This window comes from Elaeis guineensis, chromosome 4 (assembly GCF_000442705.2).
Source record: "Elaeis guineensis isolate ETL-2024a chromosome 4, EG11, whole genome shotgun sequence".
Classification (NCBI taxonomy): Eukaryota; Viridiplantae; Streptophyta; class Magnoliopsida; order Arecales; family Arecaceae; genus Elaeis; species Elaeis guineensis.
The window spans coordinates 12,122,734-12,194,822 of NC_025996.2; the positions used below are offsets into that span (position 1 = coordinate 12,122,734).

At 37.3% G+C, this 72,089-nt stretch overlaps 3 protein-coding genes across 6 annotated transcripts; all 3 read left to right on the forward strand.

Annotated features, from left to right (window-relative positions):
* Positions 1–12,826: 12,826 nt before the first annotated feature.
* GPAT (glycerol-3-phosphate acyltransferase, chloroplastic) lies at positions 12,827–32,779 on the forward strand (the record flags this gene model as incomplete). Its single annotated transcript, NM_001303609.1, is given in 13 exon segments — positions 12,827–13,393; positions 14,544–14,641; positions 15,116–15,202; positions 15,350–15,447; positions 16,725–16,782; positions 21,351–21,452; positions 21,554–21,615; positions 21,710–21,820; positions 24,108–24,186; positions 27,882–28,001; positions 28,144–28,257; positions 30,558–30,709; positions 32,412–32,779. Coding segments are annotated over 12 exon segments (1,383 nt in total).
* A 4,327-nt stretch (positions 32,780–37,106) lies between these two features.
* On the forward strand, positions 37,107–46,411 carry LOC105043956 (TOM1-like protein 1). Of its 4 annotated transcripts, none has more exons than XM_010921687.4 (4): positions 37,107–37,260; positions 38,487–39,031; positions 39,684–39,929; positions 45,727–46,411. In XM_010921687.4, exons 2-4 carry the CDS (start codon positions 38,528–38,530, stop codon positions 46,138–46,140), a joined length of 1,164 nt encoding a protein of 387 aa, XP_010919989.1. In that variant the 5' UTR covers positions 37,107–37,260; positions 38,487–38,527; the 3' UTR covers positions 46,141–46,411. The 4 variants fall into 4 exon arrangements, with proteins under 4 accessions (XP_010919989.1, XP_010919991.1, XP_010919990.1 ...); XM_010921689.4 differs by having other exon boundaries at positions 37,123–37,246; XM_010921688.4 differs by having other exon boundaries at positions 37,183–37,308.
* A 5,638-nt stretch (positions 46,412–52,049) lies between these two features.
* LOC105043959 (cellulose synthase-like protein D2) lies at positions 52,050–58,476 on the forward strand. Its single transcript, XM_010921708.4, has 4 exons — positions 52,050–52,641; positions 52,897–53,817; positions 55,270–56,077; positions 56,647–58,476. The coding sequence occupies exons 2-4, from the start codon at positions 52,931–52,933 to the stop codon at positions 58,402–58,404; spliced, it is 3,453 nt and encodes a 1,150-aa protein (XP_010920010.2). The 5' UTR covers positions 52,050–52,641; positions 52,897–52,930; the 3' UTR covers positions 58,405–58,476.
* Positions 58,477–72,089: the final 13,613 nt, after the last annotated feature.

A 72,089-nucleotide genomic window follows, 5' to 3' on the forward strand; every position in this document is an offset into this window, starting at 1 on the left:
CCTTTGCCGAAGGATGACGCTTAAATGTATAAAAGTTTCTAAACAAGGGAAGAGTTGGTCGGACTTCAGCTAAATGACAGAGGAAAAGAAATCCTATCAGAACCTAAAGAAGTTCGGTGCTACAGAAACTAGAGAAATATTTAAAAAGCGAAAAAGAGCAATAATAAAAGGTGGGAGTGGAAGTCGAAACCCAGCACGGAAGGCTTCCTGGTATAAACAAAAGCGACCAGGGGGAGGGGTGCTAGCCCGATCAGTTGGCCTGGAAAGCTCAAGCTCATACTCTGAAGGAACCCCGTATTGTATCCTAATCAGCGAGAGTTCGTCCGAGATCAAAGAGCTAGGAATGGTGTCTGGTACAAAGATCGAACGAGGTCCGACCCTAAGTATGGGTTCATCTACAGTACTAGGATTTTGGGGGGCTGGAGCTGACGAACTTCTAGAACTGCTAGAGGAGGAAGTGTTGGAGGACATTTTGAATCAAATAAAAATCCCAAAAAAATTTCGAAAAAATTAAAAAAAAATAGAAAACAAGGTGCTCGTAGAGAAACGGAACGGGCGGAATGCAGAGGAGAAAAAATAGAAGAACAGCAAGAAAAAGAAGGATTCCGAAACTAACCTAGGCTGGTCCGAGAGGTGCAGAAAGGCAGCGAAGATGATGGAGGTCGACCTGAAGGGTGCCTAAGACCGAGAGGGACGCTGGAGGAGGACGAAGCTCTCGGAGAAGAAGAGGGGACCGAAAAAAATCTCAGGTAAGATGAAACCCCTGAAGGAAGGGGACGGGTTTAAATAGACCCCAAGGTCCGGCGCAATAATGATTGCAGATCTCCTTTGGCCGACCTACAACCACCGTGGGTCCCACTCATCGTGGCAGACGGCTGACGACTGACAGAATCATTATTGCACCGTACCTGGGGCGACGCTCTAGTAGAAATTTCAAAAAAAATTTTCGAATCGTCTCAATTTGAAAAGACTCCAGCACCGATGCGCCAAACGCCAAAATATCTGAAAATAATGGAGTACAGAAATCAAGGGAGGCAACTTCGGCTGTGAAAATTTTTCTGTACTTCTTTTATTCGAAATTCGAACTCAAAAGTAGGGGGACTAGTGTTGGGTATAAAATAACCCCAACCAAAGTTCGTAAGAGGCCAATCCTCCCAGGACTCTTCCGGCTTCCGACCTTATGCTGCATCTTTCTAAACTCCCTCGGCCGTCCGAGCTTCCACAGTACTATCCGGACTCCTCAAGCAGTCGATCTTCTACAGTGTCCTCCAGATTCTTCCAACGGACGAACTCCTATCGTACCCTCCAGACTTCTCCAATAATGAGCTCCTTCAGTCATCTATCGGACTGCTCCAAATGCTATCTAGGTTTCACCATCGATCGATTTCTACAGTGATCGACTACTCTCCGAATCTCTTCCAGATTTTCTCCTGTCACGATCAACTTTACTCCGAGCTTCTTTCGGGCTTCATCAATGTCCGGGCTTCTCCAGCAGCACAACTTCTACAGTAACCAGACTCCATCTAAGTTTCTACAGTGGTCGATCACCTTTCGAATTTTATCCAAGCTTCCACAGCAACCGATCTCCATCCGATCTTCTACAGTAAGTGGCCTCTTTCTGGACTCCTACAAGAATTGGACTCCGTCCGAACTTCTACAACAGAATTAGATTCCAGACGAACTTCTACAACGGATGGGCTCCAGCAGTCGAATTTCTACAGTGACCGTCTCTGGTGTCTTCCGTACCTCTCCAGCCATCAACCTTCAGCAGTGCCAACCGGACTTCAACAGTGCCAACCGGACCTCTCTGGCGGTCGACCTTCCATAGTGTCCTCCAAACTCCTCCAGCGAACGAACTTCCATAACGCATTCCGAATTCCGCTATCGATCGACCTTCTGTCGAATTCCTCATGCAACCGGACCTCTCCAGCGGACAGTCTTCAAACAAGCTTCTATATCAGATAAATTTCAGACGGACCTCTCTAGCAATCGGACTGTAGCCGGATTTCTCCAACAGAAAATTTTTGTCCAGGCTTCTACAGCAGATGACTTCCGTCTGCAGCGTCAACGCCTAAGGCACCCAACAACAGTTAACCCGTCAGCAACCTCGAAAACATCTGAGCTTCTCTTAGATTGCTGAGACAGAGAGCTATTCCGCTTCACCAGACGTCCCAACCGAGCTTCAGCCGTCCGGCCCGAACTCTCTGGCAAGTCGCGACAACGAACACCACTCCACTGTCTGTAACAAACTACGTTGTCAGAAAGAAGCCATTGCATGGTCCTTGGTGGGATATACCGACTGACCTCCGTACGCCGACTTATCCTCGGATCGGTCCGACCGACGCCTGACCTACCCACCGGACAGACAGATGACTCCGACAATGACTGCCGACAATATCCGATCGAAGGTAAGCCGGCCAAATAGATCAATACTGTTTCCAACCGATCGAACGACCGAACCCATATCACCGACTCACTGTTGGGGGTGACAGTCGACATCCGACTTCCACAAGGCACTAGATCAGCCGACGGTGTTTTTGAGTCATCACCCGACGTCCCGACAGTCGAATACCGACATATAGTCGGCCAGTCCGTCCAAACGCCGTACAACCGCTATGGGCTGTTGTCCTGTCAAGGACATACTGCGCGATCGTCCTGGGGCATTGTCCTGCCAAGGATATGGGTTAATTCTGATGATTTGACAATCCACACTGATTTGACAGCCCCCGATGATTTGACAACTCTCCAGTTGTCTGCACAATTAATGATGGGACCATACCGCATTCTACTATAAAATGGAATAAGGCAAAAACTTTCAAAAAAGGCTCTTAAGCTCTCAGCACTATCTCAAAACTCTGCAAAAATTTCATTCAAGTACTCCATTTCTGTTAAAGCAGAGTACTGACTTGAGCGTCGGAGGGTCTTGTCGGAGCACCCCCAACTCCGGTTTAGACTTTTCTTGCAGATCCCGGCGGCGGCCGTGATCCTTTCGACTCCAGCTCCTCCGGCATCAGCAGAATTCTGCACCAACATAAATAATAAAATAATATTGCTCAAATTTTTGGAGTCACTTCATATTCTTAACTACTGATATAAATAAATTTTAATTATCAGAATATAATAATATCATACATTATGTGTGTGTGATTAGTATCCCATCATATTCTTAACTACTTATATAAATAAATTTTAATTATCAAAATATAATAATATCATACATTATGTGTGTGTGATTAGTATCCCATATATATATATATATATATATATATATATATATATATATATATGTGTGTGTGTGTGTGTGTGTGTGAGAGAGAGAGAGAGAGTGAGAGAATAGTATCCCATATCTAAATTTTTTCACCAAGATATGACAAATCGAGGTATTTGGAAATAAATCTTATGATGGACAATTAATCTACGAGTTGATGATGGGGCTTAGACTAATGAAAGAGAATTTCATTTGAAAAAAAAAGTGAAAAAGTGACAAAGCGCTAGAAAAAAAATTATTTTTTATTGATTTTTTTTTTTTTTGTGCTTGTGAAAATACCTTTTGAGATTATCTTATTAGCATTTTCTCCGTATGAGTATCATGACTCCGCCATTCATCTATCCATATCTTTATTTCGATATATACTATTAAGATAATCACAACAACTTGTCAGTTCTTCTTTCTCTTTTCTTTTTTCTAAAAGAGTAATTTGGAGTTATGGAATGAGTAACAAAGATATTCATTTTTATAATAATGTTGCAATAGATGAGTTTGATCAACTTTAATTGTTCAAAAAATGGCACTTTGGTTTAGATTACATTTGAAGACTTTCTCATAATTCAAAATAAAAAATATTATATATTCAAATTTCTTACCAATAAATACATATTTTAATTTGACCTTTTTCTGGCATTCCAATATTGCATTAGGCATTGAAGCTCATGATAAGTGTGCCCATACTAAAGCAAGTGCATCAAGTCATCAACATTGCCATATACAAAATTGATGCATAAAACAGGCAAAGCCTTTTTTGTCAACTATGATATGGCATGGTAATATCATAAGCATACATAATTTCGGTAACAAATTCGTATATGCGAAGGACTTTGCTTGCAAAGGAACCCAGGTACATGAAATAATACTTTTCTTCACATGATAGCAGGGGTTGAGGCATGTAGGAGACAAGAGAGAAGTTCGAAAGAAATTATCTGTTTTTAATCAGTAGCAATATTGAAGCCTTGAAGATTTCAATCTTGGAAGGCTGATTGCATGAATTTGTATACCTATACTTTCCATTATGTGCAGGAAAGAGACATTTCAGACAAGAGTACACGCATGGCTTTTCGCCATAAAAAGAAAACCACACTTCTTCACGTGGGAAAACATCTCTTGATATCTCAAATTGATATCAGTTGATAAATATAGTGAGGAACAAAAGTTTGCTTACTCATGCACCCCTTATTTCTACCAGCTATAAATTTTGCAAATGCTTTTTATTCAAATCTTTGTCATGGGCCGCATTGTTGCAATGCATAGGAGGGATAAAGCTTTTATATTTTTACAATATATTATTTTTGTGACAAAAATATATCAATCAGCTTTACTTAATTCAACTTTGGCTCAATATCATTGAAGCGCAAAAAAAAAAAAAAAATCTAGCATTCATTTTCCCAAAGCAAATGTGCACGATGACAAGCTTCATTTAAACCTTGGCTCAAAGCTATCACTTTCTCATGTTCAAACAAGACATATCCAAAATGTTTTTTTTTTTTTAAAAAAAAGAAAAGAGAGAGAGGAAGAGTTTTGAAATTTGGAGTATTCCACGGAGATTATGCATCCATTTATTTCTAAGTAACTTTGTCTTGACTATTGCAAAAGTTATTTCAGCAAATATGGCTTTAATAGACTTATAAACTTCAGTCCCTACCTGCAAAACTCTTTCTTTTGTTTCACATGTAAATGCTCTCATCTCATTTCTCTTCAAATCCTGTGATATACAATACAAAGTCGAAAGCTTGCAAATTTATTGAAAAGTTAAGTTGATGAGATTTGAGTATACAAGAATCCAAGACCTAGTTATGAATGCAATGCGTGGATTCTTTTGTTAGCTTCTATTTGTTAGACTACGTAGTTGCAGATCTCTTGGGCATTTTTTGACTTCTTTTATTTTAAATTTATTTTCTTATATATTTTTATAACATCATTTTTCTTATAATATCAAGCATTTGACATAAGAAGCAAGAACGAGCAATGGACAAATCTTTGATTTGTCACATCATAAGGATATTGTCCTATAATTTTCCTCTACATTAAGAAGTTCTATCCGACTTAGATATGGATATATATTTCTTTCAACTTTAATGATAGTGGGAGTTTGTGTGTCTAATTTCATCTCGAATATCAAAATTATTTCATTCAATTTTTAATTTATAATATGACAAGAATATTTTTGTTTTAACTACCCCAATATGGTATTTCATGGAGCAACATGATATAAAATATTACCAATGCTCCATTTTATATGTATATAATATTTTGCTGGTCTTCATCATGTGGTATTGATATAGAGAATAAAAATTGGCTCAATTAGTAAAGTCACTAGATGTTGATACCCATATTTTGTTTCAAAATCCCACCCCATTGATTTTGGCCGTACTTCTAGCTGTCCTATTCTCTGAAATTATAACATTATCAATATCCTCAAAACATATAATTTAAGTGAAAATTATGTCCATTATTATTATTGACTGTGATCTTCGATATTGATCTTTAAGGTATGTATCTTATAGATTATGTTATGTATGTCATTTCTTCATGACATGATAAAAAAAAAAAAAGTCACTTATCAGACAATAGTTCAAATGACCAATCATATTTAGAAACTACACTGATGATTTTTTAGCACGTGCATGCAATTTTTGGTTAAAATCCATGGGGTGCTCGGAACCGCCCGTTTACTTGCACCATCCACATGCTACCTCTACTTAGGATTAAACCAATTTGTGGTGTTTTGGAGCTCTCCACAGGAAAATTCTTTTTAGTAGAGTGGAAGATAAGCAAATGAGGGGAGGACAAAAAAAAGGACAAATGGAATCAATTTGTAGGACATTTCTGCCCTCTTCTATGCCTTCATTCCTGATTAATTTCTTTGATTTTCATCTTTCTTGCTTGATCACTGGAGCAACAAATGATAATTCCCATTTACTTCCTTGAAAAAAAAATAGAAATAAAGAATCACTATGCTAATGCTACTTATAATCAAAATAAAGTTACAGGCCAAAAAGTTTAGAGGAAGGTGACTTAAGATGTCACCCAAAAAAAAAAAGAATTTAAGATTGTTCGAGAGTTTTATAAAGGATTATTTTCTTCTTACGTAGGAAATATTTTGACTACTTACATTATACACAGAAGTTTGAAATTTTATAATTATAGTTCTTATTAGGGTTGCAATACAGTCGAGCCAAATTGAATAGTTAGAAGTTTGAGCTCGTCTCAATTCAAAATACTTGAGCTTCAAATTTGACTCGAGATTAATAGAATTTTAATATCCAAATACGAACTTAACTCAATATATGTATAAATTTTTTTTTTTAAAAATCCAATACTTGAGATCCGCTAGACTTGATTTGAATATCAATTGAGATGTACTGAAGCTATGATTCAAATTTAATCATAACTAAAAAATATGATTAAAACAAAATATAACTTAATATCATATTTTTAAAATATCAAATCAATAATATATATTATAGATAAAATAAAATATTATTATATAATATATATATTCAATTAGGCTCACAAGCTATTCAACTCATTTGCACCTCTTGTTAGTATTAACAGGCATTTGACACTTAAATTTCCTTATATTTGATTTCTTTTGTTGTTAGTTCGTGTTGTATAAATAATAATCCAACTTCTTCAATGTACCTTCCTCAAAGCGAGCATGTGTGTTGATTTAATATAGCAGGCTGAGAACGATCTAAAGATATATTTTGCATCTCCTTTTCTACGAGCTAGGGGAAGGCATGCTTAATCAAAACCACACTTTGCCCATTATGTAAGGTGGGAATCAAGCCCATATTTATTTTTTTCTAAAATATCAATTTGTCTGTGATCTTCGATCCAAAAATTCTAGATATGTTGAATTTTGAACAGCTGCTTTGCTCTCAAAATACTCTTTTTCATCTAGACGGAGGAAATTAAAAATCTCAAAGCATCTGAGACTAACTCAGGCCAACTTCTTTTTATGATTTTTTGGATAGTATGAAAGGAAAGGCAAGGCCTTTTTTTTTTTTTTTTTTGCAGAAGGAAAAACAGCATGAACATTTTTGATACTAGACTCCACAATTATTCAAAGACTGGATGGTACTTTGCAATTCTAGAGCAACGAGTAGCTTCAATATCATCCGTCAATTTTGTGGTCTTTGACGCAACGTCTACTTCTTTTTTTTTTTTTTTTTTTTTTTATAGAAAGGTATAATGTATTCATTCATGTAAAATTTATGCGATTACAAAAACGCCGCATACAAATAACTAACAACAGATTCCAAGATGGAATATAGACAGATGAGGTCGAACATAGTTAGTACAAGATACTTTACAGGACAACATTGTATGAGAACAGAGTGGCCAAAAATTGGTGTATCAGAGTATGAACATGAGAAGATCCCCAAAAAGAATTTAAGGATATGATAATCAGGCACCGCTCCCTCAGTGTCGACATCTGCATAATTCTGGAAACGTGATTGCTTGAGAGTCCCGAGTGCATGATTTAAAACAAAGGTCCAGACATGAATGCAAATTGAATCCTGTGAGCAGTACAACCATTTGAAGTAGAAGTGCCTTCCCAAATAGTGATGATAGGGAACTGAGCCTGGTATGTAAATTGTAATCTTGAACCCACCTAATGTGATGATATTAGTATAAGGTACTCCAATTATATCCAAACCCAAACAGAAATCCAATTTGATCTGATTAATCCAGCCAAACCTTTGGGCAGAACGAAAATTTTGAAGAATGAATGATAAGATATCCCACTGCGCTGCACCAGCATGCCAAAACAGGTAAAAAGAATAACCATTTGCCGGATTATGATGTCCAGATAGGAATATATATTGTCCTTTCCATATGCTTGAGGCCGAAGGTACCATCAATAAAATAAGCATGGAAGATGATGAGTTTTTGAAATCAGAATGTAATTTCCCAATTAAGATTGTCCTTGCACTGACGGTAACAGTGAGTCAGTGGCTGCATATATAACATCAGCTGATAGCATTCATAGACAAGTTGATTAGAGAAACTGCTATATGATGGGTATTGAGTACCAACCACCCTATGAAAATGAGTTTGACATATCTTACTACCTGCAAGAAAGAAATGAAAGGTTAGTGCAAAACTCTCCTTTGTTCCTGGGATATTTTTTCTTTTCATCATCCTTTTTTCCTCCCATAACTTTTTCTTCCTCAATTCTTTTTTCTTTTCATTTTTCATTTTATCATTTTTTTCTCCTTCTTTTGTTTTCTAGCTTCATAACCCTCCTTATTTTGTTTGCATTTTGCTTTTCACATATTTTTTCTTCCTTGATTCTTTTTAAATACTCCCCATTGGCTATTACCACCACCAATGCATCTCATCTGGAACACTTGAGAGACATTTGATATTCTCTTCTGTTGCCATTTGTCTTGAAGGTCAACAAGTCTTGTATATCTGGGTGTGTTGATAACACTGGTGTAGATAAGGACAGAGAGTAGATGGATTGTTGTTGTAAGCTGCTCTGCCGAACTGAAGATAGTGGTAACTTTATAGATATAGCGTCCATAATGCTTTTGATTGCTGACCACCGAAGATCGAATTACTCCAGCCGTTGCAAAATACTTCCTTCGAACACCATAAGAACAATTGTACAACAAGTAACTGCAAGGTTTCATCTGAGTATTCCATGGATGTTTTGAAGCCAGATTGATTGACATGTCCAGAATCAATCCTTTACAATAATAGGTTTCCTTTTGATCAGAACCCTCCCCTCCTGTTGAAATTTTATACTTCCATTTCTTCCCAGCAACATTGGCACTGAATCAATCCATCCTTATATCTCCTACGCAATGCTTCATAACCAGAGCAGCAACCTTGATTTTGTAGTGGTCCGGGTGTATTATATTATGGGATGATTTGATAGCTGGATTGTGGTGAGATACAGGGTCTATATGAGACGTACCTTGGCACATGTACTTAATTTTGGACGCCTTTGTCATGGAGGTTGGCCTTTGAACAGACATAATAAGGCAGCATATGCAGAAATACTTCTGCATTGATGGATCAATGATGGAGAAACTGAACATTAGAAGCATCTGCAAGGAAAAGTGCAAACAGTGAAAATCTAATTCACACATCAATTTCCATTTAAAATCACCATCCGGAACTTTATTGGCAAGATAATTAGCTACCCGATTTGCCTCGCGATGTATATGATTTACCTTGAAAAAAGAAGTTGAGGATTTCCAAACTGATATATCACGAAGTAAAGGCAGATGTCTATGCTTGTTTGTATTTACAGTATGAATCCAAGCTATTATTATGGTGGAGTCTCCTTCGAAAATGATGTTTGAGGCATTGTATTTAATTTTAGCAATTTTGTGCCCAAGTCAAGCAGCAATTAGTTCAGCTGAAGGAATCGACATATGAAATAACAATTTACCTCCCGTATGAATGATTTTCGCATTATGGTCTCTCAGCACATAATCTGCAGCAGCTTTGTTGGCATGAACAGCACGTCTACCTGCTTTTAATTATGCTTATCAAATCATTGGTTAGACATATTCATTTTTCAATGGTATTGGTGGTTCGCCCCTCCTTTTCACACTTTGTTTCTTTTTATCCAAAAAGAAAATGAAAAACACATTCTCTCTTACTTGAAAGGTCTTTTTCTCTGGATCGAGACCAGAACCATAAAAGATATTCTTTATATGCATCAGAAATCTGGTTTGATTCAAGGGATGCGTGCCATTTTTTGTCCATCTAATTGAAGTGAGATCTTAATGGATAAAAAGAAGACCATCAAATTGCAGTTCTTGATCTTAATCATTGCAAGCAACGTACTCATCAAATACTGGTACTGGTTGCGCCGGATCGTCCCCCTCCAACTCTCATTTGTTTTAGCAAAAAAAAAAAAAAATTGCTGATACTGATTTATAACAACGATGTGGAAAAAAAATATATTAAATTCGGAAAAATGAGAAATTCCTCTAGTCTGATAAATTAACAGACATGCATCTGATTTCTATTGGATCTATGTGAATATGTTTCTTGTATTCTTAAAGCAGATTAAAAAAAAAAAAAAAACTTTCAAGATTGTCAACACTTCAACAACATCTCACTTGAATAAATAATATCATAAGATTGTCATAGTTTCAGTGAAGGCATTCAATCTTCACAACCGAGGCTATTCGATGTAGTATTCTTAGATTTTATGTTGGAATTCCTTCCCACCCATTGAACAAAGAGGTCGCTGGGAAGAGTCTCCGAGAAGTTTGTGGCACGGGGATGATTCTTTTTTTTTTTTAAGGGTAAATGGGGGAATTTCCCCCATTGAGATACATACATACATACATACATACATACATACATACATACATATATATATATATATATATATATATATATATATATATATATATATATATATATATATAGATGAAGATGCATTTATTCTTTAAAAGCGGCAAAGGAATATGAGCCGGTGTCCTCTAAGCTGGTTGGGCTGTACAACTAATTTTACTTTCAATGCAAGAAGAAGCAGAAGGAGGAGGAGGAGGAGGAGGAGGAGGAGGAGAAGAAGAAGAAAGAAAGAAAGAAAGAAATAAAGAAAAAAATGAAAAAGAAAAACTTAAGAGGTAGAAGAATTCAATGCATGTAAGATGCAAATTCCCAAAATTGGGGGAAGCATGATGCATTGATTCATTGCTTAACAGTTTTAATCGCAATAATTGTCGAAAGAAACTATATTTTGATTTTTTAAATTATTTCTTGTACGTATATGGTTTGTTGATCGATTAACTTTCTTTTTTAAAGAAAAAAAATTAAGTTATTAGCTATTTTATAATCATTTAAACCTGCATAAATACTTCAACAAAGAATTTCACCTGTTGCGGTTTCAGTTTTATTGAAGGATTGCTAATTCTTTTAATAGTTTTATGAATAATATGGCTGGTGATTCATAGATTTGTATTATTAATTGTTTATGTTTCTTTGTCATGAACCAATGTTTTGAAGTGGGCAAAGACTTGGAATTGGGTAAAAAAGAACAAAAACTACAGGAAATTAGCTGAAAATTTGGAAAGAATTAAAGAACGAAATCTAGAAAACATGAAGGAAACACAAAAAAAAATTGATATACATATTTAAAACTATGTAATAAAACAACCACTAGCATGATGGCTAGTGCTAACATAAAATCATTGGTTTATAATTCAAAAGTATTTCATGTAGGCATCAATCTAAAATTTAGTATTCATAAACAAGCATTTGGCCATTTATGAGACATAATATTGTCATTGAGACCTCGACTTTTTATAAAAATTCTAGCTCTAATGCTTGTGACTAAACTTTAGTTTCGGACTCTGATCATATTTTAATTTTGTTAGTACTATTTTAATATTTCAATCTCATCACGTCTTATAAGACATTCAATTATCAACTACTACTGGATGGCTACAATATTATTTGTACCAACCTTTTACGATCATACACCTACCATCCCTTGCTCGTTTCACTAATTTGGCAATCTTGAATCATTCATATGGACCCCACCTTTCTTGAGGGACTCGTTTCGGTTAGATGCCCATTTATATATATGACTATGATCTAAGCTTATCCATTTCTAAAATTTTGTCAAATATGACCATCACCAGTGACTTTAATAATTTAAAGCTATTTCTAAGAATTAGACTAAAATTTTATCGAAATCAAAACCATTGATCTACCTAGCCTGCATTTTATAAGAGCTTGTCTAACTTTAGATCAGATTCCAATTTTTAAGCTACGAAAAAATTTAAGATTTTTATATTAAAATAATGATCTAATTTATGAATTCTATAAAATTTTGATTCCAATTTTATAAGAATATTTAATAAGATTTTAATTAAAATGAGAAACTAAGGGTTGAAAGTTTTGATCATTAACTCACTTTACTATAAATATAATCAAAATAAATAAAGAAACTAGCTTTATTATAATGCCTTTTTTTTTTAACAAATCCGCCGTGAAAACGACCAAACATGAATTATGATAACTTGAAGACAAAATATCTTACTAAATGATTAAGATTCCAAAATCTTATCACAAGGCGACGTCAGTCAGACTCTCAGGAAGCGTCGGACCAAACCAAACCAATCACCCGCCTCCCAGTTCAAGCTTATCCGTCCCGTTTCAGTGGCAAGCAGATCGCCACGTGTCCACCACGGGATGGCACATCCAACCTGGTTGATTGCTTGGCAGTTGGCAACCACGGGAACAGCGTTTCGGCTCGCGACTCGTGTCCGCCGAAGTACGCGCGGTCCCGGTGTCACGCCGCGGGCACGTGCATAAAGCTACCGTCCGTAGATCGCATCCTATGCTGCCAACCCCGTCTCGCCATATCGTTACTCGGAGGTCTGAGGCCTGGCAAGAAGACTGGCTGCAACGGCGCAGTGCGCTCGCCAAGGCTGTCGCATCTTCCTGCGCCTCCTTCGGCTCTCTCTCACCCGCCTTCTCCTGTTCCAAAAACTCACTATAAAATATTAGAAAAATAAAAAGACTTGGTTTATAAATTCGTGATATTTGGACTAGCAAACCTTCCGATCGGACCAATGACCGCCGATAAGGAGCCGAGCCTATAAATACTCGCTCCCGTCGTTATTTTAGTGCCTCTCTCCTTTCATTTCGCGACCGTTCTCTGCGACGGAGTTCTCCTGCGGAGATCAGGTTCGAGTTCGAGGGGACGGATCTATCGTTAGGGTTTTGGGGAGCTCCATGACTGTTCTTGTGGTGGGGGCGGATCTTTGGGTCGTTTGACGGGTTCTTGCGTTGGTTTCTCGCCTTCTTGGACGGCGATGCTGGTGCCTTCGGCTCTGCCGCGTGTTTCTAGATCGGTTTCGGCAGCTAGGTTTTCGGTTTCTGGGGTTGGATCATCGCCGGCTTTGAGTTCGCGGTCTTGCACTTCGTTGGATTCTTCGGTTCGGTCGAGCCTTCGCCGTTGTCCGTGTGGGATCTACACGTCGAGGACGAAGGCCGTGGTGGAGGCGGTGGAGAGCAAGGCTTCGGCGAGGGAATGGAGGAGCGCCGTGAAGAGGGCTGTTCTTGCGTCGGATACAGGGGCAGAGGAGGAGGTCGGGCATTCCCGGTCTTTTCTCCGGGCTCGGAGCGAAGAAGGTTGGGCTTTTTCTTGATTTGCTCATTTGCTTCTTTTCATATTTGTGTTGTTATGATTACTTTTGTTCTGGTTCTTGAATGCTTTGGAGGGTTTGGAATGCGTTTTTCTTGTATTATATGCGTTTCTTGATTTCTAGTTATGCGTATAGTTGATGAGTAAAATAATAAATCATCTACATTCAATGGGTGAAGGGCATCCAGTTCGAAATTTAAATAAACTCTCATATCTGACATGAATGAATATTCCAAAGGAACAGCATGACAAATTGATATGTTCTTGGTGAATGCGTAGGTTATTTTCTGTTGCAGTCAACCTTCCTCTGCCACAATCATTCCTCTTCAAAGCATTACATGTAATAAACAATTTAGATAAATGTGGTTTGCCATATCAGTTTAATTTCCTTCCATTCTGCTTTAAAATGATCGCTCCTCAAATTTATCAACAGGTGATGATATTTCAACAGTGCCGCAGGGAAGCCACTATAATTTTCAGATGCTAGAAACACTGAATATTGATTAAGATAATGGACTTAGGACTCATCCTGCTTAAGCCTATGTTACTTGTTTCGAAAAATTTCATTGCATATGCTCTGTTACATATTGACAGGGTCGTTTGGTTCTTGACCTTGTATATTAACTGTTTCTTGCTGATTTGGTTAACAACCTTTTTGTTTTGTTTATTGCTTGTGCCCTGCTCATAGGGTACATTACTTAGGTTGGATTCTTCCAGCCATTTCTTATGCACTGCATGCTAGAATTTTTGGTAGATGCTAGGTAGATGGGTTAGCTAATGCAACTTTTGATAAGTGAGCCTTTTCCAGACCATACTGTTCTGCCTTTTAAGGTTCTTTGGTTTTGATTTGAGCTTACATTTGGTAGTGCTATACACTTGAGAGGTTATGCATCAGATTTCCATGGAGTGTTTGACATTTTTGGCACCATCATACTTTCAAACCTTACATCAATGATGGAACTTCCGAATGGAATGAACTTTAACTGCTCTGCCGCATTATATTGTGTATGCAGTAATGTTGAAACATATAAAGCAAGACTATGCATTCTTTGAGGATTTGTGCCACTTATAAGTTAATTTGGAATCTTTAAAAAATCCACGATCAGCTTTTATTAGTATTATTATTCTTTTCTGCAGAGCTGCTTTCCTATATTAGAAAGGAAGTGGAAACTGGAAGACTTTCTTCAGATATTGCTAATGGGCTGGAGGAACTCTATTATAACTACCGGAATGCGGTAAATACTTTCTTCGGTTGCGGTAAAGTATGAAATTTTATCATGCTCTTATTTCTTGTAGTCTAAATCCTCTTTAAGGGGCATAATTAATATATTGCTTAGAGTAGTTAATCCCTTATGGTACTTTGATTTGATCTGCGTGTTTGGCGATGGTTATGCTAACTTGATGTGTTCTTGGTGCAAGCTATGTGATTTACAGCAGTTTTGTTTATATGTTTCTTATTATGCTTTTCAAACTGACAGTATTGTCTCGTGCACCTCATTGGGTTCTCATAATTCAAGGCCCAAGTTGGACTTTGTTGAAATGTATTAAAGGATTTCTTATATCAATATAACCTTCTTCTAAATTTTTTTAGCTGACTTGAGGAATTTGATTTATGAACGTTCTTGTTTTCTTGTTTGTGGAGCCTGCCTTTCTCTTTATATTGCTAATGGGCTTGAGCTGTCCACTCAATGAGCATTAAAACTTCTCAGGTTTTGCAAAGTGGAGATCCTAGAGCAAACAAGATCATATTATCCAATATGGCTGTTGCATTTGATCGAATTTTGTTGGATGTAGAGGTCTGAGTCATCTGACTGTTCATCTTTGTGATTTTCAAATTGTCCATCTACCTGCGGATGTGTTCATGTGTTTTATCAAACAATTTTCTTCCCAAAGCTACTTTTAAGGTGTTTCTGTGGCATGACAAAGCTATGCATCTCTTGCAGGATCCCTTTACCTTTTCACCTCATCACCAAGCAATTCGAGAACCTTTTGACTACTATATGTTTGGTCAAAATTATATCCGGCCGTTGATAGATTTCAGGTGGTTCATATTTCATGGTGCTTTTTGATTATATCATATAATTTTCATCTTGGGGGTATGGCTTGTTAAAATGCTTCGTTCATTATAAGCATCAGCACAAGTTGGAATACTTGAAATAAACGTGATTGATCATGGTTTAGTATACTAGTTTGTTTGTTCATTTACTTGTGGTTATATAATGCTAACAGATTCTCGTGATAGTGTTATTATGATTATTATGTATGTAAATACTATATGCTTTTCTGTCTGTTTTCCTTTGTGCTAATTTTTCAGTGTCAAGTAGATCATAGCTGTTGTATAATGAATATATTTATCTAAGGATTTGAAAGATATGAAATCTGTATGTTATAGCATATGCTTTATTAAAAACAAATTTTGCATTTTGGTTGGTTTATTTCCTATCTCATGATATTCCATTACAGCAGTTTTCATAAGCAAGGAAATTTGATTTCTTGTGCAGATGGTAAGCGAGATGCAGTTATCGTTTTATCTCTGCCATGAGTGATATCTTAACCTTGATTAGTATGAGATATTATCGTAATTGCCCTAGAAAAAACAGATCCTCTGTTACTATTTGTTTCATCTTATTTTGGTCATCTGGGCTTATGGGCTGGTACAAGTCTAGGTTGCAATCCTTCCTTTAGATCCAGCAATTTTCTTTTTTGTTTCTCTATCCTATTAAACTCTTGCACTATAACCGCTATAATTTTTTCTCTCTCTGATCATGTGAACATTTAACTGGGTGACAAACAATGTGGATTGTGTGATGTGCCAGTTGGTCTTCAACGTCTCGTGTTGAACCCTTCTCATGCTCAGCATTGCACTGGCTAGAAATTTGACACCAGTGTAGATAGTTAATATCAGGATGACAGGCTGTTGTGAAACATTTTCACACTTTAGTGCATCATACTTGTTGGTTGGATTACCAAAATAAAGAGTTTTCTATTTAGATTTTCGTCTCTTCTGGGAATAAAGTTGGAACAATGCTTGGTAATTTTATCATGATGCAGATCTTTAAGGGCATTTCTTTTATTATCCTTTCATTCCCAAAAAAACCTGATGGGGGAATGGTCAATTGACAATCTCGAAATTTTGTATTTTTGGGTTTAACATCAAGCATTTTTTGAAGATAGAGTTGCTTTATATTTGAAATCTTGAAAATTACAAGTCATTATTCTAAACATACAAATCAAGGCTTCATTCGAATGTATTTCCTTTCTAGCTGTGGATGTGGTTTGTCTCCCACAACATTTTAACATTTCTCTTTGTATCCTCAGAAGATCATACATTGGCAACATCTCCATTTTCTCTGACATGGAAGAGAAGCTTCAGCAGGTGCCTAAGTGCCATCCATAATTTATACCCGTATGATCATGTGTTGTTAGTTCATAGTTGAACAATTACTTTCTGATCTGAATTCACATTCACTCTTGTCTAGTAAAACATTAGTGAATGTTTAGATAACAGATAATTTTTATTCCCGTCCATACACAACATTCTTTTTTAAGAGTTTCTATCATTCTCTGCTGTGGAAGGTGAGCCTTGGCGCAATTGTGAGTTACTCCAATATGACCTAGATGTCATGGGTTTGAACATAGAAACAGCCTCTTTGCATGGGGGTCATGGCTGCATAAATTTACCTCATACCCCACAGTGGGAGGAGCCTCATGCACTGGCCCTCATTTATCATTGTCTACTGTTAAAGAGTTTAAGATTATTATCATCTTGAGTGAAATGCATAGAAAGATCCTGCGTGTCTCATAGCATATACCTCTAAATACATTATTAAGATTCTTCTCCTCTCAGGAATTATTTGATTATTTAGTAGTTAGTGTTGAAGATTCCCTGAATTATTCTGCTGTCTCTTCGTCTAAATTATTTTTAATCTAGGAAATGAAATTTGAGGTTGTCTGTTCTCAAGTTTTCAACAAAGAGAGAAAAAGGAATTTCTTGCATTAACAAAACCAGGCATAAGTTTTCTTTAAAAGGAAATAACTGAATCCACAAGTTTATCGCTGTTACCATTTCCTAAACCATAGCCTCATTAAATTGGCCGAGTTCTTGGCATGTCTACATCAGTCAGCAAGTTTTTCATACTAAGGATGACTACTTAAATGCATATAATGATTTTCCTTTAAATCGCTCCATAAATTCAATTGATCCTCCAGAAAATTGTATCTTTGACATATGTCAGTTCTCTCTTTTAGTTTTTTTTCCTGAAAACCTTGTTATCAGTATGTGTCTATTGTACTAGAGAAATGCCATTCTCAGCAAGCAACTAATGTATACAACAAATGCGCCAGCCTACAAGGAATTGCTTGTTTAACAATTAAGAAGTCTGTTTTTCCTAAGATTACATGATGGCAAATTCTCTTTTACGTTCATGCTTACAAGTATAGGAACATGCAATTGTCCTGTACAATTCTCTTTAAGGGTAACAAATCATATTTAGAATATCCTACTTGCTTTCGCTTGTTAGTCCAGCATATCTTTGTTTCTATTAGGACTCCTGTGTGGGCTCTCTCCCTAATTTTTTGTTTATTAAAGGATTTAGTGTTGCTTGTGTAGATAGTGTTCGCCACTTTCTTGTTTTGTTGAACCCTGCCCCCCCCCACAAATTAAAAAAATCTTAAGAAAAATCCTATTTGTTTTTTAATCTCTGACTCCTTAGCCCCGCTGCCCCACATCGTCAGCCGCTGCCGCAAACTAGCAGGATGACCGTCTCTGTCGGATCCTCTCCCTTTCGCATCCCAGCTCTAAAGATCCCCTCCTCATTGTCGGTGCCGCCGCCTCCGGCCTCCGAGTCCGATCATGAATCAAGATACGCCGGCCCCCTCCCTTCTGTCGACGGACGCCCCTCCATCCAACCTCCAGGTAATTTCCCTCCTCCTCCGGACCCCTCCTCCGTTTCGCCGACAAACGCCCCTCCATCCAACCTTCAGACGAACCCCCTCCTTCTCCTCCTCCTCGTCGGCGCCACCATCTCTAAGTCAAATCCGACTGTAGCTCCTCCCTCGGACTCTCTCGGTCTCTCCATTCTCCGAGTTAAATCTGCGCTGCCTCCCCTTGGGCTCTCTCGGTCTCTCTCAACTCTCCAAGCTCGACCACTTGAGGCGTCGCCACCTCCGAGTCAAATCCGGCCGCGGCTCCTCCTCGGCTCTCTGGTTTCTCCACTCTCCGAGTCAAATCCACGCCGCCTCCGACCTCTCCTCAGGCTCTCTCGGACTCTCTCCACTCTCTAGACTCGATTGCTCGAGGCTCTTGCCCTCTAGGGCTCTCTGCCTCTCTTTTTTTCACTCTTCACTCTTCAATCATTTGAGGTTTAAGGCCCATGGGCTGGCCCGACCCAACTCACGACCCTTAAAGGCTGGGCTGGGCCAGCTATATTGTGTCTCATTTTTTGGCTGGGCCTAGCCCAACCCAGCCATCAAATTTTAGGCCCTTGTGGGCCAGCTAGGCCAGCCCATTTTGACAGTACTACTTACATACCTGAAACTGGTTTGGTGTGGTACGTGTTGGCTTCCCTAGAATTGGTCAGCCCTTGTTACCATGATCGATTTGTCAAACAAGCATTCCATCTATTTCAGTGTTCAGGCTCTGCATATGAAAAAAAAAAAAAACTGAAAAAAATTATTGCTAAATTCTGTTGCCTGTGACCTTAAGAAATGTTTTCCTCTTTAGGATGCTGCATTTGCCTTAATTAAAGATGACACTCTATTGCTTCTACACTTATTGCCTCCAGTAATGGCACTAAAATTAGTTATAGTGATTTGTTGCAGAAGTTCTGTAAGGAGATTAGAAAGTCAAATCACTGTATGGTGAGTAAAGAAATTCTCAACCTGAGCTATAGATATGTTTGGCTTGGAAAAAGTAGTTTTAATCTTACCTTTGATTGGCAAGAGGTGTTTCCAGGTGTCAAGCTTTTATCCTTACATTTGATTTGCATCCATGATGTGCTTCCTTGAGTCTGAGATGAATCAATTTTTTTTAATGTAGTGGGACAAAAGTGTGAATGAGGACTCGTGGGAGCTCTACATAAAATAACAACATTTCAGTAGATATAGAAAATTGGAATCAGAATCCTGAAAGCATATCTGTACCAGACTTTGATGCTGAAAAAAGTAAAACTATTAACCTGGTCCATCATCCTGGGTGAAGAGGAAATGGAGAAATTTGTTGCTTGACAAAATCTAAATCAGTAGAAATGTAGCATAAAGCACCATGAGAGGATGTGAAGGAAGAAGAGTTTGGGCTAGTTTTAGTGGGTTTTAATTTCCTAAATTCTTCATTGTAATCCAAGAATTTATAATGCTAACTGGTGGGGTCATGTAATGCTAACACTCCATGGAAAATTCTGCAAGGACATATGGGTACTTTACCCCAGGAGGGTTTTCACATGTGATGGTTTAAAGGAAAAAGACAGGCAAGTGGCAAGCCACTTTTGCTTGCTGTGGAGTTTTTAGCTTATGTTTCATTACATGCCTCTTGTATAGTAGAGCACCTGGTCAAGAGCTGCCTGCACATTTTCTTCCCCCTTGTCTAACTGCTTGTTGAAGACTTCATCATGATAATTGAATGAAAGCTAGAAGTTTTCTCCAATAATATGGAGATTTCACACACGGCATGTGAGTAGTTATCGTTGAAGATTTAATAAAGATGTAATGTTGTATGGCATGTGTGATGTGTGTGGTCCAAAAATCACGGACAGCAGAATGAAGTGGGAAATTTATATCCACATTGGTGAGTTTCAAGGGGAGTTCATAGACAAAAAGGATTCTAGGTGTTTGTATTGAGAAAGTATTCTAGATAAAGAGGCCATATGGTTGGTTGGTAGAGGATTTTAAACATAGAGGTAATATAATTGGGGAAAACTGGGAAACTTCACCTACCTAGGAGACCTGGAGCTGCTGACAAAACAAGCACCTCATGTAACACTAACACTAGATTTCGCATTATATACTAGAATGTGTTCATGTCTGCGTAGGGACATATAGTTATATTATGTTGGTTTGTAGGCCCATTTGAATACTCTTGCAAATATGTTGTTATTCTCATGTCTTCAATCAATTCTTTTTCTCTATTCCATTTACATAACAAAGTTGGGTCCTATACCATTGTCACATTGCCATGTTCTACATCTTTTTGGTGTAATTTTGCTTTATTAAAACCTGATGAACTTTATAGGGGAATATCTTATGATGGGGCATACTTGAGGCAAAAGATCATAAGGATTGCTAAATCAAATTTCTGTGGATCTGTTTTGTGAATTGAAAGTTGAAGACTGAATCTAGCTCTGAAGTTAATTGCAGAATATGTCAAAGTACTTGGGTGATAACATGCCTTTTTCATATAATTTCACATGTTAATATTAGAGTTATTTTGAGCTCCTCCTTGTGAGCTATAGGCCTATTGGGTGGAGAGAGAGAACAATAGAAAGGAAAGTCAAGGTTCTCCGGTATCATCCTATTACAATGTTGGCACATGGTATGGTATGGTAAGGTTTGGCATACCAAGTGTCTATATGGTATGGTACCATATGCTGGTTCGATGCCGGTATGGTATGGTACATCTAGTACACTATGGTACCGATTGGTAGAACAAATCTTGGAAAGTCATATATCTACACTAGGCTGCATTCATGTATTGCACAACGAGGACTTTTTATGGAAGAGCTTAATAAGCTTTATTTTAGCATGTTGCAGATTGGCTCCAAATTTTGTTGCTATATCTATTTTCAGTATAGAAGTCTCGGATATTACCAGCACAAATAAATAGAGTTCAGACATCTGGTCCAGATGACTTGTCTCACATGCTTGAATTATTCGCACATTTCTTTTATTTTTTTGCAATTTTCAATTAGTAGTTCCATATGTCGTCATAAATTTTCCTTGTACTTTGTATAGGGCCATAATATTGTTTTGATGTCCAACCATCAGACAGAAGCAGATCCGGCAATCATTGCGTTATTGCTTGAGAGAACAAATTCACATATTGCTGAGACTATGGTAGGTTAATTTATTATCATCCTTCTGAATCTATTTGTCAACTGCTAATGAAGTATACCATGATAATTTGATATGGATCAAAATCAATTTTTATGCATCAGGTTTTTGTCGCAGGAGATAGAGTTCTTACAGATCCACTTTGCAAGCCCTTCAGCATGGGAAGGTCTTTGTGGTGTCTTGTTAATTTGATAAGCATGAATATATTTTATAATATATTGTTTATTTATTCATCCTGGTATAATGTTGTTTTCTACCAGAAATCTTCTGTGTGTTTATTCAAAAAAGCACATGGATGATGTTCCTGAGCTCATTGAGATGAAAAGAAGAGCAAATACCCGGAGCCTCAAGGAAATGGCTCTGCTTCTAAGGTATCCTGGTGTTGTTCTTTCCTAATTTTACCGAGAGAAATATCTATTGTGCTGTGCTTACAAGTCATATGGGCTGTTGAAAAGCACATCATTCTGTTACATAAGTTGCTCATGTGAATTTTTGCGACAGTTCATTGAAATTTCCATTTCATTACTAAGAAACTCTTAAAACACGTAATTTCACTATAAGAAAAGGAATTAAAAATAATCTCAAATAATAACAGGCTCATAAGCCCCATGAAGTTTGATCATTAGCAGAAAGCAAATTGTTACCTTGATAATAGAATGAAGGTTTCAATTATATTGATACTATTAGAGCAATGTCTACCATGTCTTCTGTTATGTTGGTTGCCTCTGCACTTTATTTTTTTTAACTTGACTCCTTTGAGAAAAAGGGGTTTTATGGTGCTTTTGACAAGACAATAAGAAGATGGAAAGAGCTGCTGTTTGGAGCTTTTTTTTTCTAAACTATGATTGTTCTTAGATATCCGTTGATGACATCTTATGCTTTAAAGAGAAATTAGCAGATATTTGAATATAAATTGTGCTTGTTGCATTGAAATTGATCTTTGAGTTTATCTTACTGTAAGTTGTAGGGAGAACTGCCAGTTCACTAGCTAATGTATTATCTGTCACTAGCTAAAAGTGTACCTTTAGTGAATATGTTTTTTAATTTGTGATATATCCCCTTATACATTTGTGAACATCAATTACTTTAGCTAAGTATCTGCCTTCTGCTTGAGCACTATGCACTCCCCAGGTCACCATCTCATGAAGATGTCTTTTAATTCGAATTAAATCAGCAAGTGAAGTAAATAAGAATCATAAGATCACTGTAGCAATAGCTTGTAAGTGAGTGTGGGAGTGTTACAAAGCTTTTCAAGTGGCACCTAAGGGAAAGCACTGTGCACTCCCCAAGTCATCATGTCATGAAGATGTCTTTTAATTCTAATTAAATCGGTAAGTGAAGTAGATAAGAATCATAAGATCACTGTAGCAACAGCTTGTAAGTGAGTGTGGGAGTGCTACAAAGCTTTTCAAGTGGCACCTAAGGCAAAATATATCATTAAATAAGATTTTCGATCATGCAGGAACATTTCGACTCAATTGCTAGCATTATGCCATGATTATGAGTTTAAATATGTTTTTAGACTTGCATACATCAAACATGTGAGCTTGTTGGTCTCCCCTGGATGTTTCAGATTCCAACTAATATGGTGTACCCTGTGACCGCTTTAGTTTGTCATTATGAGTACTGACATTCACTCTAGAGATACCTGCTCACCTGTATATGGAGTTCTAATTTATGATAGGTAACATAATATTAATTAAAAGAAAAATGGTTAAGGGAATTAATGATACAATATTATGTAGTTATAGCTGTTATAATCCAAAAAATTATTTCTATCATGAGGCGAATTGATGTTTGCTGGTATTTCTTGGATACTCGCATTCCTTTGTGGTTCATAATCACCGAATTAGACTGCCAATTATGAGAGATTTTTTTTCAATTGGAATGGACATGTTGCAAATCTTTTACACAGTTCTTTATTGCACAATGATAGGTCAGAGATATGTGTTGAAGTTTTTTTGTGTTTCCCCATCTATGCTAATACATAATGAGAACTCTCATGAGATGTCTGTCAGACATTCAACGGACCCTTACATGATTAATTGGGTTACTTTTTGAGATATCGGAGTGCATCCTAAAATTTCAGGATTTTTGAAACTCCATAGTCCAAATATCAGCTGACTCTCCTATTTTATTAGTGGAATCACTTTCAAAGAAACTGGACTTATTTATTGTTTCCCAAAAGAACTTGACTCCTCTATAAGTTATGGGAATTTTGAGACAAACAAATCCAACAGATCATAATAACTTGCCTCACATGCATTGCATGTGCTGAATGCTGGTATATAAAATGACCAGTTAAAAAGTTCAGCAATCTTCAGGTTCTATTGTTAGTTGCTTTTCTTCAGATATGGGAGTTACATATATTTCCAGCCATGGAAGCATTTGCTTAGTTCTAGACACTTCATATGTTGTGGTTTGCTTCTCCTTTCCAATACGATTGCCTATATTATTGCTTACATAGTATAGTACTCAAGCATTGCATAACTATAATCACATTTCTTCCTTTCTGAGAATATATGTTTTGCTTGTGATCTTTACTCCTCTAGTTGTTTGATTGCTGATGCTCATTTTGTCAGATTTATGGGTTCCTTTTATTTGTATCGCTTGATTTCTACTTGTGTATATCTTCTGATTCAGATTTACTAAATGTAGGGGTGGATCGCAAATAATATGGATTGCACCAAGTGGTGGCAGGGATCGTCCAGATCCAAGCACCGGGGAGTGGCATCCTGTAAGTTCTCTTGTAGCCAACTTGGCTTTTGCTCTCTAATCTGATCTCTCCATCTCATTCTTTTAATGACTATGTGAGCATTGATTTTTCTTTCTAATCATTATGCTGGATCTGCTATTTTCTGAAGATAGTGACATGGTAGAAACTCTGTAGATCCATCTTTCGCATGTAGCAGAATTTTCTTTAGTTCTTTTCCTCTTTAAACATGATTTTTCTTATTAGCGGCATATATGGGATATTCAAATCCTAATAGAAGTTATTAGTGATACTTCTAGGGTCTAATATTTTATAGTACATTATCGAAGGTTTTAAATCCCGTGAGATGTGATTGTCATGGTTTTTCCATGGAACTGGATGCACCGCCATCCCGTCCTGTTATGATTCTTGGGATAGGAGATGTCCCAAGATATCCTGATCAGGATATTTGGACGATGGTAGAATGGTCCTATCTCGACACATGAGATGGTACCCCTATCTCGGGGTCCCGCTGGCAGGCCGGTCCTGATATTTTTAGACCTGGGGCCAAATAAAAAAAAAATTATTAAAAATTAATATATTTAAATATTAATTATTATTGAAAAATTAATCTACAAACATTTTGTGATACAAAATTTTTATAATTTCTTTGTAATCAATATTTGACAATAATTCTTCTTCAATAGATAGCATAGCTAAACCATTTAATCTTTCTTGTAACATTGTTGATCGTAAATATGATTTTAATAATTTTAATTTTGAAAAACTTCTTTCAGCAGAGGCAACAGTGACAGGTATGGTCAATAATATTCTATATGCAATTAATGTATTTGGATAACAATTCATTTCATTAATATAATTAAGTATATCCATAGCAGTATTGTTTTCTTTTGGCATAATTGCTTTTAGAACTTTTAATTTTGAAAATAAATCAATCCCATCAAGATCATAATGATTACCATTTGTTAAAATATTTTGAAGATTAAGATAATTTTTTCAAACTTTCTTCATCCAATGAAATTAATGTTTTGAAATCAAACAAAAATCCAAAATTATTTTCATATAATTGAAATTGTTCAAACCTATATTTCAATGAAAAGATAGTTTGATCTACTAAATATAAAAAATAATTAACTCTAAATGATTCTTCTGGTGATTGTTCAATATCTATATTAATATTTTCATCAAATTATTTTTTTCTTTTTACTTGACGTTTTATACGAAATATAGGATCAATTCCCATCTCATTTGCAATTTTCTTAGCTAAAGGGGCAGTCTTCAACGACCGGACGACGACAACCACAAGCTCCGATGACCGGCGGCAGCCTAACGGTGCTGGAAAGATAAAAAAAATGAAAAAACAAGGGAACTTGTTGAACTAGGATTTCAAGAATTTTTCTGACAATAAATCGGCAAAAAATCAAGTTTAAAATTCATAGCAGATTGAAAGAGGAGGATTGAAGAGATTTACTTGACTTTTTGACGGATTTTGATCTGATTTTTGATGTCCAAAATAAGGAAGAATCACCGATGGACAGATGAAAAGATCGAAGACGGAGGAGGAGGCGGAGGAGAGGAGCTACAGGTTGTGAGAGGGAGAAGATGTTTGGTTTATCAGAAAAGCCGTTGGGGTGCTGGACGAAGTAAGACAAAAAAAAAAAATAGGCCTCTCGCCGCTTGACCCCCCCGGCAGTGCTCCTGACTCCCTCCGGGACCTGAATCCTTGCTATATCATCCTATACAGATTTTCATTCAAACTAAAAGATCTAAGTATATCATTTTTTAGTGTTGTATCCTGTAACTTTGGATATGAAGGTGCTGTAGTTTAAAGGAACATACATATTGTGTATGTAGATAATGTGTGTGTGTGTGTGCATGCATGCATATGTTATGTATCTTCAGATAATAGAATGAGGTTGGCCTTCACTGCATGGTGTGCTAATAACTTTGTGCATTAGGTCCTGTCATAAATGCTAGTCCACAAAGAGTCAAGTTTTGCTTCTATTACATCCTAGGAACGGATTCCCAATTTCTGCTTGATAATGAACTAAGATAAAACAGCCCAAATGCAAAGAATAGTGGTCAAGTAACTTCACTATTTTTTATATAAAGGAAAAGAAGGTAAAGAAATTGGAGCTAGGATTGCAGTACAGGATGGCAAGGTTAGGGGGAAAAGAACATGAAAGGTAGTGATAGAATAGTTCCCATAAAACTTGAATATATAAGCAAGACAAATCATAACAACTATTTGCAGCTGGCTTTCTGAATCCTCCTTCACCAGGCATTCTGTTTAGGACCATCTCTGTTGTTAAGGTGATGTCCTAAGTCCTAACATTTATGAATATCGAGTTCAGAATTTTGGATTCACTTCATAATTGATCAAGCTTTTGCAACTGGCTGTCAACCTAACTTCTGCACACCATCTTTTTCATCTGGGCTAGGATGTGGCATTAGAAGTGTTAAATAAATGCAAGAATGATTCCGGGCTATGATGCAGCATTGGCAGTGTTAAATAAATGAAAGAATGATATCACTAATAGTTATTGAGATAAGGAAAGTAGACAAAATGTCAGATTCTAAGTAAATGAAATCAAGGGGACTATATAAGAAATAGAAAAGGGCATATAAGTAACATGCATTTTGTTGGAGAAGTTCACTTTCTTAGACTTATAACCTATGCCATCCCGATTTATAAGAAGTAAGGTTATGAATTTAGTTTAAGTGAATCGAATTAGAACCTCCGAATTTCAATCATGCTAACTGTATGTATCTTTATATAAGTCAGCTTTTCTTGGTGTCATGTTGAAGGAAAACATGCTACCCAAGTTTTGGACAATGTGTAGAATGTTCGCAAGAAATTTGATACTTGGATTCAAGACATTGTTGTGGGTACTATGCTAGGTGCTTCTTAATTCTTATGTCATAATTTTAATCCACTGCATGCCCTTCAGAATGCTACCTAATTAAGTTACCTTTCTTGAGTTCACTTGATGTAAGCCATCGAGCTTCATGATATTAATTACTAACTTGAGTAGGTTGAGTTTTCTGGTTCTTTTTTCATGGTGAAGGTCTTTCTAGACTTATGGCTTTGCATTAATCAGTCACAAAAAATGGAGGCAATGGTCATCTGAGCTACACCAGGTTGCTCCAAGCCCTTCAGATGTGACTGGAACATTTCAAGTAGTTTTCCATGCTCTTCATTTAAGCTGCTTTTAGACTCCTTGCACTGTGAAATTTTCACTTGCTTTTTCACTGCTGTGTCATACCGTTACCTCAACGTCCTCATGTTTAATATGCCCATTTTAGGCCCATGTGCTCGCTGTGTTCCATCATTTCTACCCATGCAACATGGTATCATTCCCTCTGCCATGATATATTTCTCTCTCCAACCTTATTAGAAGCTGATCACAAAATCTTAGAACAACTTCTGTCAATCCATAAAATATGAATCCTTGTCATGGTATGATTGTTTTAGAACTAGAATCAACAAGCAATTTTTAAAATTTTGTGAATGGATTTAGTTAAAGTAGAACTGTAGTATGGCTATAACCAGTGTCTCCCTTTGTCGATATTTGATGTTACACATAATGTTCACAACTCCAGAAGCATGCTTCTGCATGCATCAGCATATACTTACGATTTTTCTGTCTTTTTCTTATGCTTGGCTTTTCATTGTGTTATCTGTAATATATTAGCGGCACTGATATTTACGACGTCAGGCACCCTTTGATGTGTCTTCGGTGGACAACATGAGAAGGCTTGTGGAGCATTCTAGTGTTCCAGGGCATATATATCCGCTATCATTGCTATGTTATGAAGTCATGCCTCCACCACAACAGGTATGCTTCACACTCATTTAAGAGTTTGTGAATGTATTATATAACACTCCCTCCCCAACAAACACAAAACAAGCACACAAACTTCAATTGTCCTTTTGTTGGATGGCATCATCTTCTTTTTTTTTTAAAAAAAAATTCTCAGGTAGAGAAGCAAATTGGTGAGCGAAGAACAATTTCCTTCCACGGAGTTGGCTTATCGGTGGCTCCAGAATTGAACTTTAATGAACTTACTGCTGGTTGTGAGACTCCTGAAGAGGTTATTATATGCTATCAATTTAATCTCTTAGCTCTGTATTAATGCTGCATAATATTTTTGTTGGCTTTACATGAATTGTGTGGTCATATGGTTTTGTTGTCTACAATGCAGTGTTGATACATCCAGTGATAAGATTAACTGCATTGTATGTTAATCTGCAATTTTCTTTTTTTTTTTTAAAAAAAAATGTATGCAGACTACATTTCTCTTATGCATGTAGACTTATAATTTTCATTAGCCCAAAAATTCATTTAAAGGATTTTATCAAACAGCTAATGAAAATTGAAGGATAACCATGATTGTTAAATTTGTTTTATTGCTTATTTGACTTGGTTTTTGTTGAGCAACAAGTAAAGTGCTTCAGTTGTAACTTGTCAGGAATTTTAGGAACTTCATTATAGCCTCATCGATCTTCTTGTATTTATGATATTGGAGCATTGGCAATGAGAATGTGTCTTTTCAGAGAGATACTATATGTCTAGGTTTAGGGTAGAGTGTGAATGTCTTCAGTTTGGTCACTAGACAGACATTCTTAATGATGAGGTTTTGATGGAGGCATTTGATTTAGAGCAAGGACTAGTGCTATGGTGGGATTTTGGAGCGACATTTCGTGTGTGGAGACATTTCTTGCACTTCTGTTTCAGTTAATGCATTTAAATTGGACATTGGACATATATATATGAACCAGTTAGTGGATACGGTAAAAGAAACACCTGTCAGGATACCTTCTACTTACTAGTTACTACCTTCAAGTGTTACTATTGGTTACCTGCTTATGATTATGTTTTTCATGTTCAGGTCTCATTCAGGTCCTTTTGCTTGAATCGTGAATTGTTTATTTTTTAGTACGTGTCCACTTATTCAGCCAACCTGAGTCAGGGTTGCATGGATTACTCATTCAGTACGTGAATATCTTCATGAGTCTCCCCATCCTTTTTTCTTTTTTTCCTTCTCTTCTCTCTCTCTCTCTCTCACTCGCTCGCTTGCTTTCTCTCTGTTCTTAACTCATCTTTTAATCGCATTCCTTCTTGGTGACTGCACATGCACTCCTCTTCCATATATGCTGGTATACCTTAAGGAACTGAAGAACAAATTTCAATCTCATTTACCAATAAATATCTAAGATCCAAAAATGTTTCCTTATATCATTTTTTTTAATATTTGATCTTTGTATACTGAGCCAAATAATCTAAATCAGCTATTTTGAATATTGTGGTTCGATCTTTAGATATTCTTCACTTCTCTTGAGCATGACATTTTTTACACATCATTCATAGGTACACATGTAATATGTCCAGCCTTTTGGCCATTATTTGGGTAGTTATGTCTTTTTCAAGTTTCCTTTCCAATTTGCTCTTTATCCTTAATAGCCTTTTTGATGTTGACATTTTAACACCATTTTTCTTTCCTCATACTAATGTCTTAGACTCTCTAGAAACTTCCCTGACTATGTTTTCCATCCACACTCACATTGCATTTGGTCCAATTTTGAAGTAGTAATTGTCTTTGATATATATATATATTGATGAAGGATGCTAAATTTCCCTTATTATTTCGCTGTCTTGTTCTTGGTCATTGCATCCTCATAGTTTTTTTTTTTGAAATTTCTGATTGCTCATCTTTAGTAATACAGAAAATTGCTATGATCAGATCATTAGTCCATTAGTATCAAATTTCCTAGCACGTTTATTATTAAAACTGTCTTTAATCTACTTTCTTGCCTTTGTTTATTAATTTATAAACCATTCACTGTAAGATTTGCCGTTTCGGTATTGGATCCTATACTGGTGCCACTCTGTTACTGTGTCAGTATGAGGCCGGTTCAGCATACCAAATATCGGTATACCCCCATATCATATTTTGGTACCGAATCGATACAGTACGATATATCTTGTACCTTTCGATTTGGTCCGATATGGCAAACCTTGATTCACTATCTTCATTTTTTTCTTCCTAAAGATCTGTTAATTTCTTTCCACATTCTTTCCCTAATTCTCTTCCTCCAAACCTACTTGTGCATGGTTGCTAATGAAATACCATTTTTATACTAAGTAGCTTCATGCATATGTTATATATATTGCTATTTTCCCCAGGTAAATACCTAGCCTAACAATTTTGCTTTGTTCTACTGTGTCCTTCATGTTGCTCTTTAGAGATATCCCTAGTCCATTCTTCTTTCTATTTATACATAAAGTAGCTATAGTCATTCATATATGCGTTGTCTCATACTTAAAAGACTTGCAGTATATCGATTTTCATTTGTCATGTCAGATCTTAAGTGATGTACTTGGTTTCTGCAGGCTAAAGAGGCTTTTTCACAGGCTCTCTATAATTCAGTGGGTGAGCAATACAATGTGCTTAAGTCTGCTATATATGAACATCGAGGACTAAATGCATCAAACTCCATCATCTCACTTTCTCAACCATGGCAATAATCTTCTATTTCGTAGAGGTTGGTCCCTCATGATTTGAGTCCTGTTTCCCTTAATTGCTTCTATCTTTCGTGCCTGTTCTATGATATTAGAATTATTAATATGTGAACTGGATTTGTTTTGGTCTCCTTCTTTTATAAATTTGCTCGCATCCTTGATTAGCTGCTATTTCATAATATATATTCTTTTCCAAGGTTACTGAATTCATAAGCATTTTGTAAGATTTAGCATGTTCACTTTTTTTGTTTTGCTAAAAAGGAGGGAAAATATTGTTCTATCTTTTATGTTTGCAGAAGCAATTACATGTTTAAATGTGTTCATGGAAGGTTGATATCTATATGGTTATACATATATACAAAAAAATGAATATCTATAATGTTTTCTGGTGGCCTTTTCTTTATGAATGCCACATTAATGCTACAGATGGACTGCTGTGCACTGAATTGGACTGTAAAGAAATCTTTATGCTATGTGTAGGGTAGGAAGTCGATATTTTATAAAAGAAGTTTCTGCAAAATGTTTCATTCAAAAACTTAAATCTGAGATCCAACCCTCAAACAATCCAGACAATCAAGTAAGCAACAAAGTTTCTAATGTTTGAGCTAGACAGTAGTGATATGTGTTGTTAGTTCTATTTTGTTTCCTATACAAATATTGATCTTAGAATTACCATAGAACTCAAATTTGTCTTCAATTATTAATAAGTGCTTAAAATACATTCATTATAGATGCTATGAGGCATATCAAGGTGTAAGTTTTACTTGAAACAATATAAAATCTAAAATCAGAAATATAGCAGCTAAATTCAAGACTTTGTGCAAAGTCAGTTGCACGAGTAATTGCCTAGGTGCTAGGGCTGGGCAATTGCTTGCGCATAGTTTGTCTTCTCCTTCCATTGCCTGGGATATCTGGCAATTGTTTACATCATATCCCATGGAGGCTTCACATATAAATATGTTTCAGATTGCATGATATAACTATCTATCCACTGGGGGTGTGCTGGTGAAAGTAGTCCTTTTATTGAAAAAAATTGTCTTTAATATGTGTAACAGTTGCTTGGCCGTGCAGCATTGATAAGTTCCTATCTGTTCTAGACATCTTATTCCATCCCTCCATGAAATATGTTTGATGTTAAAATAATTGCTAATAGCGAATTTTTCTGCATGTTAAAATGTTATTAGTTTCCACACTGGCTTGAAATTGATAGTTAAGGGTGCATGTTTGATTGACAGATGCATCTGCCCACTGTATGCTATCTGATTGAATGCCTGCACAGATTTCTGCTGGTGGTGAAGTTCTGTATACTAATTAAGCCATGGATGGTAGTCCTTCTTTACCGTTTACTGTTGCATTCTTTCTGCAATTGAGCAGATCCCTGGGCATGTGCAGCATAAAATTTTCCCATTTCATTTAAAAGGTACAGGAATTATAAATATCAGATCACCTTACAATTAAATTACTTTCACATTCTGATACAACCAAAGCAACCTGCTTTTAGATAGCAAGAAATAGCAAGACATCAAGGATGAAGATTAAAATTGAGGGTAAGAAGGATAATGCTTACACTGGAACTCATCTCTACTGATCTTATTCTCTCATTAATCCCATCATTCAGTATTGTTTCAAGGAACCGTTGAACCCAGTCTATTATTTTAAATTAGATGTGGATAAGGGGAAGCAAATATCTTGTGAGAGCAATAAGTGCCCGATCCTTGGTTGCAGGATGTAATGGTATTTTGCAATCTGAGTATTCCAGCAAGACATCAGTACTGTTGCACCAGCTGGTGAAAAGGTCATGTGAGATTCTATGCGATGCATGATGGGCCAACCTCTTGATGTTTTGCTGTAATTGGCTCCTTTCATGGCAAGTAGCTCTCATGCACTGTTACTGTATTTACATTTTTTTTTTAAGGGCATACTGGAGATGGAATATGCCTTGAATCTCAAATTCTGATGCTCTGTATCAAAAATAGACAAGTCATGTTCTTCATTTACAAATTTATTTTTCTAATGTCAATTATCCACTATGTGCACATCATTTATTTTTCTAATATCATATACACTTTGTGTATATGATATTCTCTCCGTAATGCTTCCGATCGTTTTTGTTTTTTGGGTGAAGTTTTTTATATAAACATGGATATTTTATTCTGATTATGCTTAATTCTTTATATTTCCTCAGCTGCCTTGATTATCAAGCTAAGACCCTTTTGATCATTCTGATATCCTATGCACTCATCAGTACTGCCATCCTGATCTGTCCCTTTCTGATGTGGCATGCTTAGCTGATATTATTAGTTCGTATACTCAAAATTTGAGCTTCAAACTCTAACTTGACAATAGTAGTCTTTAAGCAGCTTACCATATCATCCATAATACAGATTTTGGCTTCCTAGCAGTAAATTCTAGACCCTTTCTATCGCTGATTTCAGTGTGTTTTTTGGGTACTTGCCTGGTGCTGTCATACCTGTGCTTGCTGTGAGATCCTGGTGGTGCTGTACGATTTTAAAAAACTTAATTCAGCCTTAACATCAAATATAGACCAAGATCCAGCTGCATACGGGGTTGAATAAGTTTCGTGGATTTATGCAACAGATTCAAAGAGGGGAGAAAAAGCATTGCATCTGGAGGTCACGTGTACAGATTGCATCATAATATTACTATTAGAGAAGCCTGCAGATGGGCTATAAGTTTTCGTACTCAGCAGAGCTCCCACTGTATGTGGAAGGAATAGTCGCTTGGAAATCAATTGCTTTCGGTCAGTTGCGATGCCGTCTTGTATCCAATGGAATGCAGATCTTGATATTGAAGATGACATGGAGACTGTTAGATTACCCATTGAACACATGCTGAGTATCAACCTCTTCATGTCAAGCCATTACTTTGATCTTTGTTCAAAGTGCAGCTCACTGAATTTTGGTATCGAGGCATTGGTTCTGCTAGTAACAGGGAAAAACCACCTTGCCAGCTTGCTTCTCAATAGGCATTATCAATGAATCACCTGTATCCAATGCTGTCTGATGTCTGCTTTACTGATTCATCTGTCATGATATAGAAGCAATCAAGTATTCTTAGATGTTTCATTTACCCATATGGTTAGAATATGTGGATTGTTTACATAACTGCTTATTTGTACCAGTCTTCTGCGACAGGAAGGAGGATTTGGTTGTCCTGCAATTGAGGCATTGCAGTTCTTAGGGACCACCATAAATCCATGAATGCAGCATGCTGTGTGCATGAGGCTGCGCACAATCTGGTGCAGCTGTGACCTATACTGCTTTGATCCCACCAGATAGGATGGACAATTTCACTGCATGGATAGGATAGGCACGTGAACATTTCACCCCAGCTGATAGCTGACGCAGACCTCCAGCATGGTAAACATCAGTTGTGATGGCTCTTTCCATGCGCCTTCCTGCCATTTCCTTTGCTCATGCCTTCATGGCGAGGCTTTTGGCTGTTCGTAGGGCATTTAAGAGGGCATTTGCTTCCAAATGCCTACACGAGCGCATATGGATTTGGCTAATATTATTTCCAAGCAGATACGTCCTTACGAGAATTAATTGATTTCCATGCCATCCTAATCCCAAGCAGTTGTAATTCTGCTGTGGGCACGTTGGCATATTGCAGCTGTGCTGATAGGGCTTGAGATAGAGTTCCGATCTTGATCACTTGGTTGCAGAAATGGTAGACTGTATCTGGTTGATATCATATTTTGATTCATTGCCAGTCTTTTTTTATTAATAGACTACTGCTGGTTGACATCATATTTTGAGCATTCCCTGTCTTTTTTTATTTATCAAAAATGGAAAAAAACCAAAAAAAAAACCGGTGAAAGTTTTTCTGATGGCAGAAGAATCAATCCACTAGTTGGCATATTTGGTATCATGTTTTTTTCCCCCAAAACCCACGAAGAGAATGGACATCATGTGCTGTCAAACCCTTATATTTCTTTTAAATTGATAGTAAAGTCTTTAGAGATTTGCTATCTCCAACATCAATCTTTGCATGGTATTCCAATAGTTATAAGTATCAAACAGGCCATATATTTGTTATAAGTATTCATTGGCGAAGGCAAGCCCTGCTTAAGGCAAAATGTTTTGGTTTTAGGGTTGTGAATATCTCGCTTGCAGTCCCAATCTCAGGACAAGGGTGCCTGCGGACAGTTCAACAGGGGTTGATAAAGGCTGCCTTTCAGATGCCAATAATGGATCCATAAATCAAACGTGTATGGGTCAGGGTGGTTGATGTGTCTGGCCCTGAGTTTGCTAGACGTATCAGAAATGTTAGGCTGACACGCTGGCTTGGTCCATTGACACCTAAATTTATTTTATGCTTGGTATACTTTATTGTCAGTTCTAATTATCATGTTCCTAATGTATCATATGTTTGACAATTCAAAGCGCAATTTTCTTGCTTTTCTACTACTTGCCTTACGTGTTAAGCTGCATTATACTTATTTATTTACCTTATTGATCATTAAAAAATTCTCTGCAAGCCTGTCACTTGCAGGTGCAGTAAAAATCTAAGGTATACTTTTACATATCATTTCTTCATCCACCTCCATTAATATTCACAGATCATGCTCTCTTATTTTGGGTTTATTTGGGAAAGTTGGCTCATTTAAGTGAAGCATGAGCCGTGACTGAACATGTGCGACCCCTCATGTCAAGTGTTTAAGCATGACTTGCCAAGCTTGAAGAGTGCAATTTGTTTACGTCAAATGAAAAATTATAAAAAAAAAAAAAAAATTAGATCTACTTTACGGACGATAATGTGAGATATTCCTACTAAAATTTTCAGTATTTTCTTTGCTAATTTTTGCGGATGTATCCATTCTCTTTTGGTTTAACAAATCTATGGACGATATTATGAGATATCCCTACTAAAATTTTCAGTATTTTATTTGCTAATTTCCGTGGATGTATCTATTCTCTTTTGGTTTAAGTTATCCAATTCAAATAAAAAAAAAAAAAGGAGAAACTGAGTTCACACTTAAAACTTTTGGTTAAGACAAATTTTACCATACAAGCTGAAACGTGTTTGGATTTGTATCTTTTATGTGAAAGAATGGTTGATTTTTTTTATAACACCAATCATTAGATCACATCTTATATGGATCTCTTCCATTCTCTTGCATAGATGTCAATATGGATATTGCGCAATCGAACAGATGATGTTGTGAAAAATAGGGAGTCATTCTTTCATGTAAAAGACACTACCTGGACCTTTCCGAATGAATTCGAATGTGTTAAGGCTCTTTGGATCGGTCTTTGATGCACGATGGAAACTTTACCATACATGATGAAACATGTGATGGCATTTCCAAATCTTAAAGTCCGATGTGCATGGCACTTTGGAGTTGACCTTTAAGATAGCACATGAACTTCATCATATAGGATGAAACATGTGATTGCATTTCCAAATCTCAAAGTCCCATGTGCTTGACAGGGAAGCTTGGATTTCATGGAAGATCTAAGCTGCATTTCTGGATTGAAGTGTTGGGCAACAGTCAATAGGCGACCTGTTTATATATATATATATATATATATATATATATATATATATATATATATATATATATAGGATGAAACATGTGATTGCATTTCCAAATCTCAAAGTCCCATGTGCTTGACAGGGAAGCTTGGATTTCATGGAAGATCTAAGCTGCATTTCTGGATTGAAGTGTTGGGCAACAGTCAATAGGCGACCTGTTTATATATATATATATATATATATAGCTTCCATTTCAATGCCAAATTATAAATGACCAACTCAAGATGGCCTAGTTAGATGAAGTTTTTGAAAGAATATATATTTTTTTTTATTTGAAAACCAAGAGGAAGTGTTAGGTTTAGACTCGGAAAATATCAAATTTTATATGGGCCCGACCCAAAATCTAATTACAAAGAAATAGAGTTTAAGCCCGAGGACTGCCCATGATCAGCTCTGACCACACCCAACCTCTTGTCTCCTGAAAGAAGCTAGAAATTATACCATTCGCTCCATGGTAACCCGAGCTACCTGCACCACCAGGCCATCCTCCACGTATGGTGTACCCGTGTTGCATTGCCCGGGCTGCCCGCCTCCCGGTCGGTCAGCAGCACCTTTCAAATCTTGAGCTAGAATACCCACTCCAAGTCTCCAACGGGTAGATGAATCATTCTTTTACCAACCCCAAGTCTCCAATGGTAGATCAATCATCCTTTCGCACGAAGGATGCAACCCGAACGCGTCTCCAAGTCATCCTCTCTCTCTTTCCAGACAAATCGGTTGGAAAGCGCAAAGCTTCCACAGTAGCCCAGCCCAGTCCGGCCGTTTACTTCTCCTTCCAGCTAGCCCGGTCAACGAAGCCCGCGCGTACGATCCGACGGCCCACAAGCTAATGCCGTCCTGATCCAACGGGTCATATCCTTTCAACCTTAAAAATAGAGTCATTAACTATTTATTATAAGCGGGCAACTATCTATCAACAAGAAAAAGCCGACGGAAAAGTAAGAAGTTTGCAAACAAACCGACTCCACCTCCAAGGCGGAAGCAGCAGCTTAAGAGAAGGGGTAAGCAAAAGAAGGTAAACGTCGTCTATTCTTCTACTTCTTCTTTGGCATTCGATTCCGAGGTATTATTTATCAATTTCAGATCTGTTTTTTCTTTTTTCTCTCTCTTTTTTTCTATGCTTTTGTTTTGGTCAGTAATCGGCTTCTCAATTTGTAGTTCTTGATCGTTTCAAAGCACAGTTGCTTTCCCTTGATGTTGATCCTCGGGGCCTATATCAGCGTCATGGATTTTGTTATAAAGATGCGAATTTTTTCTGCCATCCGTCTGTTAATCTGCCGGGATTTCTTAGATTTGCTGGATTTCTTGTGCTCAGCTGCGATCATGAGGTTTTATCTTTCTCAATATGTTTTGATGCACCCATAAGAATTCGTTTTTGGTGGAGACTGATGTTATTAATTTCATAACTGTCGATTGTTTCGATTATTATAATCCAGCAGGTTCGGTTTTTAGACATGGTCACGTGCTTTTTGAAACCCTAGATATCTTCTTTTAAATGTTCAGTTGGTTGGGCTATCTAGGGTTCGATGTTATGAAGTTTTACGGAAATATAATGGACGTTATGTGGATTTCAATGGGGCTGCAAGCTTAACCTTCTTTTGCTGTCTATGGAGTGGCGTTTACTTAAGGCTTTGCTGGCTTTCAGTGCATTACCGAAGGGGAGATCAGTTGGCACCATTTAAGTTTGTGGCTTTTAAATTAAATACTGCTTTGTTCTCATTGGAGAAATTGGACACTCGAATCATCAGATTAGGAATTGCATGTCAACACTCTAATCTTTACTTATTAATCTTTTTTTTTTTGGATGGTTTTCCATAATCCTGTTTTCCGATTCATCCTGAAAAGTGGTAGCTTGTCGTTAAATGTCTACCTTTTCTGCCATTACATGTTGATAGTTTTTTGTTGTGGTCTATTGTATGTATTATAATTTCACCAAGCTTCTTGATTCCACGAGCGTGATAGCTTTTGTCATGGTCTATTGTATTTATTATAATTTCACCAAGCTTCTTGATTCCACGAGCGTGTGTATGGATTTAAAATTGTAATATTTTGTTGATTTCCTGTATGTTAGATAAAAGTTATCTTTTATGGGTAGGCATTGATTTATTTGAGTTAAAAGTTAAAATTTTGAAGTTCATTCCACATGTCTGCACATACTGACATAGAGATCTCTTGTCAAAGTTTGTGTGCTTAAAAACCTAACCTTGAGTCATCTTTTCCTCCTCATAATTTTGGTTAAAGGGTCAGTGCTGCTAACGGACATTTGCTTGGGATACAAAGTCATGGATAAAGTCAATGCCTTTGGGGAGCTTTTAAAGAATAGTGGAGCTGAGGTGGGCAGGAAGATGTCAGCTGGCATGAGCTCTATGAGCTTTAAGATGAAGGAGTTCTTTCAAGGTCAGAACCAAGCAGAGAAGATTGTAGAGGAGGCCACCTCGGAAAACCTGGACGAACCTGATTGGTCTACCAATCTTGAGATTTGTGACATGATCAATAGTGAAAAAATCAATAGTGTTGAGTTGGTTCGTGGCATCAAGAAGCGAATCATGTTGAAGAATCCTAGGGTCCAATATCTTGCTTTGGTTCTTCTTGAGACTTGTGTAAAGAACTGTGAGAAGGCTTTCTCTGAGGTTGCTGCTGAGCGGGTCCTTGATGAGATGGTCAAATTGATTGATGATCCTCAAACCGTGGTGAATAATCGTACTAAGGCTCTTGTGCTGATTGAAGCATGGGGAGAGGCAGGAGATGAGCTTCGGTATTTGCCTGTCTATGAGGAAACTTACAAGGTACCCAAATCCTACAAATTAGACATCCAATAAAATTTTATTTAGAAAACAAGACACTTTATAATTTCAAAACATGCAGAGTTTGACATGCAATCCTTGCAAATAAAATGCAATGCAGAAGAGGCTCTAAATGGTTCCTTCTTTTTCTATTTTTGCCATTATTTATCTGCTGCATATTTGGAAAGCTTATGAGGAACCTCTGATTTTGCCATTTATTACCGGCATTAATCTTTTTCAAACAAAAGACGGTCCACACTCTTTTGTAGGTCACCATTTCTGAGCTTCATTGTGAACAACTTGCTTCATTCGGGAAGAATAACAAAGTGTTTTGCTTAAAATAATTGAAAATCAACTTTAATTGTTCTATATTTAACTCTGTATATCTATAGTGCACTTTATATTGTGAAACAGATTATCTTAAAACATTTACCCATGCCTTACCTTTAATGCTTGGTATATGGACTCTTTGACAGTAGTGAGTCTGCCAGAAAATGTCAGAGACTGACAACTTGGTATCCATGTTCTACTTTGACTGATATGTCTACATCTAAGTGGGATATCCTTTATTAGATGTTTGCTTTAAGATCTAGAGGCATTCTTCAGCTTGATGGTTTTCATCCAGTTCCCCTTGATGGTTTTCTGTTACTTGTAGAGCTTGAAATCTAGAGGCATTCGTTTTCCTGGACGAGATAATGAAAGTTTGGCTCCAATATTTACTCCACCACGTTCAGTTTCTGAGACAGAATCATATGCCAGTGGGATACAGCTGAATTACCGTGATGTTCCTGTGCAAAATTTTACTGCTGAACAAACCAAGGAAGCATTTGATGTGGCTCGTAACAGCATTGAACTTCTATCAACTGTTTTATCCTCTTCTCCACAGCAAGAGGCTTTAAAGGTAATTTAGTTTCATCGAATAGTTATTTAGCTCTACTCCTTTTTTGCCCTCTGTCATAGAGAATAGCTGATATGCAATAACATCATATTTTTTTATTATATTGTTCACCTAGAGTGATCTTTTATCCTCAGCGTATATTCCAGTCTTCCGAAATGGCAAAAAATAATTCATAGAGCTGATGCATTACAGCTAGATAGCTGTTGCTATACTCTTGGCTTATTTTCTGCTCCTCATCCCTTAAGCCTTTAGTATTTCCAGCTTGACAGATATTTTGAACTTTTCAAAAAACAATATGACATAACATGATAAATAAACTGATATTCAAGGCAGTTGCTGTTATCTGCTTGCAGCGTACTTAACATATCAAATGAATTAGAAATGGAAATTCACATTTCTCCTTTACTTAAAAATCAGTTGTGCCTTTTGTATCACTGTTTTGTTTAATCCTATGGTAATCTTGAAGGATTGGGTGAAGACCTTTTCTTTGCTCACTTATTATGTAGGATATTATGCCATAAGTATATCATATTGTGAATCTCAAAACATGTTATTTGTTATATATATATATATATATATAGGGCGCGCTTTATAGCTCAGTGGAGCCATCAGCTCCTTGCTTTACTCGAAAAACTCTTTTACAGCCCACTACATTCATTGTTGGAGAAGGAGGAACCAACTCCCAGGTTTGATTTTTAAGTAGTGCATCAAACTCTTCCATCATGGCTGCACGCCATTCTTTTGATTGTGTTGCTTGTGTATAACATGTTGGTTCTGAGGGAATACATATATATACATATATATACATATATATACATATATATACATATATATACATATATATACATATATATACATATACATATATATACATATATATACATATATATACATATATATACATATATATACATATATATACATATATATACATATATATACATATATATACATATATATATATATATTGGTAGCTTACCAATTAAAGGCATAGAAAATTTTTCCTATGACAAATTTGGGGGCTCGGGCTGTTTGGAAGAAGCCGGCGAGAGAGGCCAAGCAGAGAGTTTGGGGGGTGGGGTAGTGGGTTCAGGTGTTCCGATCCTTGTCCCCAACCTGCCCCGCTCTCCTCACCTATCTTGCAGGATTCCTTGGGATTTTTGCAAAGAGACCCTAAGCAGGATAAAGTATACCATATATGCATTGAGCTTACATTGTGAGGCCCAACATATATTATTTATTTTTATGTCTTCTTTAGCTAATGATTAAAAGCAAATTGGAAAAAAAAATCCCCATTTACTTTTAATCCTTGTTTAGTAAGAAATCATGCATACTGCGTTGAATCCTCCAAGCATCATCCTTGCCTCTCCCAACACCCCCCACCCCCCACCCTCCCCTTTCGCTCTCACTCTTCTCTCAATCTCTTACATGCTATTTGGATACATAATGAGAGAAAAGAAGAGGAGAAATGAGAGAAGAGAAAAGAATAGAAGGTAAGGTGATTCACCAACTTACAAGCACAGAGAGAGGAAAGTTGATTTGGGAATGAAAGTAAATTGAAAAAAAAAAATCACATCTCAAGCATCCTTTCTTTGTTCCCTATAACTCTCCACATTTGGAGTGAGCTTGGAGAGAAACCTCTTCTTTCATTTCTCTTCTTTTTTTGTCTTTGATTGATTATAGAAATGGATTTTGAATCTCCTGTAGTCTTGTTCACTACTTTTTGTATCCAGGAGGATTACAAGACCCATTGTGGACCCACTAGGCTACTTTGGGTATGTTTGGACATTGTCTGGGAGCAAAATCCACGACATCCAGGGTGAGGCAAAACTTATTGAGGGCTTAACTTCCATATACAATGTCTGTTCTTAATGTGTTTCGTCCCTTTTTTTCTTAATTGGGTAACTTTTTGGGATTTGCAGCTTGACAACCAAATAATGGGACCCTTGAGTTTTGAAAGATCCAATTTGTGGCCATCTATCAAACTCGACTTGCTACTTATAATAAACTCTTACTTGAGCATAACTCATGATTCATGAAGAATAAGGTAGCATGATAGAACATGAAGTTGATGCAAGAGTTGAGATTTAACGTTGGAAATTTTGGCAATTTTGTATTTTCTACTTTCTGGAATTTCAACCTCTTGGCTAGAAGAGGGAGTTTGACTCAGATTAGGAGATGGAGACCTCACTAGTATAAGTAGAGGCCTATATCACAGTTCTGAATATTGGTTTTGAACCAAGTAAATAGGGCAAAAACCAAGCTTTCAAGATTTCAACAAGAATTTTTTTCTCTACCTTTTCTTATGTGAGAAATAATAGTTGAGCTAGTTGAAGCAAAAATTTCTCTCTCCATTCAAAGGGAATGTTAAGTTGACTTTGTATAATTGTATCGCTATAGACATGCTCGGGGGTGTTCATTCATTCACATAGGAAGTTCCCTTGACCTGTGATGAGGGCTTTTGTGGGACTTGTGTGGACTGGTGCAATATACAAGGGTTGGTGGAATCATGAACCTATAAACTTTATGTGGCTAAATGAAGCGCCATAGCATATTTCATCATTGTATTGTGTGGAATCTTAAGTACCGTCCTGTAATTGCCATCAAGGTTTTAAATTCCTTTGGTTGAGGTCATCTCAGATTTTCCATGGAACTTGACACATCGCTGTCTTGCCCTGTCCTGAAACTTAGAACGGGGGATCTCCCAGGATGCACTGATCAGGCTGTTGGGATGATGGTGAGACAGTCCTATCCCAACACTTCGAATGGTACCTTGTCCCTTCATTATGTGGGGCGTCCCATAGGGATTTGAAACCATGCTTGCCATATGGGGCATATTGTATTGACTTGACATGATATAAAAGGCTCGATAAGCTCTTTACTAACACATGATACATGTATTGTGAACTCGACTAGTGTACTGTGTCAGTGTCTGGTCATACCGTACCATTACTAGTATGGGCCCGATAGTGAGACTTAAAACCTTATGGCCGTGAATCTTTCATAGACCAAGCATCCTTAAATACATATCCAATTGAATACTAGGGACTTGAATCCCTAGATGGAACTAGAGCGAGACAAAAAAAAAAAATCTTGTTGATGATCAAACTGTAAGTGTGTCCACTTCTCTCTTTTTGCTCTTTTTATATAAATTTGATAGAAGAAAAAAATTATTGCTGGCTGATATTTCTGCTCAATCAACATAATAAAGAGAGCAGATTTAAGGATTTGTTTTTGTTCTTCCAATGCATGCTTTTAATTTAATGAAAAGAAACCCCTTGTCATGCAATGATTGGAGGTCATATATGGAGATTCAAAACTTCCCAGCTAAGGGGTATCACTTACTTGGCCAAACTGGCTGGATCATGCTGGAGCAGGGAGGGCTAGATTGGCCCCATATGAATGCTGAACCAGTTGACCGCCAATACTAACAGGAACCCCTGAAAATGGCTTTTTTTTTTTTTTTGCCTTCCCTTTTACCTATGACAGAGTTTCTGATGAGAATAAGGAGGTCTTGTACAAAGTAATTGCTGAATTTTGGGCCAAAGACCAACTTTGAGCATTTTCTTTTTAAAAGAAATTCCTAAAGCTTGGTAAATTCATCAGCTTGTAAGAGTAGTTGTAAACAACAGGAAGGGCACTCCATAGGTATAGCAATGAGCACCCTAGGATACAAATATGTCAGAAGATTAAGTGGTAGTGGAGTGATAAGGAGAATAATTAATAGGGTTACAAAAAAAAACCTCCATTAAATTATGAGATATGATCTAGAATTCTAACCAATTAATAAAATGGTTCTTGGTTACTCCTGTTTTATATCATTCTCTATGATTCTTATTATGACGTTCCCTTACCTAGCTCTATTCCTGTTCCATCCAAATGTTGTTGAACTTGAACCCAATATATCTAGGACTTGTATGAATGGCTTTGATCTTTAGGGTTTTAGAAAATCTATTATTTTGTATGAATGGACTTATAATTCAATCAAATATAAGAATACATTTTTTGTTAAGCATTTTTATTTTAAATGTACTTTGAGATATATCTTTAGAGAAATACAAGTCACTCAACACAAAAAGAACTCGAAGATCACCTGATAATTGGTGAGAAGAAATCAGTTTTGTGTGAAGGAAGCAGGAGGGCAAAATTGATTTTTCTTTGGCTACTTTGTTGTACTTCTTTTGGTTGAATTACTAATATTAAAATCATAGTTTTATATGTGATGAGCTTTGCTAATTATAATTTATTAGCAAAAAGAATGGATGATTAATATTTTCTTTATACTTGGAATTGTCTGCAAAGCTAAGATACAGAATGCTTTCATAAAAACTTTATCTCTACAAATTCAAAAAAAATGATATAAATACTCTTCATTTGATCTCAGTATATCTAACAATTTATTATCCAATGTTACGATTTTATTAGATTAAATTATTACACAAATATACAATACAATTTTTGTCTCAATCTTAACTATGATAGAGGAGGATAGCATGAAAGAAAGTTGATTACAAGAATGAGTTTCAGAGTTTGGTTTCCTTGATGCCTTAAAGATGTTGGTTTAGATGCAACTGACTCAGCTTGCATATGTTGCAAATACGTGATGGGGATTCATTTTGATGCTTTAGTCCAATATCACAATTTAAAACAAAGTTTGTAGGTGTGAATCTAAATTGTGATAGAGGAGGGTGGTATGAAGGAAATTTGATTCTGAGAATAATTTTGGTGTTCTAAAGGCCTAAAAGAATGTTATGTTTAATTTCTCAATGTTTAGACATACCTCACTGGCCTTTAACATGTGCAGGGGGTGTGGATGTTTAGTCTAATATGGGTACGTAAGTCATATGAATTGTAATGAAGGTAGGTGTGGCTTTTTATCAATTAAATCATGTGTTAGATCGGGATTTAAGAATACCATCCATTGCCATGACCGCATGGAGCCTCATGTGCCATGCTTTATGAGAAACATGAATCTATTAGCTTTGTCAAATATAGGGGATACTTCATAGTTAAATTTTCAAGGGATGAATGTTCTGGACTGAGTAGAAAGAGTAAGAACATTGGTGGCGAAGGTACAATCTGTAGTACATCATGGTGTTGGAGCAGTGGTGATTCCTGTTCATGGTGTAAACTCTTCTATAATTGGATTAAGTCTTGAAAATTTGGACTATGAGTCCTATAATCGTTGCTCCCAAAGATATCTCTGCCATTTCCGGGTTTCTTTGTAGGAGATTGGATTGGATCAACCAAGCTGCGGAGCTAAAGTAAAGGGGCATTTCTGCTCATTCATCAGAGGAGTACAAAAGAAAATTTCCCCTAAGATGACTTATTAAAAAAACTTTCCTAGTCCAAACCAATCACTTGCCACAAAAGGTTTACTTCATCTTGCTAATAAGTGATTGTCAGAAATTCTTTGCATGTTTTTCCTTTCACTCCTCTAAATTTAGTTCTGTTGGAGAAATCAAATTCTGCTTCCACTTTCAATTCAATCAGTTAGTTATGAAGTGAGAATTCTGTTGGTACTGTTTCTGTTCAGATAATTTGTTTCTGCCACACCGACAATCGGCACAATCCATATTATCTTTTCCTGTATATTTGCTGAGCTGTAAAGTGTCCTGTCCTCAAATATTTGCCCTACCTATTATGCATTCTGTTAATTTTTTTTTTTTTTTAATGTTTCTTGTGCTTTCTACTTGATCTTCTTTCTAAACTGCAAATTATAGTAATACTGAGGACTGTTCAGGCATGTGCTGCAAAAATTTCTTATGCCGCAATTTGCTCAATTCCTTTCTTCTTGCAGGATGACTTGGCGACAACACTCTTGCAACAGTGCCGACAATGTCAGAATACCATCCAGAGAATTATAGAGACTGCTGGTGACAATGAGGCACTGCTATTTGAGGCCTTGAATGTGAATGATGAGCTCCAGAAGGTCATCTCCAAGTATGAAGAGCTGAGGAAGCCTCCTGTTGTGCATTCTGAACCAGAACCAGCAATGATACCTGTTGCGGTGGAACCTGAAGAGTCTCCTCGAGTCAGCAAAGAAGATGCCCTCATCAGAAAACCGGCAAGTTCTCGAGCAAGGTCAGGTGGAGATGATGACATCCTGCATGACCTTGATGAGATGATCTTTGGCAAGGGAGGGAGCACATCCGAAGATCAAGATCCAAAAAAGAAGCAGGAGCAACAGAAGGATGATCTGATCACCTTCTGAGGGTTATCTCATTAATATAAAAGCCTGGTGGATTGGTGCTTATCGGCCTGATTTGGTTATAGCTTATTGTTTTTCATGCTTTTGGAGAAAGAATCATTCTATCTGAAGGGGAAATTCTTATAGTGACGAGGGGCTTGCTCTTTCCTCCTTTTTTTAAGTTTCTGCAATGTATTTATGAAATACCGGACCAGAGCTGGAGCTTCTGCACATTTCTGTAAAGACATCTGAATTCTTGTAGCAACCTCATGACTTGTTATCGGTATGCATGCAATACATGTGCATCCACGGACCTCAAAAAGAACGTATCACCAATCAAGATTGCCAAAGGTGATGAACAATATCTTATCCTCAGGAAAAGAAAGAAATACGGTGACAGACAATAGCAGAGCAGCAGGACCTGAATGGAACTGGCAGCACATCGTGCTCTACGATTCGTGATGTCACGATGAAATTGTCGCATGTAGGGGTGATGGTTGGGCTTTTGGATTTTGATTTACGTCTGAGGGAGGTTTTGTTTCCATTAATTTGGTTGGTGGGCAGTGTCCATACGTAACGCCTCAGATATTTTTTTGTCGTCCTACTCGTGGGATCTTCTAATGCTTGGCTTTTTTTTTTTTTTTTTAGCCTTTTTGGGTACCATCTTCTGATGCAGCGCTGGTCGCACATCTCATTCCTGGATACACGACATGCACATCGCTCGTTCTATTTGACGGATTTCTCTAGTCGCGGCAAGGCCCATACGGCTAAGATGATTTTGAGAGTAATTGCTCAAACTCGTGGGCAGCCTTTGCTTTACGAGTTTGAAAATGTCAAATTAATTTATGTACTTCACCAAGAGTGCTAAACCATCGGATCACCCGAGTTAGGATAAACCATGTACTTGAGGGGTTTGGCTTTATTTTGGCATATATCTCTAGAACACAGATGGAATGCTACGGTGTTTCAATCAGTATGATTGAGTAATTCTTTGTGCACCATATATGATACAATAAAATTGATGTGGAGCATACTATTCAATCACATGGGATCATGTAGTGCAATTAATAATGAGACGGATATTTAATGCTGCTTAGTCTTTTTTTCTATTAGATTTTTGCTAATGAGAATATTTTTTTTCTCTGCAGAATAAAGAAAAAATAATAATATTATTTTCTGATACCTTATTAACTTTTTATAAATATATATGACATCCTGAACAATATATATAACTTCCTGTGTCTTTATATGATATCTTGAACAATATATATGGCTTCTTGATATTTTATATGATTTTCTGTAAATATATATGACATCTTGAATAATATATATAACTTTCTGTAAATATATATGATCTCTTAAACAATATATATGACTTCCTGTATCTTTATATGACATCCTGAATAATATATATGATTTTCTGATACTTTATATTATTTCTTGTGCATATATATATATATATATATATATATATATATATATATATATATATATATATATATATATATATATATATGACATCCTGGACAATATATATGACTTCCTATGAATATATATGATATTTTGAACAATATATATGAATTTTTGAATAATATATATATAATATCTTGAGCAATATATATGACTTTTTATGTGTTTATATGATATTCTATTGGTCATTATGACTTTCTGATGCCTTTTATGACTTTCTGTTGGTTATAATAATCAACAGGATATCATATAAAGACACAGGAAGTCATATATATTATTTAGGATGTCATATATATTCACAGAAAGTCATATATATTATTCAGGATGTCATATATATTCACACGAAGTTATATAAGGTATTAGAAAGCCATATATATTATTTAGAATGTCATGTATATTCACAGAAAGCCATATATATTATTTAGGATGTCATATATATTTACAGAAAGTATATATATGTTATTCAAAATACATATATATTGACAGGAAGTCATATATATTATTCAGGATGTTATATATATTCACAGAAAGTCATATATATTGTTAAGAATATCATGTATATTTACAGAAAATCATATAAGGCATCACGAAGCCATATATATTATTTCGGATGTTATATAAAGACATAATAAGATATATATATTATTCAGGATATCATATATATTCACAAGAAATCATATAAGACATCAGTAATAGCACTGTTCTTTCTTTGTTCTATGTAGAGAAAGAACATTTTCGTTAGGAAAAATTTGACAGAAAAAAGACTGAGCGTCATTAAATATCTGTATCATTATTAATTATGCTACGTAGTCCAATATGATTAGACGGTGCGCTCCACGTCAATTTTGTTGCACCGCATGCGGTGCACAAAGAATTTCTCCAATATGATTATGCTATATGGGCTCATTTCATGTTATGCTAATGAAAACTTGATAATAGCGGACCCAAAAAACCATGGTTAGATCTTCATTTTTTCATACATGAACTATATTAGAAAATTACAAATATACCCTTGACTGAGTACAATATATAAATGCATGTATATACATGTGCTAAATTAAATATTATAACACATTCAGATTCATCAAGCGTTTTTCTAAGGTTGGGGCTCGGTCTTCATTCCATCTATACAGACACCGAATGACCTTCCCCAGCATATACAAGGCTTAGCATCAATACATCCTGGGAACAACTGTATAACAAGCTTACTTGAGGCAGGTATGTTGGACTTCTTATGTTTGATAAAATGGTGTGTATGGTAGACTTGGTCAGGCATCTTCCTCCACACTTATGCTAAGCTGTCTTTCTCTGGATGACATGACATAAATTCATCATCCAGGAAGCTCTGAAGGTTTGCTGTCCTAACAATAAAATTGTGATTCGGTATCCCTACTCGTTTCAGGTAACTTTTTCCTTTCTTTTGACGTGAACTCTGTATAAATATTTGAATGAATATCTTTGACATGTGGTACAATTAAAATAAACAATCCTTGCTCACGAATGCCCCTACCAGCATTACAGGGTTACTGAAGGTTCTAAGTTTTCCAACACATATCTAATGTCATAAATTAGTCACCGAAAACTCTAGCTACATATTATTTAAAGGGCTCCAAGTGCTTTACCATTTCCTCAGGAGAAGGGTGGAGGAACCTACGAGGCATATGCCTTGAATTTTCTTCTTGACGCCACGCGGTGGTGTGAAACTTTCTCTCGACATGTCTGTGAATGCCAGCAAATGTGGGAAAGGGTTGGGGAGATGGGCAACAACTACTTTAGTTTGAACAGCTACCAAATGTAACGTCTCTTTTTGAACAAGCCAAACAAAGTTTGGAACGTTCTCTCGTCCTTCTCGGATACCAACCTTTGGGGAGGGCTCCTATCAGAAAATAAAAAAAACCTGAGGCGTAGCCTTTCATACCATTCTTTTGTTCAAAAACCATGCGTCACTTCAAGCAGCCTACAGAAGACTAGCCGTGTTGAAATGAATAGCTGTCTGCCAAAAGAAAGGAAAAGGCTTTTCTACCCTTTTGAATTTTATTTCTACAGCCGTTCATTCGTGCATTTGATTATCAATGAACCTAATTCTACGAAATTTGATTGTTGATGCTCAAATATTATGAAAAATGAAGTTCATCTCAATATGGCTTTTGATGTCATAAAATTTTGTGCTCTTACTTCTAACTCTCAACAACACATAGTTTTATATAAATATGTATATTGTACAAAAATAAATATAAACATTTTATATTTGAAATTTTATTTTTTAAAAAAATTATGGAGGTTGTCAAGATGACTTGCCAAATTCAAATTCCAAACCTAAAATTGTCACTAACTACTCTTATGGGAGTTGGTTTAAGACAATATACTAAAGCAAGGATGATAAATTTAATATATGATTATATGACTACATTTTTTGAAACAAGATAGATTACTACATGCGGTTGATAATGAGATCATTTTATAAATTTTAAACACAATCAATTTCATTTGTACCAACTACTAATGATGAATTGAAGTATAGTCAATATGTTTTCTAGAAGCCAATAGGGTTATTAACTTGTACAGCTAAGTAGGAGTTTGATCTCTTCAAATTTAAGGTAGCTCATTTTTTTTGAAAAATAACTTATCTTGCATCATAAAGATAGGGATTGTATCTTTTATGCAAAAGAATGATTCATCTTTCTTCATATGAATCTATCAATAGATCACACAAATATCATTTTGAGATTTAGGTAAGATGATTAATGAGAGTTTGAAGTGCTTTAGAGTTGTGTTGGGCCTACCTAACAGGTGATGTTGCAAAAGAAGGCCAATCATTTTTTTCATTAGAAGTTGCAATATAAAATCTATAAGTAGATGTACTTTTTTTAAGAGCTTTTTTTGTTGTCCGAGAAAAAGAAAGATAAACAATACTGAAATATTTGTTGTTGCTTAACAATACCAATATATATATATATGGTCATTTTGGTCATTGAGGAACCTGAGGTCGCCCACTGGTTAATTACGCAAATGTCGCTTTGAGAGTTGTGCAGGCGGATGAATGATGGTTCCCAATGCTTTGAGAGCTGTGCAGTAGATAATCAAACGGTCGATGGGCGCTAAGGAAGGTTTTATCCTTCCTTGGCGCGGAGGATCAATACAACCGCGGCTCTACTGCATTACCTTCCGCATTAGCCGGCCATGTGCGTGCGTGCGTGCGGGCGGGAGGGCGGGCGCGACCGCACGAATCGACTAAAATAATAAAAGTTGGTCCGACGTGGGTCCCACGACATTGGACCACCGCCACCGTCCGTCCTTCGTGATCCCAACGATGGATGATGGATCGTATTCCTTGGTGCTGCCGGAGTCGCGAGCACGATCGCTTTCCGCGATGTGCCACGCGGTGGGATCCCACCAAACGCGCCATCAGAGTCATCTTAATGTTGCCAAACTACGAGCCTTGACTTTCCCTAAATATAACCATGCTGCCACGAGCCACGGTTGGCGTTATATTTCACATTACGTTTATAGTTCATAACAGTGAAATGAATTTATTTGCATAGATTTGATTATCTTCCATGACAACTACTTGTTCCTAATCACGTATAATTTTTTGAGTATGGAGAGCTCTCTAATATAATAAAGGATAATGAGGTGGTCTTGAGTTCATCGATGTCTTCAATTTGGAGCCAGTAGTTAAGTATAAAAGATGTATGAAAGTTTTTTTTTTTTTGGTAGAAAAGGATGTACATAAATGTTAAATCAAATGGTAAAGACTTTTGATTTATATCAAATTTTAAAAATTATAAATGATGCCACTAAATTTGTTATATAGTATGATTGAATTAAATTATTTATCCTCTTAAAATTAGATATTAATCCATTTTTATTGACAATGTGGATTAATCAATCTAGATATAGGTTGAATGCAACTATGGACTTAAACGGGGCCACAAGTTAAATTGAATTTTAAGAACTCAAGATAGAAGATTAAGCCTATATCTAAATAATTTAAATACTTTCTAATATGCTGTTGAAGTAGAAAGATCAGTTTTACCATCGTATCCATCCATGTATTTTATAATTGCTCCATCTCATCATGCCTACATATACACATATACAACCCGAATTAAAATTTGGCCTTTCCAATTACACCATGAACTAGAAAAGGAATTATCATGATTTTTTTCTATTTATAGAAATTGTATTTTCCGCATCTAACCTAAAATTATTACCAACTCCGTCCACACCGCGAATTACCTAGCCGTGTTTTCACCGTGTTCACCTCGTGTGACTGCCAGCCAAATCCAGTGAAAGGACGCTTCCTTAATTCCACGAAAGCCCAGGGGCAATCTCTGGATACCGCCGCCCGCGACGAAATCGAGGAGCTCCCCGCCGGCTCGGGTCCAAGTCAGCAACCCCTGGCCCGCCACGTGTCAGATAACTAGATCCTCTCTGCCCTTTTAACACCCAACCCTGTCCGCGCCTTCTCCATCGCCCCCCTTCCCTCCCCATTTGGAAACCAGACCTGCCTTTCTCGCTCTCCAGCCCCTGTTTCCCTTCCATTCTCTCTCTCTCCTCCCAATCCCACTCCTGGCCTTTTAAACCCTAACCCTAAACCTTACTCCAAAATGGAGATTAACTTCGGGCATTAGTCTAGGGAACGATTCGATATTGGAGCCCGGGGTTGACAGAGGATTTTTGCGGGTGTCACTAGAAGAAATCTCCCATGAATTAATTACGTCATTGGATTCTTGTTCAAGATAAGAAAAGGGGATTTTAGTGAAGGTTTTTGGACTATTTGGCTCAGTTCGACTTCGTCCGCTTTCGTTCCATTTGTACTTTGAACATTTCAACGGCCAGCTCTTTCGTTCGATAAAGACAGAAGAGGGAAAAGGAGGTAGTGAAGAGTGGATTATCTTTAAGCTCTCCCATCCTCATCGATGGGGAGAATCGTTCTCTATCCACTATAAATCCAGAGCCTGGATTACGCTCTCCGGATTCTTATTTCAACAATCCCATGCCCTGAATAGAAGAAACTCCGCTCTCTCGGATTGCCCTATCGGAAATCTTAAGGTCAGTCTTTCATCTTTCCTTCTCTTTCCGCCTTCTCCCAATCCATTTTCGTTGTTTTTTTCCTTTTTTTTGGCACAGATTGTCGAAAAAATCGAGCCTTTTTTATCACAGAATCTTAAAAATCATTTTTTTCCTTTTTTTTTTTTTGGATGACGGCACCTTTCCTTTTTTCCTCTGTTTCGTTCTTTTACGCCGCTTTTTAAGCGTAGAGATATATGGAATTTTCTGATTTTTTTAGGGATTTTTTTCTTTCAGTTGTCTGCTATAAATTGTAGCTCAAAGCCGGATCATGGCTTCCCATAGAGTTCTTAGAAACGGTCGTTCCACCCGGGTACCATCCGACGAACTGGAGGAGATCAGCAAGCCGCCTTCCATTCCTCCACCGCCCACGGTGGTCTACGGCCACCGCACCAACTCCGGCCGGTTCGTCAGCTACTCCCGGGAAGACCTCGAAAGCGAGCTCAGCAGCGTCGACTTCTCCAACACCAATTACCATGTCCTTTTTCCCATGACCCCCGACAACCAGCCGATGGACCCTGCAATCTCGGCCAAGGTCGAGGAGCACTATGTCTCCAATTCCCTCTTCACCGGTGGATTCAATAATGTCACTCGTGCTCACGTCATGGACAAGGTGATCGACTCCGATGCCGATCCCCACCACCCCCAGATGGCCGGCACCAAGGGCTCCACTTGCGCCGTCCCTGGGTGCGACTCCAAGTTGATGAGAGACCAGAGCGGGAATGTTATATATCCTTGTGAATGTGACTTCAAGATCTGTCGTGAGTGCTTCATTGATGCAGTCAAGACCGGTGGCCGTGTCTGCCCCGGCTGCAAAGAGCCATACAAGACTACTGAATGGGAGGAGCTGGAAAGCGATGCCAATGGAGCTATATCGCTGCAACCACTGCCGTCGCCGGTGCCTGAGATGGAGACGAAGAATCCCCTTAGCAAGTCTTTGACCCACACAAGGACCCAGGTGGGGGAGTTCGATCACAACCGATGGCTGTTCGAGACGAAGGCGACTTATGGATATGGGAATGCTATTTGGCCCGACGAGAATGGCGACGGTGATGGGCATGGAGGAGGCCATGGGCAGCCAAAGGAACTGGTTGGCAAGCCATGGAGGCCACTCACACGAAAATTGAAGATCCCTGCTGCGGTCCTCAGCCCGTACAGGTATGATCGATTTTTCACTGTTATAGATGACAATAGGATGCTATCCATGAAGAAAATTTTTGGTTTTATTTGATGTTTAGATCCATGCTTTCTATTGGTTATCTGTTATTTTTGTCAATGTAATGCCTAACTTATCTAGCCAATTCATTTGATGTTTAGAACTATGACTTCAATTGTGTTTGACAAAGTAATGAACCTAAACTGTACATATTAATGTCATCTAGCTGGTATCTGATCCTTTTGTTGAATTTTCGCATTGCATGGGTCTGTATTCCACTGTATCCTCCGATTAACCTGATGTAAATCTCTTTAGTTAGCGTTGCCGGATGGGGATTAAGCACATTTTTAGGTTGACTCATTAAGAATCCAAGGCATTGAATGGCTTTGATGAGATTTAAAAACCAAAATTATGCACTGCAACCAATGAGAGATTTCTGTTAATTTATCTCCATATTGGAGGAGCCCCTTCCTGGTCTAGCTTGAGTGTTTAATCCGGTAATTCAGATATTCCTTTTGTAGCCTTTGAGTATTGAAGGAAAAGACCACCTAAGTGCTAAAAATGCAGGTGACTTGTTCAAGTTTTGGCTTTTGATTCACTAGGTAGTTATTTAATATTATAACAAGCTGGGAGCGTGGGACAAGTCATAGGGCATCAGGAGAATAGTCTGCGCTGTGGTGGTTGGAAAACAAAAGGACCGACAAAACATATTCCTTGAACAATGGTATTCCATGGTCCCTTCTCATAGGAACAAAACTATCTGGACTACAGAAACTCTTTATATTAACCATAATTATCTGATCTTTGATCAGAAAGCCTATGAGTATCTAATCTGAGAGGCTGCTTATAGTTCTAAGGACTCTTTTGGTCATTAGGTTGGTCCAATTGTGGTCATCTCTTAATTTCATAGTGGCCTCTTTTTTGTTATCCCACTCCAGCTGATGAATTCAGCACATTTATTTTGGCCCCAACAAATTTCATCCACACCGAACTAGAGTGTAAATTTTACATAGGTTGTTATTCGGATGGTAATATTGACACTACTTACCCATGCTGCACATATTAGACCATTCTCCAATGTGGTCACAGATAATTCACAGGACAAGTTGATGTTTTCTTTGAAAATGCTAATACAATGTAGGCCTCCAAAAATTTATTAAACATCTTGCATTATGGAATATAGGAATTCAGTAATCTATCAAAATTTGAAAATGTGAAAGGAGAGATCAATTTCTTCGATGTATAACATCATAATAATATTCATAGCTAGTCAAGTGGTTGTCTTTGTCCAGTAAATAGATCTTTTAGTTATCTGAAGGATTGCAACTTTTTTCACTCCTTTAAATAATTCGAAATGTCAATGAGTTGAATAATCATACTATTTCCTGTATTTGCTTCTTTTAATATGCAACCATTATCATTAGATCATTATATGCTCGACCCTGTTCTTGTAGGCTTCTTGTCTTCATCCGCTTGGTTGCCCTTGTCTTGTTCCTTCTATGGAGAATAACACACAAAAACCAGGATGCAATATGGCTCTGGGGGATGTCTGTTGTGTGTGAACTGTGGTTTGCCTTCTCTTGGCTTCTGGACCAGCTTCCAAAACTCTGCCCTGTCAACCGATCTGCCGACCTTGCAGTATTGAAAGAGAAGTTTGAAACACCAAATGCTAAAAACCCCTTAGGCAAGTCTGATCTTCCAGGTATGGATATCTTTGTCTCCACTGCAGACCCAGAGAAGGAACCTGTACTGGTCACAGCAAATACAATTCTTTCTATTCTCGCCGCCGATTACCCGGTGGAGAAGCTCTCCTGCTATGTTTCTGATGATGGAGGAGCACTTCTGACATTTGAAGCAATGGCTGAGGCTGCCAGCTTTGCTAACATATGGGTACCTTTTTGTCGCAAACATGATATCGAGCCAAGAAATCCAGAGAGCTATTTTAATTTGAAAAGGGATCCCTATAAGAACAAAACCCGATCTGATTTTGTGAAGGACCGGAGACGAGTGAAGCGAGAGTATGACGAGTTCAAGGTTCGGATCAATAGCTTGCCAGATTCGATTCGTCGGCGTTCTGATGCATATCATGCTCGTGAGGAGATCAAGGCCATGAAGTTGCAACGAGAAAATGCTGGTGATGATCCAATGGAACCTGTGAGGATTCCGAAAGCAACTTGGATGGCTGATGGATCTCACTGGCCAGGCACTTGGATAAACCCATCACCAGATCATTCTCGGGGTGATCATATTGGAGTTATACAGGTATGGGTTTTCTTCCTCATGTATGGTTCAACCTTTGTCATACTTCTATCGTAACCTTTGGAAGCTTTGGCTTTTCTTCTGTTAGCTCTACGAGTATATATCAAGGGCAAGAATTGAACTCTTGTTATAATTTTTGTATGAAATTTGATAAAAAATTGTCTTAAAGCAGCATCATATTGCAGTAGCTGTGATCAAAAATCAACTTACGGATGTAAATAGGGGGCAGTTCTTCAAATATTCTGTAACCAAGTAGATTATTGTTCTCATATATCTAAATTCATTTTGAAGATCTTACTTTATTACATGTGCCTCTCAGAGGCAACAGTGAATCAAAGTTTCCTCATGATATCTAGGCATGCAAGTTAAATGTTATCCACTTTAAATTCTATTATTTGATTAAATATGTCATGACTCATTTGTGAGGGTATTTCTCTGAAAAAAAGATACAGTTTGATGAATAGATAAAAAGTAAAGAAATATTCTCTTTCTTCTTTTTTTTTTTTTCTTTGTTTAAGGGAAAAAAAGGAAGTTAGATTATATTGAGACAAACTTCATATGCTTTATTGCAGGTGATGTTGAAGCCTCCAAGTGAAGAATTGTTGTATGGGAACAATGAAGAAAATGAACTCCTGGACTTCGCAGAGGTGGACATTCGTCTGCCCTTGCTCGTCTATGTGTCGCGCGAGAAGCGCCCTGGTTATGATCACAACAAGAAGGCAGGCGCCATGAATGCTCTTGTTCGTGCCTCCGCCATTATGTCAAATGGTCCCTTCATCCTCAACCTCGACTGCGACCACTACATCTACAACTCTAAGGCCCTCCGAGAGGGTATGTGCTTCATGATGGATCGTGGCGGTGACCGCATTTGCTATGTCCAATTCCCTCAGCGGTTCGAAGGCATCGACCCCTCCGATCGCTATGCCAATCACAACACCGTCTTCTTCGACGTCAACATGCGCGCTCTCGATGGACTTCAGGGACCAGTTTATGTTGGTACTGGTTGCCTCTTCCGCCGCATTGCTCTCTATGGTTTCGATCCTCCTCGCTCCAAAGAACACCATCATGGTTGCTGTAGCTGCTGCTTCCCAAGAAAGAGGAAGAAGAGCTCCGCAACTGTTGCCTCAGAAGAAACCAGAGCACTTAGGATGGGGGATGTTGATGAAGGTGACATGAACCTCGCCACATTTCCAAAGAAGTTTGGAAACTCCAACTTCCTCATCGACTCGATACCGGTGGCTGAGTTCCAAGGCCGGCCTCTTGCCGACCATCCATCCATCAAGAATGGCCGCCCTCCTGGTGCCCTCACCATCCCACGTCAACTTCTTGATGCCTCTGTAGTAGCTGAGGCAGTCAGTGTCATCTCATGCTGGTACGAGGAGAAGACTGAATGGGGGCAGCGAGTTGGATGGATTTATGGTTCTGTGACTGAAGATGTGGTCACTGGCTATAGGATGCACAACAGAGGATGGCGGTCGATCTACTGTGTGACCAAACGTGATGCCTTTCGTGGCACAGCTCCGATCAATCTCACCGACCGGCTCCACCAGGTCCTCCGGTGGGCAACGGGCTCTGTCGAGATCTTCTTTTCTCGCAACAATGCCATTTTTGCCAGCTCAAAGATGAAGCTTTTGCAGAGGATTGCATATCTCAATGTTGGCATCTACCCTTTCACCTCCATCTTCCTCATTGTGTACTGCTTCCTCCCGGCGCTCTCGCTCTTCTCTGGACAATTCATTGTTCAGACCCTGAACGTGGCCTTCCTCACATACCTACTACTCATCACCCTCACTCTATGTATGTTGGCTGTGCTTGAGATCAAGTGGTCAGGGATTGAACTGGAAGAGTGGTGGAGGAACGAGCAGTTTTGGGTCATTGGTGGTACTAGCGCTCACCTTGCTGCTGTGCTCCAGGGGTTGCTGAAAGTGGTAGCTGGGATCGAAATCTCATTCACCCTCACTTCGAAATCAGCCGGGGATGATAACGACGACGAGTTCGCTGACCTCTACATTGTGAGGTGGACATCATTGATGATACCACCACTCACCATCATAATGGTAAATGTGATTGCAATTGCCGTCGGTGTCGGCCGAACAATATACAGTGTGATTCCACAGTGGAGCAAGCTGCTGGGTGGTGTGTTCTTCAGCTTCTGGGTGTTGGCTCATCTCTACCCATTTGCAAAGGGACTGATGGGAAGAAGGGGGAGGACACCAACCATTGTCTTTGTGTGGTCTGGGCTCATTGCGATCACGATATCGCTGTTATGGGAAGCCATTAGTCCCCAGTCAGCTAATTCACAGATTGGAGGTTCATTCACGTTCCCTTGATTCATCCTGTGTTTATCATCTTTCTGATAGATTTTTGTGCAAACTGAAAAATGCCAAAGGTTTTTGTTATTACTTCTGGGGAATTCTTCTTCTTCTTTTTTAGTTTCTTCCTTGTAGTCTCTTTTAACCATTTCACTTGTTCAGAGAGAGAGAGAATTTACATGTGAAGAAAGTTTAATCCCCGTGTGTCAATGTATTCGTTATTTTTGTAGGCAGATATCATTCATGGTTCACACATGTAATTCTTTATAGTTGTCAAAAGTTCAATTTACTGTTCATCCAATGCATGCTCTGCCTGCCTTGTTGGAATGGCACTTATGCTTCACAGGTAGATGGACAGGATGTTATAAAATTGAGTTCTTTATTCCTACTTGTGAGAACGGTGAAAAAAAGCTTCACATGTTAACAGATTCTAAGTTGATGTCAGTTAGCATCAATAAAGAAGGTTCCGTTCTTCATAAGGTTAGGATTCTTCAGATTTTATGCACTGCTCTCCAAATTCCCTCCAGGTAGAAGGAAAGCCATTTTGCTGGAGTTACTGATTTTTGTTATTTAACAGAAGGAGAAGGCATAGCAGACCCAGTTTTGCTGAAAGAAATACATACAAGCAGAATTTAAAAAAAAAAATGAAGATAAGTTTTCCAGGACAAAGAAGACAATTTGAGTTTTCTATTAACTGATAATAGTATGCCTACATAGAGCAGTTCCTCTTGCATTCTTGACTAATATAACCCTTGAGATCAGTTTTGTTCAAAATGGGCTTAATAGCCCTTGGATTCTACCAGGGGATATCACTTTTCTTTTCTAATAAAAATTTTACTTTGTGATTTCTGTGTTATTAAGTATAGCAGCAAATAATCTTGGAGGACCGGAAGTAATTAAAATAATAGATTCATTGTAAACCTAAGCAAAATTTTGTAATTGTCCAATCCGAACCCTCATAAAATATCTACCATGCCATTTGAGTAACTGATTTAAAAAATATTAGATAAAAGAACAATCAGATATTAAGTATGCCACGTCGATTGCACCAAAAAATAATAAATGAAAAATATAAAATTATATTTCTAAATGAGTCCTCTCTTGGTCTTTGTAATATGGAGGGCTATCCAAGGGCACTCCATTAATCAACTAAGAGTTCAAATGTTTTGCAATATATGATTTGGGCCGTAAAGTACTGTATAACTTCGAATAGATGCCACACCATCAATCACGGAGACCGGCGACCGCCAAACAAGCAAGTGTTGGTGCCATACATGGTGCTTTTTGTGTGCTATATACTGCACCTCATTAGATAGCTATCGATCTCACGATCGGATGACGCGGTGGACATCCAAGATATATAGCTTTTTGTAACACGCAACATGCATCCTGGAGGATTCTGGGTTAGCCAAAAATTCTATTATGACGTACACAAATTTTAGGGTGGAATGGTGAAATGGAAGGCAAAAAGAGGGACCCTACGAAAAATAAAGATTGCATTTGATAGCTGGTAATTTATCCAGATTACTGATAATTTATTATGATAATTTAGATTACTGCATTTGATATATTTTTTGAATGCTAATACAGATTATCTTGACAATTCAGATTATTTTATTGGAGATAATCTGGATTATCTTAGAGAGGGGTGGCTATCCAGATTACTATTTTTCTGACATGTTATGATAAAAATTCTGAACAAAATTATCTTTCAAAAAAAATTACATAAAATCCATTGCTCAACTTTTCTCAGCCCCCTCCATGTGCGCCCCCGACTGGCGGCTTATCCATCTCTCTTTGTTCGGCCCGTGGCTCCTCCGTCTTTGTCCCCCATCACCCCTCGTGGCTCCTCCACATCCATCTCCACCACCCTCAAGGCTCTACATGCATCCACTCCTTCCCCACCCTCCAATGTCCGTGGTTTCTCACACTCTTTGATCCGCTAGTTTTTTACGCTACTATCGTACCTACGTCACTTCTTATCAGAGAAAAAGAAGAGTATTCGGATAAAATTATTGAAGATACTTTGAGAATTTGTTTCCACGTTATCGATAATTTGATTGTCATATCAAACATATCAATCAAAATTTTTAATAGTTTTATTATAATATTATCTATATATATCAAATATAATAATTAATATTATTAATAATTTAATAATAATAATTTATTTTAAAATAATTTATATTATTTTTTTAAGATTGTCATCAAACGCAGCTAAAAGGTTCCAGGCTATCAAACTAGGTGAGTCCATCAGAACGAGGTTGCTGGCCTGCTTTGGGCTAGAGGCCTACGCATGGTAGAGAGAGAGAGAGAGAGAGGAAGCTAGGGTCGACGTGGGAATTTTGGTTATGGGATCAAGAGAGGACGAGTTGAATCAGATTCTTTGGATGTGATATCAAGACATCGATGGACGAGAATTGGGATCGGAAATGGCAGCCTTACTAAATGTCGAATTGTGACTGTGGGAGGCAGTGGGAGCATGGGATAATTGGGATTATAGCCTAGATAGTTCAAATTAATTTAACAAGACTCCAGGGTTCTAATCACTACGGGACATAATTTTATTGATGCATTAATTGACATAAGATTGACAACTTCAAATTTATTATTTATACTTCAGCAAAGTAAATCTTAGCCACTAATAAAGTTAATAAAAATAAGGGGAAAAAGTAAACCGAAGGGATGGTGATATAGTTGGAGATATTCTAGAAAATTAAAAATAGTAAATTTAGAAAGATAATTGGTGATTGAAATCTATGAGTCAATATTTAACTTCAATAAGATGAGATAGGTGAATCACCATATAGCTTCAAGAGGATTTTAGAAACCATACCTCATCAGCTAGATAAACTATTGTTAATATAAACATTTTCACAAAATAGGGTTTCATTACTAAATGCCTTCAGGAAATTTGTTAAGATGAGTACATTGGGTACCTTCATTATTTTAAATGATGCACTATTTCCTAATAAAAATTAGCAATGATTATATTTTTTTAATATTAATTACTTTGATATGTTACTTGCATATTTGCTAAATTAAGTCCTAATCACGTATAATGACAAATGAGGAATGAGTTCCATGATTGGTAATTGAGTTGGAAATATTTTAGGAAATCATAGGAAGCAAATTAGTATACGTAATAGATAACTGAAATGTTATATTATATTTTTATATATTTGGTAAGAAAGTAGATGAAAGAGATGGTAAAATAAATGATAAATTTTATGCTTATTTTTTGAGATGGTATTTGATTTCCCATGCTAGATTGCCTAACAAAGATAATCAAAAATTATAATTTTTCGATAAAAATATCCTCATTTATATTTTATAATTAATATTAATTATATTATTATTAAATTAATACATTATATTATATGTTATTAATAAGTAAAATTATTAATAAATATTTATTCATCATCGGTAAATCTAAAATAGGATTTATTGATGATTAATATATTTATTTATATCTTGCAACATACTAAATTTATTTATGAAAGAATAATATTTTTTAATATATTTATAATCAATTTAACATCTTTAAATTAAATAATATTTATGTAATTATATCTATAATTCATGTAAATATATTTAGTAATCAAAATATTCACTGTTGACAATGTTTATATAAGTGGCCCACAAGTGGACTAAGAAAAAATAAATTATTATTTGAATTATCTATTTAAAGATATTATTGAGAATTTAGTAATATTCCCATATATGATTAACTCCAACCACATACAATAATCTTTTTCTGATATTATTTTTCTAGAATAATTTTTTACCAAACAAACATGATAAAATTTATTTTCTCTCATAATTACTTTTTTAGATAAATATTTTTTAAAAATTATCAAATGATCCTATAATGTATCGAAGGTGACAACCATCGCCTCCTCTCGTTCATTTGAGCCAGTAAGGAAGGATATCATATCTCAAAAGAAATCTTTTCTAGAATGACCTCTTTTATCCTTGAGGAGATTAAGAGGTCTCTATAAAAAAAATAAAAATAAAAAAAATTCTAGGATGGAAAAGAAAAAAACCATGAACAAGTAAGATTATGGGGCCTCTGTATAAAAAAAAAAAAAAAAAAAAAAAAAAAATCCAGGATGGAAGAAAAAACCATGAACAAGTAAGATGAAGGGGTATCTGTAGGAAAAAAAAAAAAAAAACAAATATCTAGGATGGAACATAAAATTAAAAAAGAAAACCATGAACAAGTAATTGAAGCTGATCCAAGCTGGGACGCAAGAAACACTTGTAGTTCACAATTAAACCATAAGGAAAAGAAAACAAACTCCTTCGTGCACTAATAAACCAGGAACGCTAGTAGATCTATCGCAAAGATTGACGTGACCAGAACCCACAACGCGAGGATAAGGAGACACGCCAGTACTTCCCTCTGAACTTTCTGCTGATAAGAAGTCTTCTCTTGTACCGCACACGGCTGAGCCTTGAGCTCCGAACAAGCCCTCATCACCCGGCACCGAGCGACCACGTTGGCAAAACGCGAAGGCAACTTAATCTCCACCTCCAACGCCATCTCTCCTCGCCTTTGTTTCCCCTCCACTCCATCCGTCTCCGCATCGGACAACTCGATGTTCGACCCCTTCAACGCCGTCTGGAACTCCGTCACCCTCCCCGTCCACTGGCAAAACTCGGGTGAGACGCCCTCGGCGACGGTGACGCCCGAGTAGGAGACGGAGACGGAGCCGCGCTCGAAGCAGCGAACAGAGGCGCTCAAAAGGCGGCGCTCGACACGGACCGTGGCGTCGAACTCGACGGAGACATCCCGGGTGGATGTCGCATTAAACTTCGTAACGGAGAAGCTGTCGATGGACACCTTGGGGCTTGGGGAAGGGATGGTGGCGAGGAAGTAGAAGGTCGGGATCAACAGGACGACGGCGGCGGGTATAATAAGAAACCTCCGGAAAGCAGCGATAACGAACAAGATGGAAGGTCTCCGGTGACGGGGGTGGTGGCGCCAAGCGATCTCGGCGTTGGGGATTGCCGGATATCGGTAGGTTGGGTGGAGATCGAGAGCCATGGCTGGGCACATTAAATTATAGCGTTATTAGGAAGCAAACCAGAGGAGAGAGATCGTACCCGGTATTTGGAGCACAAGAACGAGGGAGAGACGGTGGAAAGACAGGGGACGTATCTTCGCTAATTTATAGAAGACGATGGGGGCAATTTTAGGGAAGGATGCAATCGAATCGAATCGAATCGAATCAGTGAGAATAAGAACTAGAATAGAATTTAATTTTCCGGAAAAGGAAAGATTAGACGATACAAATTATTATGATAAGACATCCAGCATCCCCATATTTATGGCACCAAATCAACGGTTTCCAATGTCGGACCGGTGATCGAGAAACCCATCGTTGTTAATTAAGAAAACCATCGGTTCAATGGGAAGGTGCGTAGAGTCTGAGTTGGTTCCATATAACTAAGCGGAGTATTCCAACTTTTACCAAAAATGAAAAATTATATTCTTAGCTAAGAAGAAAATAAAATTTAAAATAGAATTATGATTTTTTATTCTTTTTTCAGAGGATGGTGAATCTGTTAAGATGTATTATGCATCTCAGCTTAGGAAATTCTTATAATTTGGGTTGTAGACAATCTGTTTCCTTTTAATGCGAAGGACTGTGGGGTTACCCATATCTGAACCCACTTCCAGTATTTGGTTGGCTCAAAGTAGATCTAAGCTCAGTTCCCGTTGTGGTCTAATTAAAAGAGAAATGGCATATGGTAGTTTCAGTCCAAGGAGGGCCGGAGTCACTTTAGTGAAGTGGGTTCTCAATCAGTCTTATATCAAACCAAATAGGTCCTAACATATGAGAAGAAAGAAATCTTGGAGGAAGTGGTTCTTAAGAGGATAATCAATAAAGAGCTAAGTCAGTCGTGTTTTCTCCTCACAATCTTGAATGCCATACTGCCTGTGTGCACAAACACTACCAGCAATAATCCTGTTGCCATTAGTTATAAAATTAGACCATTAAAAATCTTGATGGTCTCTGTTTCCATCAAAAAAAAAAAAAAATTTAAAAAAATCATGGCCTTTGTGCAGAACGCGTTTCATGTGTGCAATTCTCTTTCTGAGTTGTTTTTTTTTTTTTTTTCTTATTGATTTTTTCGTACCTGGTTAATCATTTGAATTGGATGTATGGAAACAGAGAGGGATGTAAAGAGTTAGATGTGTAGAAAGGTATATCATGGTGTTTCAATTATAGACGTCTTATTTTTATTGCTGGATGATAGAAACTGTTCGCATGCTTTTTCATTGCTATCAACTTTTGCCATTTTCAGTTTTCCTTTTTACTTGCCTTTGCTACAATGATGGGAATATTGTTTCGCATACGTTGTGGATAGATGCACTGGGTACCTGCAGCATGCCTATCGAGTTCAATGATCTGAAACCTCATCTTGTCCTGGGTTCATTCTAGTATGAAATGAATCAGGTTTTGGACTGCCAACTTCAGGGGAGAACTGATGACAGAACCTGATTTGAGTAAAACAAGGTCATTTATTTTCTGTTAAGCTCGTCTTTCAGGTTTATGGACTTCTCCATTAACCATATGAATTTTTCATGTCGGTAATTTTATAAAGTATAGGAAATGTGTTCATTGGACTCCAAACAAGCAGCATAAATTAATGAAGATAGTTGTTCTTGTATCAGTAGAGAAATGACAATCGTGTTTAAAATTAACATTCTGGAGATGGTGACAGATAAGCTAGTGATGATTGAATCTTTGTAGTGCATCTTTGGGACTTCAAACATTCAGGACTTCTAACGTTGCAAATCAGTGAAAAATAATCCAAGGCCTAGAAAACCTGAAAGAAACAATTGAGAGAATCATATGATAAAATTTGGAAGGTTGATCTATATTATGGGAGTGTGTTTGAGTCGATCAGCATCCACGCACATTCGTCTGCTTCATGTCAGTGTAGCACTCTTCTTAGTTATATATTTATTAACCACCTTTAGAACTCTGCCGGCCCAAAAACTAATATCATGAGCATAGCCGAAAAGATGGACACATCTCACTGAAGATGCTTGTAAGATGTTCTTCTTGCTCATCATTCTCAGAGCTAATCACAATACACATCAAGAGATTCTAATTGCTGTCGAGAAAGCTGGCAGTCTACAGCTGATGTTCATCAGATGGTACTGGTGCCAAATCAGTATGAGGTATGGAGGGTGTATCAATACTCATCATGTTGAACTGTATACTATACCAGACGTACTAAAACTGTGTAAGGATGGCACCAGCATGGGATCTGATACTGAAACAGCGAGCTTTGGTCGATATACAAAAGCAAAACTAGCCTTGATTGAGAATAAATAAAGGCTACAAAATAAAAAGTAATATGTACACACATGTAGACTGTAGTTCACAAACCATGTACTGCAAACTAAGAAAATTAACATGCTTATTTTTTTGATATGTTTTACAAGTCCATAAATTCATCTGTTGTTACCAGACATTCCATAACCAACCATATCAGCATAATCAGATCTAACTTATATTCCCTCGCAAGTGTACAGTCAATGTAACTTTCTTTTCTACCACATATGGCAAAAGATGAGCTCTCCATCCACATGGCAAAGGCATGGCAAAGTGAGATGCATTCTCCATTTTATAAAAGCCTGTTTGAGTAATTTTTTGAAGAGTTGAAGCCAAATCACATATGGTAGGTTAGACGATAGGAATTTATTCTTCTCAAAGAAATGATTGGAATTTATGATATAAGAAAGTACGAATTAATGAAAAGTATGATGAAAAGGGAAATATGAAAGACCAGAGGCCTAAAAAGGGATGGTTACTTGTCATGAGCGACTGGCATAAATAAATGCAAATTCCACTACTTCGTTGAGGGTTTGCATCATCTATTGTACATTTAGGTTGTAGAAATTTTTCCGACAATTTAGGTTGCAGAGGGTCTGTTGCCGCATTATCGATGAAACTTTTTTTTTTAAAATAAGAAATATGATTATTGTGAAGAGAGTGTGGACTCTTTAGTCCCACATCGGCTGTTCAGTCAAGCCATCTCGTCTTATAAAGCTTCAAAACCCTCCAACCCCTTGTGAGGTGCCTTTTGACCCGCAAAGCGACTTACGAGGACAAAACCGTGCAGGGATCTTATGGGGACGCCCAAAACGGACAATACCTTACAGATGGATGGGGCCGCCTTGCGCCCGACACGGGCTATGAGCACATCTTGGGAGGTCCGTCCGACCTTATGAGCCTGGCTGACCGGACTGCAATACTGATGGCTCATGCAGATCTCTCCCCAACAGGCTTAGTCCCCTGACTAAGGGAGCTACTGTTGTAGAGGAAGTGTGGACTCTTTAGTCCCACATCGGCTGTTCAATCAGACCACCTCACCTTATAAGGCTTCGAAACCCTTCCGCCCCTTGTGAGGCACCTTTTGGCCCGCAAAGCAACCCATAGGGACAAAGCCAGGCGGGGACCCTACAGGGACGCCTAAAGCGGACAATACCTCACTGGCGGGTGGGGCCGTCTTACGCCCGACATGGGTACGAACACATCTCAAGAGTCGGCCTGACCTTATGAGCCTGACTGATTGGACCGCAATACTGATAGCCCATGCAGGTCTCCCCCAATAGGCTCGGTGCCCTGACTGGAGGGGCTACTATTATAGAGGGAGTGTGGACTCTTTAGTCCCACATCAGCTATTCAATCATGCCACCTCGCCTTATAAGGCTTTGAAACCCTCTAGCCCCTTATGAGATGCCTTTTGGCCTGCAAAACGGCCCACGGGGACAAAGCTGTGCGGGGACCCTATGGGAACGTTCAAAGCAGACAATACCTCACAGATGGGTGGGGCCACCTTATGCCTGACACGGACTATGAGTGCATCCCAAGAGGCCGGTCTGACCTTATGAGCCTAGCTGATCGGACTGCAATACTGATGTCCCATACAGGTCTCCCCCCAACAAGCTCGGTCTCCTAACTGGGGGAGGCCACTGTTGTGGAGGGAGTGTGGATTTTTTAGTCCCACATCGGTTGTTCAGTCAGACTACTTTGTCTTATAAGACTTTGAAATCCTCCAACCCCTTGTGAGATGCCTTTTGGCCCGCAAAGCGGCCCACGGGAACAAAACCGTACAGAAAGCCTATGGGGATGCCCAAAGCGAATAATACCTTATAGGTGGGTAGGACCGTCTTACACCCGACACGTGCTACGGGCAAGTCTCGAGAGTCGGTCCAACCTTATGAGCCTGGCTGATCGGACCGTAATACTGATAGCCCATGCAGGTCTTCCCCCAACAGGCTCCCCTGATTGAGAGGGCCACTATTATGGAGGAAGTGTTAACTCTTTAGTCTTACATCGGCTGTTCAGTTAGGCCACCTCATCTTATAAAGTTTCGAAACCTTCTAGTCCCTTGTGAGGCACCTTTTGGTCTGTAAAACGTCCATTGGGACAAAGCCATGCGGAGGCCTTACGGAGACGCCTAAAGCGGACAATACCTCACAAGTGGGTGAAGCCGTCTTACGTCTAACATGGGCTATGGGTGCATCTCGAGCGTCGATCTGATTTTATGAGCCTAGCTGATCAGACCGCAACAATTATGGTAATATCCATCCTCTGGATTCAAACCCAAAATCTCTCTCCAAGACATATCCCAGAATGACGATGTGGACAGCACATAAATGGGACTCTAGATTTACTTCAATCCACGAGTACTTCCTAATTGGTTCTGAATGGACTCACCCCCATCGATCCGCTGCCACACAAATTTGAAAGTCCAAATTACAGTATCAAAATAAAATCCCTCAAACAGACTCATCATAGATCAGAAGCCTTCACAAGAAACTTCTGTTCGGAGAAAGCTTACAATGACAAGAATGGGATATGAGATCTAAAATGCTTCTGGACAGTAGTAAGAAATAAAGAAAAATTCACTAGTATATCCTCAGGAGAAGCACATGAAATTGAGGACGAAAAGGCCGTGGCTCTTCAAGATGGCCAGCCAGCATTCCTGGATATAAAAACCCCTTTATTTTAGCAAGTGTCAAGCAGCAAGAGTTACCATGTCCTTCAATGGTGCTTTCTGAGACGGAAAAGAGACTCCTATTATTAATATAGGACGTTCCTTGCACAGTATAACATATTCTTTACTGGCCGTGATTTACAAAGGGAGCACTTGAATCGTTATTTACTCACATATAATATACCAAATTTCAGTTTAAACCAAAATTATCAGAAAAAGAGATGTTTTGATGTCTATTTGAGACTGCTATATTACATCCTCTGGGGCCTTCGTACTTCACCCTGACCCGTGCAGTTGTGTTTAGTCCCACACCCGTTGTTTGCTGGCAAGGCAATGGGTTTTTAAGCAAGACAAGGACTCCAAATAATAATATTTAGCTAGCACATTCGGATGAGGTATTGCCATCCTGTATCGTGATGGATGCCTGCTCACATGAACATTGCTTTTTTTTTTTTAATTATTTTTTTTTTATTTTTTTAACTGAGGAGCTGATAGCTGTGTTGAGATGAAGTCAGAAACTGTTTACATTGAAATATGTACAGCCATAACATAAGATATATGCACACAAGAAAAGTAGCATCTAGCATAGGGATAAGAACATATAGAGTAATATACAATCAAAAAGTGATGCAAAACAATGATGCTCTTGAAGATCTGATGGTGAAGAGGAGCTGAAACTGAAATTTATGAAAGAAATACACAAGAGGCCCATGAAGAGGAGCATGATATAGCATGACTAAAATACCAGAAGTAAGCCAGCAAACCATCAAAAAAAGATCTGCAAGGCATAAACTAGTAGTAGCCAAAACCCCCAGCTGTGAAAAGAAAGACTGACAGGAAACATGAATGGAAGGATGCACATATATTTTGTTGGTCGCCAGTAACCCAATGAAGGTAACACCTCATGGTATAGATAAACAGGAGAACCAGGTGAATGAACCACATAGTGAGACATCTGCAATGTGCATGCTTCTGACAGGCAAAGAGCATCCATTCACAAATACCCCATCTAATGTCAGTGATAGTGAAGCACCTGTAAGCTGCAAATATGAATAGCAGTTCAGTGGTGGTAACAGCCCATGGTACCAGGAACCAAGAGACCAAGAAATAAACCAGATATACACTGGTGAATGCAACTAATTCACTGGAATATGAGATGATATGAAGCAGGATAACTGAGAATATAGTAGCGTAGCGTGCAGATGAGGAAAACAACATTGTAAGAATAGAGCGGTAAAAAGGCTGCAAAGAGGAGTGTATGCATGGAAGCTTAGTAAAATAATAGTAGAAATGAAGTGGGCTCCATGTTGCTTTGAGAACTTCACAACACTCCAGTAATCACAACAAACAGAAACACAGCAAGCGTAGTGAAAAGTAGACAATGAAGGTAGAATAGCAGATGAGCTGCATATATATTGGAGGATCTGTGTCTGATACTCAGCAATAAATATAGAGGATACCCAGATGAAGAAATGAGAAACAGAAGCACAATAGCAGAAAGCATCAGACGCCTAACCAAGCAAGCCAAAGAAGTGTTAAGCTGCCATAACCATCAGCTTGTAGTATTTGAGAAAACTGAGAGTCAATAGTAGACAATGAAGACCAGGACACATTTCTCTTGTAACGCTCGATTTGCCACATAGTTTGCAGCTTTGTTTGCTTCTCTATATACATAATTAACCTTGACACATGCCAAAGGAATGTGCTGAAACCTGGGAATAGGGGGTTGAAATAGCCATGAAATCACGACGTTGCTATTTAGGACAGCACCATGCCCAAGTAAGGTTCGGGCCGTTCCCCACCAAAATCCAAGAGTAAGGGTATATTTTGGTGATAAAAGTCCAAGATTTGCTTGATAAATCTAATAAATTTAGAAAGTACTGTTAGTATATCTTAGAAGAAAAATTATGAAAACAAATTTCTGCATGCTTGCTTGCATCAAACACAGCATCCACTCTAGTACCAAGCCCCTAGTGTCCATTATCATGAATGAACCCATCCTTTGACAAACCCACTCTTCTTTCATTCTTCTCTTTCAAAGCTCCGGACAGCTCATCAACACCAACCATGCAAGATGAATACATTCATGGGATAAAATGAAATGCATCCATAAAATTCATTTAATTATTTTTATTTATTTTGTATTTTTTTTTCCATAGATTTTCTTGCAACAAAACGATACCAATAAAGCGACATCAAGCATCCATCCTAATGAAGCCACGTGAAACACCGCCCATCCTAAAAGGAAGACCAATGTCCTTGATTCTTTTGGAGATAAATTTGGTTGATTTTGATGTTCAACAAGATACATAACTCGTCCCGGACTCCTTGAGGTTAAAACCTCAAGTACAAGTCTGCATACATCAAGCTTAAGAACAAACTTTGGATTTCATCACTACTGCAGTCTAAGCTGTACCTGCTTTATAATTTCCTATTCAGCAGCTGTAAATTTGCAATGTTGCATATTATATACCACTACAAGAAAAATGATTTTTAACGATGAATTAATTTATGATAAAAAAAATTTTGTCGCAAATAACCATATCAACAACGAAAGTAATTTTTTATTGAAAGTAAAGAAATATTTATGATGATTAAAAAATCCGTCGCAAAAAAAAACTATTAGCGACGAAAAAAATAATTTTGTTGTAATTAATTAATTATTTTTGATGAATATTTTCATCATAAATAATTTTTTTTAAATTACAAATATCCAATTATTAGCGACGATATACACTTCATCGGTAATAGTTAAGTTTTTTGCGACGAAAACAATGTTTCCATTGCTATATATCTATAATTTATGATTAAAAATTTTCATCACTAATATTTAAAAAAAATTAAAAAATTAAATATTCTTGATTATTTACGATGTAAATAGCAGTTGTAAATAATTTAATTATTTATGATAAAAAAAATTATGTCACAAATAAAGTTTATTAACGATAAATATTTTCGTCGTTAATACTTTAAAAAAATTAAATAATTTAAAATTTTAAAATATAAAGATTATTTACGATGAAAACATAAACATCGGAGATAATTAAAATATTTACGATGGAATATTATTTTTCATCGCTAATAAATAATATTAACAACGAAAATTTTTATTGCTAATATCTGAAAAATTTATTAAAATTTTAAAATTTTAAAAGTAAGGTATTTATGACTAAGAAAAAATTTTTATCACCAATAAGATATTTTTTACGACCAAATTATTTAGTCACAAATAATTAGAAAAAGTAAAAATTTAAAATTGCATAATATTTACGATGAAACAAATTTCATTGCTAATAATTATTATTTACGATGAAAAAAATAATTTCTATCATAAATAAATATATTTTAAAATTTTAAAAATAAAAAATAATTTACGATAGATATTTTTTGTCGTGAATAATAAACTATTTGCGATCATAAAATGAATTAACGTCACAAAATCATTACTTATTTACGATATATTTTGATCATCGTCAATACTTAAAAACTAAAAAAAATTTAAATTTTAAAAACAAAATTTTGAAAATTTAAAAAAATTATTGGAATCATACTTAAAATGCCAGATGTAATTTAGAAAAAAAAATAATAAAAATTTTTATCATAAAAAAATTATAAATAATTTATAAAAGATAATAAATATTAAAATTAAAAGTTTACAAGAATGATGGACAGAGTGG

Excerpts from the sequence above, each read along its gene's own strand:
- LOC105043959 (XM_010921708.4), top strand. The coding sequence starts at position 52,931 with ATGGCTTCCCATAGAGTTCTTAGAAACGGTCGTTCCACCCGGGTACCA. Across the intron at positions 53,818-55,269 it reads GCGGTCCTCAGCCCGTACAG|GCTTCTTGTCTTCATCCGCT; the intron begins GTATGATCGATT and ends CTGTTCTTGTAG. Across the intron at positions 56,078-56,646 it reads ATCATATTGGAGTTATACAG|GTGATGTTGAAGCCTCCAAG; the intron begins GTATGGGTTTTC and ends GCTTTATTGCAG.
- LOC105043956 (XM_010921687.4), top strand. The coding sequence starts at position 38,528 with ATGGATAAAGTCAATGCCTTTGGGGAGCTTTTAAAGAATAGTGGAGCT. Across the intron at positions 39,032-39,683 it reads TCTATGAGGAAACTTACAAG|AGCTTGAAATCTAGAGGCAT; the intron begins GTACCCAAATCC and ends TGTTACTTGTAG. Across the intron at positions 39,930-45,726 it reads CACAGCAAGAGGCTTTAAAG|GATGACTTGGCGACAACACT; the intron begins GTAATTTAGTTT and ends TTCTTCTTGCAG.